The sequence below is a fragment of the Saimiri boliviensis genome, chromosome 12 (assembly GCF_048565385.1).
Source record: "Saimiri boliviensis isolate mSaiBol1 chromosome 12, mSaiBol1.pri, whole genome shotgun sequence".
Classification (NCBI taxonomy): Eukaryota; Metazoa; Chordata; class Mammalia; order Primates; family Cebidae; genus Saimiri; species Saimiri boliviensis.
This window is the reverse complement of record NC_133460.1, coordinates 82,309,932-82,373,959: the sequence shown is the minus strand read 5'-3', so window position 1 is coordinate 82,373,959 and position 64,028 is coordinate 82,309,932. Positions and strand designations below refer to the sequence as shown.

Sequence of the window (64,028 nt, the reverse complement as noted above, 5' to 3'; positions counted from 1 at the left end):
TTTCCTTTGCTGTACAGAAGCTTTTCAGTCTGACTAAACATTGGCAGAATGAAGACTAAAAGTTATATAATTATCTCAGTAGAGAAAGTATTGGACAAAATTCAACATCATTTTATGACACAAACTTTCAAAAAATTAGGTGTAGAAGGAATATACCTGAATGTGATAAAAGCCATATATGGCAGACCCACAGCTAACATGATACTCAACAGTAAAAAGCTGATAGCATTTCCTCTAAGATCAGGAATAAGGCAAGGATGCCCACTCCTGTGGCTTCTGTGCAACACAGATGTCCTGGATAGAGCAATTAGGTGGAAAAATAAATTAGAAAGATAGAAGTAAAACTCTATTTACAGATGACACAATCCTATATACAGAAAATCCTAAAGACTACCAAAACTAATGAACAAATTCAGTAAATTTGCAGGATACTAAATCAACCTATAAAAATCAGTTGCGTTTCTATACAATAATAATATACTATTCAAAAAGAAGTTAAAAAAATAATCCCAGCTGAGTGTGCTGGGTACTCATGCCTGTAATCCCAGTGCTTTGGGAGGCCAAGGCAAGTAGATCGCTTAAGCTCAGGAGTTCAAGACCAACCTGGGAAAATATGGAAAAACCCCGTCTCTACTAAAAATACAAAAATTAGCCTGGTGTAGTGGTGCACACCATGATCCCAGCTACCCGGGAGGATGAGGCACAAGAATCACTTGAAACTGAGAGGTGGAGTTTGCAGTGAGCTGAGATCATGCCACTGTCCTCCAGCCTGGGCAACAGAGCGAGACTCTGTCTCTAAGTAAGTAAGTAAGTATATAAATAAATAGAAGAAACATAAATAAGTGGACAGCTATCCCAAACTCATGGATTGGAGGAATTACTATTGTTAAAGTGTGCATTCATATTAAATTTATATCTAATCAGTAGATGATGCTCAATAATTGTTTACTCTGCTTGTCATATTGCTTGATCCTGATTTGCTAGTTCTTAGTAAACACTCATTTGATGAACTGGTGTATTATTGGTTACTTTTAATTTTGATTTTATTTATTTATTTATTTATTTATTTTTGAGACCAAATTTCACTCTTATCACCCTGGCTGGAACGCAATGGTGTGATCCTGGCTCACTGCAACCTCCACCTCCTAGGTTCAAGTGATTCTCTTGCCTCAGCCTCCCGAGAGCTGGGATTACAGGTGTGCTCCACCATGCCTGGCTAATCTTTGTATTACTAGTAGAGACACGGTTTTGCCATGTTGGCCAGCCTGGTCTTAAACTCCTGACCTTAGGTGATCCAACCACCTTGGCTTCCCAAAGTGCTGGGATTATAGGTGTGAACCACCACACCCAGCCAATATAATTTCAAATTTACAAAAGTGTTGTAAGAATGATTCAAGAAATTTCCATGTGACTGTTATTCTGATATTCTCTCTCTTTCCCTTTCTCTCTGTTTCAGAGCAAGTTACCTTTCATTCTGAACCACTTGAGACTGAATTGGAAACATCATGTCCTTTAACTCTAAATACTTCAATGTGTATTTCCTAAGAACGAGAGCCTTCCCTTGCAGAACTTCAGCATAATTATCAAAATAAAAAGATTTCACATTAGTATAGTACTACCTAACTCACACTCCATACTCAAATTTCAACAATTATCAAATAATGTCTTTTATTGTTGTTTCTTTTTGCCCAGCCCAATCTAGGATCATACATTACATTTACTTTTCATGTCTTTTTAGTTCCCTTCAATCTGGAACTAGTCCTCAATCTTCCTTTGTTTTTCTTTTCTTTTTTTTTTTTTGTGACAGAGTCTCACTCCAGCCTGGCAACAGAGCAAGACTCTGTTTCAAAAAAAAAAAAAGATAAGGATTAATGTTCCTGTGGAAGAGAAGAGATCCCAGAGCTCACTCACATATGCTCTGTCTCTCTTTCAGCATGTGAGGACACGGTGAGAAGGTGGCCATCTATAAGCCAGGAAGAGAGCCCTCACCAGAAATTGAATTGGCTGGCATCTTAAGCTTGGACTTCCCAAATGTTGTTTTAGCCACCCAGTCTATGGTATTTTGTTACAGCAGGCTAATAATACTGACCTTTAATTCTAATCTACATGAATGGTATCCTTTTTTAGTGCTTCTATAATGTACCAGTTTTCTATAAGGACTTTGCTGTTTTTGGCCTGTCCAGACTGTCAGTTGACAGAAGAGGGTTATAGTCTAGTTGCCTTGTGTAATGTCATAAGTAGAAGGGGCTTTCTTAAAAAGTTGAGAATGTCCATGATTATTTATCAAGAAAATCAGAGTGAATTCAAAAGTTGCACTGTTGCATGTCAGCTGAGTGAAAAAGTTCTCTCTCCTTTGCCCAGAACAGGACAAATAGCAATAAGAAACCCATGGGAATAGGTGTCAACCCCATCAGGAGACCATAACTGTCCAGCTGCTTGAATCATTCCTGCAGGCTAGAAAAGGGAAGGCGTCCAATGCTGCTTTCGTGTCTATAGCAAGGTGTATATTAAGAACTCAGCCTACAGTACCTCATCTTTTCCTCATAGCAACACTGAAAAGCGGTATGATTCTTCTCATTTTAAAGACAAGAAAACAGAGAGACAGTAGGCCAGGTGCAGTGGCTCATACTTGTAATCCCAGCACTTTGGGAGGCCGAGGCGGGCAGATCACCCGAGGTCGGGAGTTTGAGACCAGCCTGACCAACATGGAAAAACTCCATCTCTACTGAAAATACAAAATTAGCTGGCTGTGGTGGCACACGCCTGTAATCCCAGGTGCCCAGGAGGCCGAAGCAGGAGAATCACTTGAACCTGGGAGGTGGAGGTTGCAATGAGCCGAGATCGCACCATTGCACTCCAGCCTGGACAACAAGAGCAAAACTCGGTCTCAAAAAAAAAAAAAAGAAAAAGAAAAAGAAAAAAAGCCAGTGGCTCACACCTGTAATCCCAGCACTTTGGGAGGCTGAGGCGGGTGGATCACGAGGTCAAGAGATCAAGACCATCCTAGCCAACATGGTGAAACCCCGTCTCTGAAAAAAAAAATTTTTTTTTAATTAAAAAAAGAGGTCGGGTGCGGTGGCTCAAGCCTGTAATCCCAGCACTTTGGGAAGCCGAGGCGGGTGGATCACGAGGTCGAGAGATCGAGACCATCCTGGTCAACATGGTGAAACCCCGTCTCTACTAAAAATACCAAAAATTAGCTGGGCATGGTGGTGTGTGCCTGTAATCCCAGCTACTCAGGAGGCTGAGGCAGGAGAATTGCCTGAGCCCAGGAGGCAGAGGCTGCGGTGAGCCGAGATCACGCCATTGCACTCCAGCCTGGATAACAAGAGCGAAACTCTGTCTCAAAAAAAAAAAAAAAAAAAAAAAAGGCAGAGAGATTAAGTCATTTGCTTAAGGTTAAACAGCTAGAACCCCCTTCCTAGACTATATATATTTCCCTTGAGGATGAAAATCAGTACTGAGTTGAACCATATTGGAGCCCAAGACAAAAGAAAAAATACATGCCAGGGCCGGGTGTGGTGACTCATGCCTGTAATCCAAGCACTTTGGAGGCCAAGACGGGCGGATCACCTGAGGTCAGGAGTTCAAGACCAGCCTGACCAACATGGTGAAACCCCATCTTAAAAAAAAGAAAAAATATATGCCCTATATGCACTTACCTTCCGTATTTTAAACCAAACAGAAAAAGTGGATGTAAGCATTACAATAAAAAAAAATGACTACATATAAAGTTCTATGTTATTCAATCTGTTCACATGTTATTGTCGACTCTCACAAAGTCACTTGTCAGGACATGCAGTGGCAGTCTGCCTGGGAACCTTGGGCTGATTGGTAATGAGTGGTCCCATTGCAAAACAATGCAAGGTCATAAGCAGTAGCCTGCCTATATTTTAAATGTTGACATTCTGTTCAGCATGGGTTTTTTGCATTAATTTTGGTTTTTAAAAATATTGTGTTAAAATATTATTTATCGGCCGGGCACGGTGGCTCAAGCCTGTAATCCCAGCACTTTGGGAGGCCAAGGCGGGTGGATCACAAGGTCGAGAGATCAAGACCATCCTGGTCAACATGGTGAAACCCCGTCTCTACTAAAGATACAAAAAATTAGCTGGGCATGGTGGTGCGTGCCTGTAATCCCAGCTACTCAGGAGGCTGAGGCAGGAGAATTGCTTGAACCCAGGAGGCGGAGGTTGCGGTGAGCCGAGATGGCGCCATTGCACTCTAGCCTGGGTAACAAGAGCGAAACTCCGTCTCAAAAAAAAAAATATTATTTATCTTGGATCTCCTGAGTTTTTGGTGCCCTCTTAAATTTTATGCCTGAAGGGAGTTCCTCACTCAACTCACTTCAATCTGGGCCCTGGGTAAAATCAAGCTTGGGCCTGAATTTCATGAGATTCCTACTCCCCAGAGTTGACCTTCTCTACATAGAGCCCTGTCCGGGATGATTACTGTCTCCAGCACCATTCTGTGGGTCTCGGATGACTCCACTCCGAGGCTTTCATGGCCCACATGACTGTGGAGTGCCCCAACTTCTCGCCAGAAGTATTGAATCACAAAGTTGTAACAATAGAAATGGTTCCATCGTGTGGAAAGCACATGATCACATGCCTGCAAAAATGTTTGGAGACACCAGATATTCTCCACCCAGCCTTAGTCACATCTGACCCAGAAACCACAAGTTTCCAGTTCCTACCTTGGGATGCTCATCTAAGCTCATGGCATCAGAATTCTTAGGTTCTCCCAGCACCTTTATGCCAAGAGTCTGGCTTCCCTACTGCTTAGAATGGGCCAGTGAGAGTCACTGGCTCAGAAGCTCAGCCTTTGGTTTAGGAGCCTGCACAGTCCCCTCCTTAGCCAAGTAATTGGCTGAAAGTCCCTGCACCAATACCCCAGATGAACACTGCTGATTTATTTGTTCTTTTCAACAGTTCCCCATGGCTTTAGGAAAAGTGAAGAGAAACTACTGCTAAAACACTTTTAGCAGCTGGGCACAGTGGCTCATGCCTATAATCCCAGCACTTTGGGAGGCCAGGGTGGGTAGATTATCTGAGGTCAGGAGGTCAAGATCAGCCTAGCCAACATGGTGACACCCTGTCTCTACTAATAATACAAAAATTAGCTGGGTATGGAGCCTGTAATCCCAGCTACTCAGGAGACTGAGGCAGAAGAATTGCTTGAACCCAGGAGGCGGAGGTTGCAGTGAGCTGAGATTGTCCTACTGCACTCCAGCTTGAGTGACAAAGTGAGATTTAAAAAAAAAACCTGGCCGGGCGCGGTGGCTCAAGCCTGTAATCCCAGCACTTTGGGAGGCCGAGGCGGGTGGATCACAAGGTCAAGAGATCGAGACCATCCTGGTCAACATGGTGAAACCCCGTCTCTACTAAAAATACAAAAAAAAGTAGCTGGGCATGGTGGCGCGTGCCTGTAATCCCAGCTACTCAGGAGGCTGAGGCAGGAGAATTGCCTGAACCCAGGAGGCAGAGGTTGCGGTGAGCCGAGATCGCGCCATTGCACTCCAGCCTGGGTAACAAGAGCGAAACTCCGTCTCAAAAAAAAAAAAAAAAACCTGTTAGCCACAGCACAACACTTACTAATGGTGTTTTGTGCAGAAGGACAGAGAGAGGAACTGGAGGTAATGGCATGAGGAAGAATAGTTCTTAACCCCTTCACCCTGCAACAAGGAATTCACAAGTACCCATGTGCTGGCTCTTCCCCTTCCCACCCAAAACTTTTACAGATGAAGAATCAAGCTTGAATGGGTAAGAAGTCAGCTATGAAGTAAAAAGAAAGTCAGGGAGACCCAGGAGCCTTTCCTGAGCATCGCCGAACAAGTGCTCGAACACCTCATCTTCCAAAGATGAAACAAGCATTTTATGAGGCCCGCTGGACACCCTGTATCCACCCCTGCCCCCTCCAATCCAAGTTCCAAGCTGTAGCCAGAGTAACCCTCTAAAAACACGAACTTGTCATGAGGATGAAATGAGCTAGTATTTGCAAAGTGCTGACTGGCACTACTGGCATGTGGGTGGTAAGTACTATAAAATGCCCATTACATAAACACAGTACGTATAATGCCATTCCCTGGTTAAACACCTCCGAGGATCACATGCAACCTTTTCTGCCTGCCTCTGCCTTCTGCTTCCCACCGCGCTCTCTCTTGCTAGCCTTACTCCAGATCGCCCTGAATTCCTCCAGAGCCAAGCTACCTCCTGGCCCAAGCAAGTGTCCTTCCCCTTTCCTTAAAACACTCTCCCCATACCCACTCCTCTTCATTTGACCAACTTCAGCTCCTTTATATCTCAGCTTAAATGTTGCTTCTTCAGGCCTCCTGAACCTCCAGAGGAAGCTTAGGTTCCTCCATATTTGTTCTCTTCTAGCCATAACATTGATCACAACTGTAATCACATACTAATTTAGGTTGTTTAATCACATACTGTTTTAATTAATCACATACTTTTTTAGGTTGTTTACTGTCTGCCTCCCTTACTAGGCTGTAGACGCCCCAGGATAAGGGCTATAGGTCTTTCTGTCTCTCCTGTTTACTGCCTATCAAGGAACTCGGACAGCATAGGTCACTAATGAACATTTCCGAACGAATACCAACTTTGAAATACTGTCTTGTTTAGGTAACAGGCCCAATGTCGCACAAATGACTCAAGATTTGAACCCACGACATTCCGGCTTTGAAGCCCAAGGTCTGACTGCATCACCGACTGCCCCCTCCTCTCCCTCCAAGCCAGAGCCAAACGCAAGTGCGCTAGGAGGGGAGTTGAGCGGCAGAGTCTGAGGATTTGAGAGGGCCACGCGCTGCAAGGCGGTCGGCGCCGCGCCACCGCTGCTGGCCTCGGGCCCAGGAGAAGGGGCAACCGTCACGTGTACCCTGCAGGGCCAGCGGCCGCCGCACCCTGGGGCAGGAATGTAGCCCCGCCCGGCTCCCGCGCCAGCAAAACCGGGCTGGCCGTGGGGACTGACGTCAATGAAAGGGGCGCCTCGGGCGCCGCGCGAGGACTGCTAGGGCGGTGGGCAGAGCCCGGGCAGACACGCCCCCCGCCGCAGCTCCGCAGCTGATTAGGTTCGAGGAAGCCTCGCACTCGGCTTTCCAGGCCAGCGCGGGCGGGAGCGGGGGCGGGGGCGGGGGCGGGGATGGACACGCCCCCTCCCGTCTCCCGCCGCTGATTGGCGCACGGAGCTCCGCCTTGGGTTTGGAAGGCTCTCCTGGGAGCTCACGCCCAACTCCGGCCGAGGATTGGCGGTTCCGGGGCTGGGGAGCGCTTTCTCCCGGCAGCCGCTGCTGTGACCCAGGTGGCTCGGACCAGCTTGCGGCCGCGTGCGGCCCCCCTGGAGCAACCCGGTCCGTAGATCGGCAGCCCGGCTCGGCGCTGCGGTGGGAGCCGGGGTGCCGCTGGGACACAACCGCCAGATCCACTTAGGGCCCCGTCGTTCTGAGAAGCGGCCACATCTGAGCTCCGGGGCCTCTTCGTGCTGGAGATGTCGCCTTAGGAGCTCGGCCAGGATACCGTCTCCCACGCTCTTGTGCTGCCCGTGAGCACTGCCTGGCCCTTGTGGGCACCTTCGCAGCAGGAAGCCCAGAGCTGCGCCCGCCCTTTCGGAAGGCTGTGGAAGGGGTTGGAGTGGGCGCATCTTACCTTGTCTCATCCCCATTCGAGGTCTGTCGGAGCTTCCCTTCAGCGTGGTGAGTACTTGCTCCAATTCTCCGCGAGGCGAAGGAGTGCACAGGGCACAGAGGCTGGCTTGGGAGTCCTGACCTTGGATCCCCGCTTCTTCCACAATCCACAGAAGCAGATAGCCTCCGAAAGGCTTCTGGGCCCGACCTTGCCCAGAAGACCTCCTCAGCCATCTGGCAGGAACAAAAATAACAGTGGTTGAGAGTCCGGGTGCTGGGGTCAATCTGCCTAGTTCATGTCCCAACTTCCATCACCTGCCAGCTGTGTGACTTTGGGTGTAGCTTTCTCATCTGTAAAATGGGTGTAACAATAGTGCTACCTCATGTGAGGAAGAAAGAAAGCACCCATCTGAACGTGCTGTGTTCTTGTGCTTGACACTGAACAAGCTGCCTCAATGAGTTCAGTCATAAAGCTATGATTTAAAACTACACAGGTTTAGGGCCGGGCGCAGTGGCTCAAGCCTGTAATCCCAGCACTTTGGGAAGCCGAGGCGGGTGGATCACAAGGTCAAGAGATCGAGACCATCCTGGTCAACATGGTGAAACCCTGTCTCTACTAAAAATACAAAAAATTAGCTGGGCATGGTGGCACGTGCCTGTAATCCGAGCTACTCAGGAGGCTGAGGCAGGAGAATTGCCTGAACCCAGGAGGCGGAGGTTGCGGTGAGCCGAGATCGCGCCATTGCACTCCAGCCTGGGTAACAAGAGTGAAACTCCGTCTAAAAAAAAAAAAAAAAAAAAAAACTACACAGGTTTGCTGATGGCAGTGATGATGAAAATGACAATGATTCTATAGCCCCTGGTAGTCAAACAGCCTTTCCCTTCATCATGTGTTCAATCAGCATACATAGAACGTCTGTGGTATACCAGGTGCTAGTAGGAATGCCCTCGCAATCTCCCTTTTCCCATCAAGGGTTATTCATTTTCACCATTTATTTTAAAAAGCTTGTTTAAAATTTTGTAGAGACAGTCATGCTATATTGACCAGGCTGGTCTCGAACTCCTGAGCTCAAGTGATCCTCCCACCTCAGCCTCCCAAAGTGCTGGGATTGCAGACAAGAGCCGCCGGGCCTGGCCTTATTCGCACCATTTTGATGATGAGCAACTTGTAGCATGGGAAACTAAGACTTATCCAAGGTCAGTTAGCAGCACAGCCAGAATTCAGGGTTCTAGAACTCTTGAAAAGGGTTATCCCTAGATCTAGTAGAGTTTTATTTCCAGGTCATATATGAGAATTGGTCTGGGGAAAGGGCCCAGTTCCCTTCTCCACCTCCTGGGACACAGATTTGAAGGCCAATGTATATCCAGTTCTCTAGGCATACCTGCCTGAGGCTAGGCCTTGCTGGTGGGGAAGCGCACACAGCCATTTGAACTGGGCTTCCCATTTGAGGAGCCACAGATTTTGGCTGCTGTCCAGTGGCATGTTTGTGTAGGGTAGCAGGCCAGGGCCCCAAGTGTTGATTTGGGCTTTGGGCCAGAGGCTCCAGTAATTTTTCTATGAGGCTCTAGGTCCCTGATTACAGAGATTATTGCTGTCACCTGGGTTATTGGAAGGGGGCCTCCAGCTGTGTGAGGACCCAGGTGTTGCCAACTCAACCAAATGTGTTCTGCCTCGTGGTTTCCGTGCCTCCTTGGGACTACAGTGAGATACTCACCTAGAATAGCTGCCTGTACTGAACTTCGTGTATTACAGAAAGCGCACCATATTTATATATTGCAAATTCATTGCATGGTGAGTCACTTTTTAAATATATTTCTTTGTTACGGTTCCACAGTTCTTCATTTATTGCCTGTTTCAAATCAAGTTGAACTTTGTCATTTTCAATGTTTGGCATTTCCTTTGGGGTTCATTTCCAACCTAGTTTGTGTCAAATTGAAGTATTTTGCAATTGGCTTTTACTCATTTGTACACATACCCATGCTTAGCTTCTTTTATGTCAGCTCAGAAATGAAAGATCCATTTGTAATCTTTTAATAGCCCCATGGTTTCATTTTCTAGTTTTCAAAAGAACCATTGTTCAAGTATAAACAATATACTTGAACAATGTTAAGGTCTTGTCCAGGAAATTTGAGGGAAAATAACTGTTGAACACATTGAATGAGACAAGAAAAGTTTCTTTTGATAATAAAAGTGTTCTGATTCACCATTTAGTCGGTGTTCATAAAGCCTGCCAATCTAATCCTACCTGGAATCTGCCTATTTTTATTCCCAGCCTCACTCTGCTGTCTGAATCCCAGAATAAGAGGCAGAGCCAAGAGTGAGGGGTCTCTGATGGACGCGGTGGCTCACGCCTGTAATCCCAACACTCTGGGAGGATGAGGTGGGTGGATTACTTGAGGTCAGGAGTTCAAGACCAGCCTAGCCAACATGGTGAAACCTCAAAACCTCGTCTCTACTAAAAATACAAAAATTAGGCATGGTGGCAGGCACCTGTAATCCCAGCTACTTGGGAAGCTGAGGCAAAAGAATTGCTTGAACTTTGGAGGCAGAGGTTGCAGTGAGCCGAGATTGCACCACTGCACTCCAGCCTGGATGATAGAGACTGCCTCAAAAAAAAAAAAAAAAAAAAGTGAGGGGCCCCAAATCTGGATGTGCTGAGTCCTCCCCAAGGTTCATGGAGGGTATGGTTGAGGCTGGAGGCTCAGACTCTCCCCAGGCATTTCTTGGTGTGTTTGTAATGCAGCTTGCCTAAGCTGTGGAGTCAAGCCATTGCCATCCTGGCAGAAGTTGCTGGGAAGTCAGGCTCCAAGCCATTTCCTCCCGAGGCAGCTGCTGCTACTTGATCCGCCTTGCCCTTCTTTCCCTGGGGAAGTGAGGCCGGATATCACCCTTTCTCCTACAACCCCAGACCAGCCTAGGAGTCTTCCTCTGGTGTGGTCATAGCCAACTGAGGTCACTAGGGAGCTTTAGAGCAGTGAGTTCTGCCCACTGCAGCAAAACAGCAGAGCAGGGAGGAGAAAGGGAGCTACTGGCTGGGGAATGTCCTAGCACCCAGTTAGCCAGACCTGTTCACACATGTTGCCCCTAGGCTTTGGCAGACAAGCAGCTCCATTCCTCCTTCTGTACAGACTTACCTGTCTATGGAAATGTTGGCTCCCAGCACTGGCGCAGGCCCTCAGAAACCATCAGCATCAACCTGTTCTTACAGCAGTAACAGGGAAACTGATCCACAGAGGGGATGTGAATTGCCTGAGGCCTTTCAGCCAGTGAGTGGCAGAAGCAGGACTTGAACCCACTCTGACTCGTAAGCCAGGGCTCTGTGCACTGGGCTGGGTTGCCTTTCTAGATTTCTTCTGTGGAAGCTTGGCTCTTGCTCTTTAGAGTGCTGCGGCTTCAAGGCTGGGCTAGCTGTCACCTAGGAAAGAGCCCTGACCCTAGTGAATAGACTAAAAGAAATTCCACAGCTCCACCCTTACCTTCCCAGGTGGGATAATTCATTGTCCTTCCCTTTCCATTGGCAGGACTTCCCCTTCAAGAATTAGGTGGGAATAAGAAAGTACTTTTCACAGAAACGTGAAGTGTTCTTGAAGCTGCCTGGCTGTGAAGTCAGCTCGGAGGTTTAAAAGCATGGGCTTGCTGGGCATAGTGGCTCACATCTGTAATCCCACCACTCTGGGAGGCTGAGGTGGCTGGATCACCTGAGGTCAGGAGTTCAAGACCAGCCTGGCCAACATGGTAAAACCCCGTCTCTACTAAAAATACAGAAAATTACCTGGGCGTGGTGAAGGATGTCTATAATCCCAGCTACTTGGGAGGCTGAGGTAGGACAATTGCTTAAACCCAGGAGGCGGAGGTTGCAGTGAGCTGAGATTGCACCACTGCACTCCAGCTTGGGCAACAAGAGCGAAACTTGTTCTCAAAAAAAATAAAATAAAATAAAAAGTGTGGGCTACAGTCATTTAAACCACCTCTGGCCTCCGCTGAGCCACTGGTACTCATATTTGCATCTCAGCTTCCCTTTACTCCCCTATGAAATGGAGTAACAGTGCCTAACTCCTAGAATTATATTTTGAGGATTAAAGGATATCATCCAAAAAAAAAAAAAGGATATTATCCGTATTGCCTGATACAGAGTAAACATCCCAGAGTTAGCTTTTATTTATCTTTATTAGCCTGAAAGTGTGACTTGGTGACTGTTGTCTTCTGGTCACAGTGTGTTTGTCATCCAGCTCTGGGGGCTTACTTACCACATAGATTAGGTTTTAACTGGATTTTCATAATAGCACCTAAGGAGGGGCAGATTTTAAAATTCCCATTTTCCAGACAAAAAGTACAATTTTTATACATTAACTCATCTAGAAGTCTTCTGCAGCTTTTTTTTTTTTTTTTTTTTTTTTTTTTTTTGAGATGGAGTCTTGCTCTGTCACCCAGGCTGGAGTGCAATGGCACGATCTCGGCTCACCGCAACCTCTGCCTCCCAGGTTCAAGTGATTCTCCTGCTTCAGCCTCCCGAGTAGCTGGGATTACAGGCACACAGCATCACGCCCGGCTATTTTTGTATTTTTAGTAGAGACAGGGTTTCACCATGTTGGTCAGGCTGGTCTGGAACTCTGACCTTGTGATCCGCCTGCCTTGGCCTCCCAAAGTGCTGGGATTACAGACATGAGCCACCATGCTGGACCTGCAGCTTTTAGTTGTTCAATCTTTTGAAAACAGGGTGGGGTTTTTATGATAGAAGGCCTGGAAACTGGGACAGGGTGCGCGTGGAAATGACTGGAATAATGAGGGTGACTTTTGAGGTGAGGAGCAGGGAAGGCCAGGGCGAGGGAGTGAGTCATATTTTGGGAGTATGAGTGGGGCGGAGACAACTCAAACTCTTACAGAGAACAAAAGGCAGGTTAAGGGAAGGGTTACTTCTGCAAGTGAGTCAATAGGAAACTGGAAAAGCTTTTATTTATAAGCCTTTGTACTGTTTGCCTCTTAGGTTGAGCATGTAAATATTTTAATTTAAACATATTTTAATGTTCCTTTTCCCCCTTTGTAAGCTGGTTGCTATTGACAGCTGTCTCTGTAGCTGGCTGTGGAATGAGGTCTGACTCAGGCAGCCAGGTCCTGGGGAAGCAGCAGGACCTGCTCCTCCTCTCCCCAACAGGCTTGGGGCTGGGAGAGGAGAGTGGGACCACAGGCCTGACTTCCACTGGCTGTGGCCACACAGCTTGGAGGAAAGGAGGGTTCACCTGTACCCCTGACCCAGGTGCAAAAGTCACAGAGGCCAAAAGAGGATTTGCATTTACAAATTCCTCAGTATCCATGGAGGGTGGTTTCAGGATCCTCCTTGGATGCTCAAGTCACTTACATAAAATGCCATGTTTTTTTTTTTTTTTGAGACGGAGTTTCCCTCTTGTTACCCAGGCTGGAGTGCAATGGCGCGATCTCGGCTCACCGCAACCTCCGCCTCCCGGGTTCAGGCAATTCTCCTGCCTCAGCCTCCCGAGTAGCTGGGATTACAGACACGCGCCACCATGCCCAGCTAATTTTTTGTATTTTTAGTAGAGACGGGTTTCACCATGTTGACCAGGATGGTCTCGATCTCTTGACCTCGTGATCCACCCGCCTCGGCCTCCCAAAGTGCTGGGATTACAGGCTTGCGCCACCGCGCCCGGCCTAAAATGCCATGTTTAAGTATAGACTGTGTACATCCTCCTGTGTACTTTAAATCATTTCTAGAGTACCTGTAATACCTAATACAATGTGAATGCTCTGTAGTTAAACTATATTTTTAAATGGTTGTATCATTGTATTCTTAAGTTTTTTATTTATTCAAGCTTGGCTGAATCCCTGGATGTGGAACCCACAGATGCTGAAGGCCAGCTATAGCTCTTATTGGGTGACTGATATACTAGGCTCATTTAATCCTTACTATAGCCCTAAGAGGTGGGTAATCTTATCTCCATTTTACAGTTAAGAAAACAGGCTCAGAGAGGAGGTTGGGTAACTTGCTGAAGGTGTCAGAGTTGGGATTCAAACCCTGTTCTGTGTAATGCCAGTCTTCCCTTGTTTCCAGGCTGTGCAGGAGACAGGAATAAGGTGGGTAAGCTTCTTAGGCCTTTTTTTTGTTTTTGAGATGGAGTTTCACTCTTGTTACCCAGGCTGGAGTGCAATGGCGCGATCTCGGCTCACCGCAACCTCTGCCTCCTGGGTTCAGGCAATTCTCCTGCCTCAGCCTCCTGAGTAGCTGGGACTACAGGCACGTGCCATCATGCCCAGCTAATTTTTTGTATTTTTAGTAGAGACGGGGTTTCGCCATGTTGACCAGGATGGTCTCGATCTCTTGACCTTGTGATCCAGCCGCCTCGGCCTCCCAAAGTGCTGGGATTATAGGCGTGAGCCACCGCGCCCGGCCTGCTTCTTAGGCCTTTATTACTCAAAGTGAACTATATCTAGAATCAGGGAGATTATTTAATTTTCACTTCCTGGATATAATGGGAGACATTGACACGAGAGCCTAACTTCTATTGAACTTTCTTATCAATTTCAGCCTCTGCCCTTGGCAGTATATTCTAACACTTGTTGCCTCCTCTTCTGCCTCCCTCTCCCTCAATTAGGTCCCTTGGACAGTGGTTAGATATGATTGGTTCATTTCATACGATGTTTGCTAAATTATACGGATTTGGTTCATCCCCAAGGTCTTGAAAACAGGAGGTGGGATGACATCTCAACACCGACCACTATTCTATATGCTTTATATCTTCCTTCAGTCTTCAAATGAATCCTACAAAGTAGGTACTAGTACCAGGTGATCATTTGACACACGAGGCAGCTCAGGCAGGGAGGATGTCCAGCTAGTAAGTGGTGGAGGGGGATAGAAGTGGGATTCCAACCTGGGTAGCCCAGCTCCACAACTCCTCTTACTTGTGTGCTACAGCACCTGGGCTGGAGTTCATCAGAGAGGTCTGGGTTCTCATCCTACTTGCATAACCATGGATGATTTAACCTTTCCTCAGATTCCTCATCTGTGAAATGAGGAGGATAAAAATACCCACCTTGGCTGGGCACGGTGGCTCACATCTGTAATCCCAGCACTTTCGGAGGCTGAGAGGGGTGGATCACCTGAGGTCAGGAGTTCAAAGCCAGCCTAGCCAACATGGTAAAACCTCATCTCTACTAAAAACACAAAAATTAGTCGGGCGTGCTGGCACAAGCCTGTAATCCCAGCTACACAGGAGGCTGAGGCAGGAGACTTCTGGAACCCAGGGGACAGAGGTTGCAGTGAGCCAAGATCACACCACCGTACTCCAGTCTGGGTGACAGAATGAGATTCTGTCTCAGAGAAAAAAAATACCCACCTCCCAGGGCTGTTGTGTTTGTTACATCTCATTGATACTGTGTGAATGAAGCTCTTACAGGCGCCTGGTGTAAGTACTCAACACAGTTGAGCTGCTATTGGGCATCCTGGTGTCTGCCTGGAACTTACAGCTAGACAGACCTGGGTTCCACTCCTGTGTCTGCACGTGCACGTGGCTTTGTGACACTGGCAAGTCATTTAACCATTCTTCATCTGTGAGGATAAACAATAATTCTTACCTCACAGGTTGCTGTGAATTTTTTTTTTTGAGACGGAGTTTCGCTCTTGTTACCCAGGCTGGAGTGCAATGGCGCGATCTCGGCTCACCGCAACCTCCACCTCCCGGGTTCGGGCAATTCTCCTGCCTCAGCCTCCTGAGTAGCTAGGATTACAGGCACGTGCCACCATGCCCAGCTAATTTTTTGTATTTTTTTTTTTTAGTAGAGACGGGGTTTCACCATGTTGACCAGGATGGTCTTGATCTCTTGACCTCGTGATCCACCCACCTCGGCCTCCCAAAGTGCTGAGATTACAGGCTTGAGCCACCGTGCCCGGCCATGGTTGCTGTGAATCTTAAATGAGATAATATAGATGTCTGACACATAAGCGCTTAAGTGATTCTAAGGCAAGAGACCTCCTCCAGTTTAGCTCCTGGAGAATGGAAACACCAGGAGCACTAGTATTAGCCAGGACCCCCAGGTCTGGGAAGGGTCAGCTGAGTTGCTGATGTCTCCATGCTTTGCATCCTCAGAGCAACCACAATGGGGACCCCAGCCTCAGTGGTCAGTGAGCCACCACCTTGGCAGGCCCCAACTGAAGCCCGGGGCCGCAAGCAGGCCTCAGCCAACATCTTCCAGGACGCCGAGCTGCTGCAGATCCAAGGCCTGTTTCAACGCAGCGGGGACCAGCTGGCTGAGGAACGGGCACAGATCATCTGGGAATGTGCAGGAGACCACCATGTGGCAGAGGCCCTGAAGAGGCTGCGCAGGAAGAGGCCCCCAAGGCAGAAACCCCTTAGCCACTCACTACAACACTGCAGCCGGCTCAGGTAGGTTCCTAGAGCTGGATGGCTGAGGGAAGAGCACCGCTGCGTGGCTGTGTGGCCTGGAGCTAGTTACCTGGCCTCACTGTAAAGTACCTGCCTACCATTGGGGTGGTTATAAGGTCTACAGCATCACCACTTGGTTGGCACTTAAAAGACTGCTGTTGGCTGGGCGCAGTGGCTCATGCTTGTAATCCCAGCACTTTGGGAGGCAGAGGCAGGTGGATCACTAGGTCAGGAGTTTAAGACCAGCCTGACCAACATGGTGAAACCCCGTCTCTACTAAAAATACAAAAATTAGGCCGGGTGCAGTGGCTCACGCCTGTAATCCCAGCACTTTGGGAGGCCGAGGCGGGTGGCTCATGAGGTCAAGAGATCGAGACCATCCTGGTAAACATGGTGAAACCCCGTCTCTACTAAATTAGCTGGGCATGGTGGCGCGTGCCTGTAATCCCAGCGACTCAGGAGGCTGAGGCAGGAGAATTGCCTGAACCCAGGAGGCGGAGGTTGCGGTGAGCCGAGGTCGTGCCATTGCACTCCAGTCTGGGTAACAAGAGCAAAACTCCATCTCAAAAAAAAAAAAAAATACAAAATTACTCAGGCGTGGTGGTGGTGCATGCCTGTAATCCCAGCTACTGGGGAGGCTGAGGCAGGAGAATCACTTGAACCCAGGAGGCGAAGGTTGCAGTGAGCTGAGATTGCATCACTGCACTCCAATCTGAGTGACAGAGCAAGACTCCATCTCCAAAAAAAAAAAAAAAAAAAAAAGATTGCTGTTAGTTTTGGAGTCATATAGGACCCTGTGAACTCCCATGGCAAGAGATGTCTGGGTCCTAGTAGCACCACCTCATTTTGACATGATTCTCAGCTTACCAGCCTAGGCAACAGAGCAAGAGCCCAAGTCTAAAAAAAAAACCAAGAACATTAGCCAGGCATGTTGGCATGCACCTGCAGTCCCAGCTACTCCAGGGGCTGAGGTAGGAGGATCACTTGAGGCCGGGAGTTTGAGGCAGCAGTAAGCTATGATCCTGTCACTGTACTCCAGCCTGGGTGACAGAGTGAGACTCCCATCTCTTAGGGAAAAAAAAAAAAAAAACCTAATGAAAATCCTGGCTGGGGGATTACAGAGAATGTAGCCTAGGAATGTAATTTAGGCATTATGGGTTGAAAATTGTTGAAAACCTTTTATCTAGAGATCTCTCCCCAGTCTCCCTTATTGGCCACTTCTTTGCCTAGGCCACTGCCAGCCCAGGAACAGTGAACCCAAAGGGATGGAGCTGAGCCAGTTGGCCTCACCCAGTCACTATGGGTGATGCTCTGGGCTTCCTTTGTCTGCTGCCATCTCTGGGGCCCACAATCAGAACATCAGACCTGAACAGGCCTGGAGGGCATCAGGCCCTGAGATGCCAAGTCAGTGTCACTGCTTGTATTTAACTCCAAATGATTAGCAGTCACTGTTTAAAACCAGTTTAATAGTATGACCGATTAACGACATCTGCCATGAGTACAGGATGAGGATGAAGAAATGTCAAGTTTTGCATACCCTGATCCAGTCTAATGCTTTCTACTGCAGAAAAATCTGCAAACTTTGTCTAGTCAGATAGTTCTCAGAGGCAGAAAGACAAGCCCAGAGCCCTGGCCTCATTTTGCTCTAAATATGTTTTATGGTCCACCATGAACAGTCTCTTCAAGTCCCCATCCCATTCTCCCTATTGATGTTGGCTAATCTTACACTTGTTCTCTGCAGAATCCCAGAACCCCCCTCTCCACTGGCTGACCCACAGAGTGCCACGGAGACAGCCTCCAGCGAGCAGTATCTGCACTCTAGGAGGACAAGTGCCAGGATCCGCCGGAACTGGAGGAAGCCAGGCCCCACAAGCTACCTCCACCAGATCAGACACTGATCCAGGGAAAGAGCCAGGAATGGCAGTATCTTCCCTTTTACCACAGGGCCTTCAGAGGTGAAGAAGGAACAGACGGCTGCCACTGGCCTGCTCCGTTCAGAACAGAACTGGATGCTTCTGCTGGGCCCTCCATTATGTGGGACCCATTCCTCACCAAAATGAGGAGAAACAGCGACTGTTCCTGCCTCGGCCCTTCTCAATCTAACACTATTCCTGGGCTGCATGATATTCCCCTGGGAGCCAAGCGACAGACACTTGATGCAGCATTTCACCATTCACGCTACTATCTACCTGCTACTACTGTAAACCATGGTTCCACCCGCACACCATCAGGGTAGCACAGGGAAACCATGGTTTAAGTGGCAAATAAAAACATTTGTATCAAGAGCTGTGTGAGTCTGTCACAAAAGGGGAGGACCCAAAACAGAGTGGGAGGGGCAAGAGTATCCCCAGGAAGGAAAAATCAGGGCTGGCCTCCTCTCCTTTTCACCTCCCTCTTCTTTTTTCACCCATATGCCCTTGGGCCCCTGGACCACAGGCTCCTTTTCCAGAGCCTGTTGGATCCAGAGTAGAGATAGGAGTCACCACAGCAGTCCTGATCCACAAGAGGAGAAAGGGGAAGGCTGTCATGGCCAGCCCTGCACAGCAGGCTGGGGCCTTGGGCTGGCTTAATCTGCAGCCAAACTAGTGGTGCCAGCTCCTCATTTGGCTTCTTCATCCTTACGGGCTGATCATCCCAAGGTGGACCAATTGTTCTGAAGCTGCCTGCATTATATCTTAGGCCTCCCATGGCCTGGAAACCCTTGAAGGGAGGGGTATTTCCCGCAGTTCTAGCTCCACCTCAAGAGAAGCATACTCTGTGCTCATTAGCTTTCTTCTCCCTCTCCACCCACCGTCTATGCTTGATTATTCAGGGTTCAAAGTGGGGCAGTGATGTACACAAGGCATGTACTCTGAGGAGGAGCCACTACTACCTGTGTAGGTAGGTCCTCTTATTTTTTGAGACAGGGTCTCGCTTTCTCACCCAGGCTGGAGTGCAGTGATGCAATCTCGGCTCACTGCAGCCTTTGCCTCCCAGGTTCAAGCAATCCTCCTGCCTCAACCTTCTGAGTAGCTGGAATGACAGATGCAAACCACCACACCTAGCTAATTTTTTTATTTTTAGTAGAGAAGAGGTTTCACTATGCTGGCCAGGCTGGTCTCAAACTCCTGACCTCAAGTGATCCACCTGCCTCGGCCTCCCAAAGTGCTGGGATTACAGGTGTGAGCCACCAGGCCTGGCCTGTAGGTCCACATTTCTTATCCCAAGCCTTTGGCACTAGATGATTTTGGAAATCAGATTTTTTATTTTTTGGCTTTTAGGAAATAGGGCAAATACTGTATAATCCCTAGTAGGGAATCTCATAAAATATATTAACATTTCTGCAAGAAAGAGACACTAAGAGGGACACATGATGATTACCAATAGCTTCACATCAGTGTAGGTTCAGGTCAGGTTTGGTTTCAAATGGGTTATGAAGATACTTTTGGTTTTCAGAGCATCAGGACTTTGGAAAGAGGACCTGGATCTTCCTTTATTAGGGGGAAATAGCCCCAGGAGCCACGTCTCAGCAACTCCATGGAAACACAGGTTTCTGTGTCCTTAAAACTCTGTTCCTACCTTCTTTGTCTTCCTTCCCCCAAAGAAACTGGACAAAAAAGGTTAGAACTGGATTTGTTATTCATACATTTGGTTGATTTAAATATATTACGTACAATTTCTACAGCGAATTAGAAGAACGACACAGGGCAGCAGCACTCTGGCAACCCAGCCTCCATTCCCTGATGCTGGGGGCAGGGCCTATGGCTGGCAGAGGGACGGTGTTCCACGAGTGCCACCCAGAAGCCTACTCTGGCACTCTGGGCCCCTGGCTCTTCCAGAGTCCACATACAAGGCAACCTAAGCATAGGCTTCAGGGAGAGTGGAGCAAGGCTGGGAAAGGATGCATCACACTCTTGCCTGCCAGGCCCAGGACCAGCCTGCTTCTACATTGGACCCAATTTCCTTCTGATTACAGAGCTTGTCTGGATCAAGACAATGTGCAGATCTGGTATGGAGGCTGTGGCCAGGTAAGGTAGCCGGATTCCCTGTTAGACACCCAAGCTCTCTTGAGCACCAGATGGGGTGCTTTACCAACAGGTTTGTGTAAAGATGTCTAGAGAGCTATGCACACCTGGGTCCCCTTCTGGCTCCTACAGTCAGGGGACAGGTGTCCTCTCAAAGATTGTTCTCAAGGCCAGTGCCCGAGTCAGCTGCATGGGATTGTCAGGGCTGGGGCAGGCAGATGAGCTGTGCCTTCGTCCACAGGGCATGCACATCTGGCTCTCAGAAACTCTTCCTGTCAGCTGGGTGGAAGCCTGGGACAAGAGGGCTCCTGGTGGCTAGACTGGAAGGGAACTGGCAGGGACCAGCCTGGACCAGCTGACCAGAGGGCTGCACACCTCTGCTTTGCAGCTGGGCAAACAGAGGACATGCAGCCATAGTCCTCACTCCCTTTCTTTGGTTGTTTTTCAAACCTTCAAGATAGTTTCCTTCTGAGACTGACTGACCAATCGCAAGGTGCCAGATCTGTGAAGTGTCCAGAGCATGAACATACCTGCCCCTCAGCTACAGATGGCACCCTTTTTACTCCCTCCTGAGGCCATTCTTTGCTTTGGTGTAGAAAGGGCTCAAACACCTGGCAAGTGGGGGTGGGGGCGAGGCAGCAGGGAAAAGACACATGGAAGCAAGAAGATGCACACTGAGCTGGGCAGGACCTGGGGCAGTTTGAAGGCCTCTCTCATGTGGGCCCCGCCTTTCTCAGGATGCCAGAGAGAAACCGGCCTAGGACAAGTCAGGGAGAAAAGGGAAACTGCCACTTAGGAGGCAGAATCCAAGTCCTGTTACTTCCGCCAAGCAGCATCGGTAGCATAGAAAGAAGTCCAAGAATGTAATAACCTGTCCTCTTAGAAGCCAAGACTCACCCCAGAACCCTCGCAGAGACCCACTCCAGAAGACAAATTGAACTTTTACATCAAAAGACTTGAGGGGAAAAAAATTTAAAAACGACAGGAACAAATGAGAAGATTGGGACCAAGGACTCAGGAAGCAAGGTGGGATAAGTTCACCCACTTAGCTCCTGGCATACACTCAGGCCTCGTGGATCACTTTTACAGGCTGGGAGTCAACTTCCTATTAAAATATAAATGCTAAGACTAACTCTTCCTGCCTCTGCTTGAGAGAGAGACAAGCTGTAGCATGGCAGAGAGCAGAGGTTCTATATGATTGTGCAGAAGTGCTGGCAGGGGTAGAGCAAAAACCTCCCTTCCAGGAGAACTGTCGGGAGGCTTGCAGCCAGCCCACAGCACTGGTGGGAGATGGGAGGAGGCTTGGCAAAAACCCAAAAGACAGGTGTGGCTTCTGTCTGTCCCAGTGCTATGGTACTGCAAGTCATCCAGGTGCCCTCTGACACCGCCTTGGCTCATGGGAGGAAGCAACTGCAAGGCAGCTGAATGTCAGGTCTATGCAAATTTCAGCCTGGATTTTCGGACATGAGGTGACCTGGGGTTCTGCTACAAGCATTTAAATTTTTGTTTTGTTTGTTTTTCTGATGCAGAATATAATAGGGAATTGCAACAGAGCAGGGTATAGGGAAGAAATGGACTGTACCAGCCTGCCACCAGCAGATGCTGGAAGGGAGACGCTCCTTCCCAGGCATCTGGATTATGTGCGTGGAGCTCCAGCCTCCCCAGCACTCCGAAGGGCAAGGAGCACTCACTCGTCCTGATTGTGCTTCTCCCTCTGGGTGGGAAAGCCCTGAGCAGGGTGGCAAGCAGAGAGGGAGGACTCTTAAAGGTGCTGCTCTCCACTGGCTTCTCTGGCTTTTCCTGCACCCCACTCCCCTGGCTTCTTCCCACCAGTCTCTGACAGTATTTCCTCCACCTGCCTCTGGAGCTACCACCATGAAAAGAAGGGCTTCCGGCTCTGGAAGCTCTGTGTGTAGGACTCGCTAGAAGACCGCTGGTGGGAACGGGCCGTCTCAACAATCACAGGTGGCATCTGGACGAGGTGCAGGGGACTCTTGTTGTCTTTCAAGGCCTGGGTCAGATTTAAGATCTGCAATGGGAAAAAGGAGATGGGTGAGGGAGAGGCCTCGGCATTCCAGATCTGCCTCTGCAGGGAGATGAGTAGAGAGGACTCCTATAAATCAATTTTTAAAAACAACAATGGAAAATCACGCATATAGGCTATTTACAAAAGTAGAAATGAGCAACAACGGAAAATGGAAACCTCTCTAATCATTTAAAAAACACAAATGAAAACAAATCTTTTCTCTTTTTCCCTCCAGTTAGTAAAGATACAAAAGAATGACTCAGAGTTGGGAAGAGTTCAGAAAAATAAACACTTGCCAGGTACACTGGCTCATGCCTGTCATCCTAGCACTTTGGGAGGCTGAGGAGGGTAGATAACTTGAGGTCAGGAGTTTGAGACCAGCCTGGCAAACATGGAGAAATCTCGTTCTCTACTAAAAATACAAAAAGAAATTAGCCAGGCATGGTGGCACACACCTGTAGTCCCAACTGCTCAGGAAACTAAGGCAGGAGAATCACTGGAACCCAGGAGGCAGAGGTTGCAGCGAGCCAAGATCATGCCACTGCACTCCAGCACTCCAGTCTGGGTGACAGAGCAAGACTCTGTCTCAAAAAAAAAAAAAAAAAAAAAAAAAAAAAAAGGACTCTCTCTCCTCCGTGGCTGTGGGGCTGGAACGTGGGACAATCTTTCAGACAGGCAGGCTGACAATAAAAACTTTAAAATGAACAGATTCTAACCTGACCAACATGGCAAAACTCTGTATCTACTAAAAATTCAAAAAGAAAATTAGCCAGGTGGAGTGGTGCACACCTGTAATCCCACTACTTGGGAGGCTGAGGCACAAGAATCGCTTGAACCTGGGAGGCAGAAGTCGCAGTGAGCCAAGATCACGCCACTGCACTCCAGCCTGGACAACAGAGTTGAGAACCCATCTCAAAAAAAGAAAAAGAACAGACTCTCTGACTTGGCAATTCCATTTTTAAAGACAAAGGAAACACTCATGGATATGCATAAAACAGTTTCAAAAAAATATAATTAATATTGTTTATAATAGTGAAAAGATACAAATTAAATTAGTTAATAATTTAAGGGATAACAAACAATTATCCTAATTAAAATAAAATATATATAAATTTAACCAGGGAACTATTAAATATATATATCAGGCGTCCCCAAACTACGGCCTGTGGGAAGCATGCGGCCCCCTGAGGCCATTTATCCGGCCCCCCCGCCACACTTCAGGAAGGGGCACCTCTTTCATTGGTGGTCAGTGGGAGGACCACAGTATGTGGCAGCCCTCCAATGGTCTGAGGGACAGTGAACTGGCCTCCTGCGTAAAAAGTTTGGGGACGCCTGGTATATATAAATGTATTGGCATAGAAGCTAATCACAATGTTGTTAGATGCAAAGGAAAGCAGAAAAGGAACCAGTGTTAGACTGCAACCCCACTTTTATTTTCTAAAATTCTACCTTCCTATCGTGTAGAAAAGTGTCTGGCAGGTCAGGCGTCGTGGCTCATGCCTGTAATCCCAGCACTTAGGGAGGCCAAGACAGGAGAATCGCTTAAACTCAGGAGGAGGAGGTTGCAGTGAGCTAAGATCCTGCCATTGCACTCCAGCCTGAGCGACGGAGCAAGCCTCCATCTCAAATTTAAAAAAAAAAGAAAGAAAGAAAAAGAAAAAAATCTGGCAGTTGACAGTGGTTATCTCTGGATCTCAAGAAATTACAGGTGATCTTAATTATTTATTATTGTTCATCCCTATTTTATGATTTTCCTACAAAGATGATGTAAATGTAAAACGTAAAAAGCTGGCTGGGCACAGTGGCTCACGCCTGTCATCCCAACACTCTGGGAGGCCGAGGTGGGCAGGTCACTTGAGGTCAGCAGTTCGAAACCAGCCTGGCCAACATGATGAAACTCTGTCTCTACAAAAACACAAAAATTAGCCAGGCAAGATGGCGGGTGCCTGTAATCCCAGCTACTGGGGAGGCTGAGGTGAGAGAATCGCTTGAATCCAGGAGGTAGAGGTTGCAATGAGCTGAGATCACGCCACTGCATTCCAGGCTAGGCAACAGAGCAAGACTCTGTCTCCAAAAAAAAAAAAAAAAAAAAAGTAAAAAGCCAACATTTCATTTGGATTCTCCTTCTAACACTATCTCTTCATCATCTTGTTTTAAAATAAATTTTTTACTTTGGAATAATTTTAAATTTAGAGAAAAGTTGCAGATGGTACAGAGCAGGCGTCCCCAAACTTTTTACACAGGGGGCCAGTTCACTGTCCCTCAGTCCGTTGGAGGGCCGCCACATACTGTGCTCCTCTCACTGACCACCAATGAAAGAGGTGCCCCTTCCTGAAGTGTGGCAGGGGGCAGGATAAATGGCCTCAGGGGGCCGCATGTGGCCCGCAGGCCATAGTTTGGGGACGCCTGGTACAGAGAGTTCCTGTAAAGCATTTGCCTGGTTTCCCCTAATTTTTTTTTCCTGAGATAGGGTCTCTGTCGCACAAGCTGGAGTACACTGGCACATCATAGCTCACTGCACCCTTCAACGTCTGGCCTCAACGGATGCTCCCACCTCAGCCTCCCAAAGTGCTGAGATAACAAGTGTGACCAACTGAGTCCGGCCCTCACCATATTTTGTCAGTATTTTACAGGTATTTCAGTTATGTGTCCATGAGGACAGTTTCTCCTCTTTGTCAAAATTAGTATCACCACCATTTATCTTCTCTGGTAGAAGAGTACATAAGCTGAAGTTGTCCTATCTTCTTTAAAACTCTCTATGTTGAAGATTTCATGGCCAGATCACAGACCATGGAGGGTAAGCTAGGCTGCGCCCTAAAATCACACAGACACACCACCCTCAAGCCACAAATATCCTCTTACACAACTGCTGCCTATAAAGGGCAGAGATACACCTGCAACAGGGATCAGGGGTCAGAAGTGGATCCCATTGGTAACAAATTTCCTTTTTACTTAATTGTTTTCGTACTTAGTGGCATCCTACACTGCTCCAAATAGTCTTGAGTTCAGTATCAGGGTGAAGAACTGAAAGGAGATTGCTGGAGTATCTGGGCTAAACATGTCAAAGTGTCTACTACTTATTTTCAAAAGATTTGGCCAAAAAAAAAAATCTAGGGAGAGAGAAATTATTTAGATATTATTCAGATACATCATTGGATAGTACATAGACATGTGAGATAAATGTGGCTAAATATAACAAATGAAGAATCTAGAAGATCCCATTCTTTCAACTTTACTGAGGTTTGAAAATTTCCAAATTAAAAAGCTGAAGATAAGTCTGGAACTTGGACTAAAAGGAAAGGAGAATAAAGAATTAAAAAAGAAAAATTATTTTTAAAAATTGAAAAAAGATTATAGCAGTCACATAATACTAAAGAATAAATACTATCTTTGAAAATGTTGGTCTGGACGTGGTGGCTCATGCCTGTAATTGCAGCACCTTGGGAGGCCAAGGTGGGAGGATTGCTTGAGGCCAGGAGTTTGAGACCAGCCTGGGCAACATAGTGAGACCCCCACCTCTTAAAAAAAAAAAAATACCCAGAAATGGTGGTGCATGCCTACTCAGGAAGCTGAGGGGGGAGGACTTCTTGAACCCAGGAGTTCAAAGCTGCAGTAAGCTATGATTGGGCCTCTGCATTCCAGCCTGGGTAACAGAGCGAGACCCTGTCTTTAAAAAAAAAAGAAAAAGAAAATGTTAAAGAGGCTTTCTCTCAGACCCTAGATTCTTTATCTAACTCCTAGTGTTTAAGTTGAGTAACAACTTGTATCACCTGACTGTGCCCTGTGAGGCCTCTTCCCTCTTTCCCTACATCTCAGAGCCCTTGGACTAAGCCCATCCTGTGATAATGGCTCCGCTGGGTAAATAGGGTTATGATCTCTTTTCTCTGTGGTTTGTCAGATTTCTGTAGTGCAGAGGCCCATTTTGCTTTGATGTGTGAATGGTAGAAAGTAAGCAGATGAATGATATACTAGCCATCTGCATGCTGGAAGGAGCTGGATGGCCACCCTAAGGTAGTAGGAAGTAGGCGCTCTAGGTTAAAAGATGCCAAAAGCTCCTCTGAAGATATTAAGAGCATAAGATGGAGAGAAATAAAACTGCACTACCACAACCTCCCCTGCATTCTGTAACCCTGAATAATGGCCCTATCTGAGTGACAGGAGAAGGGTTTGGCAAGGGACTGAGCTGGGAAGGAATTAGAGAAGACATTGCAATATGAACAGACGCAGAGGCTCTAACAATTGGGGAAGACAGTTTATTCCTTTATGCTGAGTTCCGTAATATCAGAGTACTTTTATGGCTTTTAAGGTTTCCAAAAATTCTGCCAGCCTAATTGGGACCTTACGTTACTTGGGAAATGCAGGAATACCATGTTACTGGTATTCAGACAGCTACAATAATTGTAGTTCTGCCGGGCGCGGTGGCTCAAGCCTGTAATCCCAGCACTTTGGGAGGCCGAGGCGGGTGGATCACGAGGTCAAGAGATCGAGACCATCCTGGCCAACATGGTGAAACCCCGTCTCTACTAAAAATACAAAAAATTCACTGGGCATGGTGGCGCGTGCCTGTAATCCCAGCTACTCAGGAGGCTGAGGCAGGAGAATTGCCTGAACCCAGGAGGCGGAGGTTGCGGTGAGCCGAGATCGCGCCATTGCACTCCAGCCTGGGTAACAAGAGCGAAACTCCGTCTCAAAAAAAAAAAAAAAAAAAAAAAAAAAAAAAAAAAAAAAATAATTGTAGTTCTTAAAACCTCTGTCCAGGCTGGGCTCAGTGGCTCACTCCTGTAATCCCAGCCTTTGGGAGGCCGATGCAGGCGAATCACCTGAAGTCAGGAGTTCGGGACCAGCCTGGCCAACATGGAGAAACCCTGTGTCCACTAAAAATACAAAAATTAGCTGGGCGTGGTGGCAGGTGTCTGTAATTCCAGCACTTGAATTACTTGGGAGGCTGAGGCAGGAAAATCACTTGAACCCGGGAGGCAGAGGTTGCACTGAGCCAAGATCGTGCCACTGCACTCCAGCCTGGGTGACAGCAAGACTCTGTCTCAAAAAAGAAAAGTCTCTGTCCAACTCAATTCCAGGAAAAATGGGCTCAGCAACCCCAGGAGGTGCTCTCATCAGAGTCTTTAGATAAATGGCAGAGAGAAGAAAATGCAGAATTAAGGCTGAGAAGATCCTCTTCCCTTTTAAAGATGGGAGAAACTAAACTTTCTGTATACAAAAATCATAATCCTAACAGCTATTAATATTACAAAATGGGTATTTCAATATGCCAGGTACTACTCCAACTTTTTCAAATCATTTATCTCATAATTCTGTAAGGCAGGTACCATTATTATCTTGAGACGGGTTCTGATTCTGTCCCCCAGACTGAACTGCAGTGGCACGATCTCAGCTACCTGCATCCTAGACCTCCCAGGCTCAAGCAATCCTTCCACCTCAGCCTCCTGAGTAGCTGGGACTACAGTTGTGCACCACCACACACGGCTAATTTTTGTATTTTTTGTAGAGATGGGGTTTTACCATGTTGCCCAGGCTGGTCTCGAACTCCTGAGCTCAACTCATCTGCCCACTCAGCCTCTGAAAGTGCTGGGATTATAGGCGTCAGCCACCATTCCTGGTCTTAGCTACTATTATCGATCTCATGTTACACATGAGGAAACTAAGGAAAGGAGAGATTAAGTAACTTGCCCAAAATCTCACAGGTAGTGAATGGCAGAGCCAGGCTTCAAAAACCCAGGCACTCTGACCACAGTTTATACCCTTAACCACTAGGGCATCCCAGCTCTCTTTAAGACTTCAAAGTGATAAGCATAATACCAGTACCCTACAGAGTTTTCAAACCATTTTCAACCATTTCTTTACTATGCTTTGGAAAATCAACAATCCCCTTGGTTTCCTTAGCTCCCTTTGAAGGTAGAGTGGAAGGAAAAGGAATAATGTAACTTGTACCTATAACAACAAAATTATAACCATAATCAATATTTGAGGGCTTCATGTGCCCAGCACTGTTTTTACTAAATGCTTGATAAGGATTATCTCGTCAAATCCTCCAGCCAACTGTGCAATATATTATTACTATCTTGTTTAATGATAGTATTGCCCCAGGCCACAGAGCTTCCAGGTGGTGAAGCAGCTGGGATCCCGGGCCCAGATCTTAACCACCAAAACATACAGCCTGCCTTGAGCAACTCCAGGACAGGGAGCATTAGTTTAATTACCAATGAATTACCTAGCAACTAACATAGAGATAAGCACATACTAAGTGCTTCACCAAGCACTGGATACCGGGAAAGAGGTGGGAGAATTGGGAGGGCCACCTTTCCTCTCCTTTGTAGGGCAGAGTCAAAAATAATGTATAGCACAGACTGAAAAGGGTATAAAAACACAAGCTTCAAAGATTTGCTCAACCTGAGCAGGCAGCCCTCCCAGAGAGAAGCCAAAAAGACACCAGGAGAATGTCCCAGGCTTACCTGGCCCCGCATGACAGCAATCTGCTTATGGAATTGGCCCCTGTCAAAACCAGGATCTTTCTGCAAAAGAAGACCAGAAGGAGACGAAACCTGTGTGAATGCCTCATAGGAACCCATTTTCTTCCCCAGTTAGAAATTTTCTAGTAAGGAAAACCTACGTTAAGACTTCGGCAGCTTGGTGAAGTCAACTACTCCCACAAAAACTCCCTGCTTTACAGATGAGTAAACAAAAAACAAGTAAATATCTTCCTCTACATCTCAAACTCTAGGCTCCAGTGCTCCATATTAAAATGAAAGCCCTGCAGATACACTGCAGCCACATGATGCACAGGAGAGACACATCAGTGTGATTTATCACCCCTTCCCATTTCTCTCAAACCCATCCAAACCAGGTCCTGCTGTCCACATGTGGAAATCTTGCTATTCATTGGCTAACTCAAGTCAGAAAGATGTTAGCATTTCCTCTTGGCTTGTGTCAGGACCAATTAGAAAAACCATTAGAAATTCCTTCTTCCATAGTGTAACAGGGCTGAGGTTCCCAGGGCTAACCTTGAAGAGTTCATATAGGTCCTCTTCCAAGTCCTTGACAAAGTTAGGGTCCGATATCTTTGGAAGGATCAGATCTTTGATCTCCTGAGAGAATGGGACTTTCGCCTGGGGCAACCAGGCCCAGTAAAAAGGATCTGAAAAGAGGAAATGCCAAAGGCAAAGCTGGTGTTGGAAAAGTCCCTGCTTATCTGTGTCCTCCATTCATCAAGGCACTTTCAAAAGGAGAATCCCTCTTCCCTGATACACAACAGAAACAAAAACTTACAAGTTCTCTTAACTGTAATGATTACACAGCTAGTCAGCAGAGGAACCAAGATTCAAACCCAGGGCTGAGGGCTCTTTCTCAAACATTGCATGACCTTCCAAGATGCAAGGTCTAGAAGCAACTACTTGCCACTGAGACACTAATATAGTCCTTCTGAAAAGGAAGATTAATGCTGAAAAAGGGGTTAGTGGCTCCCTACTTTTATTTCTCCCCCTTCCAAAAGCTTCTCAGTTATAACAGGGTAGGAGATATAACAAGGAAGACCTGGCCGGGTGCGGTGGCTCAAGCCTGTAATCCCAGCACTTTGGGAGGCCGAGGCGGGTGGATCACAAGGTCAAGAGATCGAGACCATCCTGGTCAACATGGTGAAACCCCGTCTCTACTAAAAATACAGAAAATTAGCTGGGCATGGTGGTGCGTGCCTGTAATCCCAGCTACTCAGGAGGCTGAGGCAGGAGAATTGCCTGAACCCAGGAGGTGGAGGTTGCGGTGAGCCGAGATCGCGCCATTGCACTCCAGCCTGGGTAACAAGAGCGAAACTCTGTCTCAAAAAAAAAAAAAAAAAAAAAAAAACAAGGAAGACCGAACACTAATAGGCAACTTATATTTAGAGATACAAACAGAATAAATTATGGAACAATAGTCCTCAGATAACAAATAAAAACAAACAAAAAATATTTCAGGAAATACACACTAAAACAATAAAATGACAAATTAAAATATTTTAAAAGATAGTCCTCAGCCAGGCATGGTGGCTCACGCCTGTAATCCCAGCATTTTGGGTGGCTGAGACAGGCGGATCACCTGAAGTTAGGCATTCAAGACCAGCCTAGCCAACATGGTGAAACCCTGGCTCTACTAAAAATACAAAATTAGCCAGGCATGGTGGCGCGCATGCTGTAATCCCAGCTACTCCGGAGACTGAGGCAGGAGAATTGCTTGAACCCAGGAGGAGGTTGCAGTGAGCCAAGATTGCGCCATTGGCACTCCAGCCTGGGCAACAAGAGTATAACTCCATTTAAAAAAAAAAAAAAAAAAAAGTCGGCCGGGTGCGGTGGCTCAAGACTGTAATCCCAGCACTTTGGGAGGCCGAGGTGGGTGGATCACGAGGTCAAGAGATCAAGACCATCCTGGTCAACATGGTGAAACCCCGTCTCTACTAAAAAATACAAAAAATTAGCTGGGCATGGTGGCGTGTGCCTGTAATCCCAGGTACTCAGGAGGCTGAGGCAGGAGAATTGCCTGAACCCAGGAGGCGGAGGTTGCGGTGAGCCGAGATCGCGCCATTGCACTCCAGCCTGGGTAACAAGAGCGAAACTCCATCTTAAAAAAAAAAAAAAAAAAAAGTCATCCGAAAGAATGAGAAGAATGGAAAGAAGCAATGAGAAAAATCAACTTTACGCTTCTAATTTCTAATCACCTTTATGCTTCTAATGGAAATCATAGAAGACACAAATTAGAAAAACAGCTTATATGATGAAACAGTTGCCATGTGCCAGCCATAGTGTTAAAGTGCCTGAGCTGCAATATTTCATTAATTTTTAGAATAATCCTACAATAGAGACATTACCATCTCCACTACACAGTGAGAAAACAGACTGGGCAAGAGAAGAGCGAGACCACCATTGTCTTGAGACTCACATGCCCTCCAGGAGTCAGGATGCTTCAGTGGGAAGGCCAGTCCATTGTCTATGGCAGCCACCTTGATAACAGGCTCCTTCACCACCACCCAGTCTGTGTCCTGAAGAGCAAGGAAAGACTAATGACTGAGGAATCCCATCTGCCTCAGGCCCCTCCAAGTAGTAGCAAAGCAACTATCTCAACTCCCTCAAGACAACAATCCTTACTCAACTTCTCTTGAGCTACTCTCTTAACTGGCTTCCATGTTGTTATCTGAACTTAGCACATTTCCACACCTGTGACCTTGTTCTTGTTAAAGGTTCAAGAATCAGTTCTTAGAAAAGGTGCACTTCCCCAGGTGTTGCTACAGTCCTTGGTAAGAAAGATAATGACAATAATAAAGGTAACTATAAGCCATTCCTCCTAGGTAAAGAAAATGGGAATCCTGAAAGCAGAACAGAAGAAAAAACATCCACATCAGTTGGCCAAGGTCCTTTTGTGTGGACCTTGACTCAGATGTTACTTCACTGGTGACAACTACATTTTCCAGAGAGAAAACAGAGCCTCGGAAGGTAAGAGCTGGCTGCTCTTGCCAAGGGAGTCTGTTCTTCTGCTTCAGTGATACATAAAAAGGAGAAGGACCAGAGCTGAATGTAAGAGTGTGCAGGTTACCTGTGGCAGCCCAAGTCAAAGACAGTCACTGACTATGTGGCTCCATACCTCAGGCTCATGGGTGCTATCACAGGAAGAAGAAACGTGGTTCCAGGATGCCTGCATCCGAATCCCCTGGGATGCCTTATTAAATATGCAGAATTCTGAGTTTTACACCAGACCTGATGAATCAATTTCTAAGGGAAAGGCCTAAAGAATCTGTGTACTATTTTAAATAACTCTTCAGAAGATTCAGGCACAAAATTTGAGAGCCACTATTAGAGAAAGTAAAAAAGTTATAAGGAATAGAAACCTCACCCTGGGCAACACAGCAAGATCTCATCTCTACAAAAAAATTAAACAATTAAGAAACAAACAAGAAAATTAAACAATTTTTGCATCTATGGTCCCAGCTACTAGAAGGCTGAGGTGAGGACTGCTTTGAGTCCAGGAGTCCTAGGCTGCTGTGAACTAGGACAGCACCATTGCACTCCAGCCTGGGTGAAAGAGCAAGACCCTGTCTCTTTTATTTATTTTATTTTTGGAGACAGAGGCTCGCTCTGTCACCCAGGCTAGTGTGCAATGGTACAATCTCAGCTCACTGCAACCTCCGCCTCCCAGGTTCAAGCCATTCTCGTGCCTCAGCCTCTCAAGTAACTAGGAATACAAGCTCCTGCCATCATGCCTGGCTAAGTTTTATATTTTAAGTAGACAGGGTTTCACCATGTTGGCCAGGCTGGTCTTGAACCCCTGATCTCAGATGATCCATCCGCCTCGGCCTCCCAAAGTGCTGGGATTACAGGCATGAGCCACTACACCCAGCCAATGCTGTCTCTTAAAAAAAAGAATCAAGAAAGAAAGAAAACCAATCTCACTCTCCTCCAGGTAGCCTTCTGCTAATTTTTTACAACATGCAGACTCAGGCTGGGAGCGGTGGCTCAAGCCTGTAATCCCAGCACTTTGGGAGGCCAAGGCAGGCAGATCACCTGAGGTCAGGAGTTTGAGACCAGCCTGACCAACATGGAGAAACCCTGTCTCTACTAAAAATATATAATTAGCCAGGTGTGGAGGCGGGTGCCTATAATCCCAGCTACTCGGGAGGCTGAGGCAGGAAAATCGCTTGAACCCAGGAGACAGAGGTTGCAATGAGCCAAGATCACGCCATTGTACTCAAGCCTGGGCAACAAGAGCAAAACTCAGTCTCAAAAAAAAAAAAAATACAGACTGAACACTGATAGAGAAGTATAGTGGAGGATGAAAGGAATGAGAGGAAAGAAAGTTACAGGAGCAGCTTTTTCCAAACTGATGTTCTGTGAACTTGTGGTCTGTTGTGACAAAAGTGGCTCAAGGTTTTAAAACAGTAGAAATCAAATTTAAATAGGTTTGTTTAATGCAGTACTTCTCAGACCTTTACTATGCTACTGTGCAATATGAAGTTCAAAGAAAGGAACGTAATATGTTCCAAATTTTCTTGGCCTCTTCTTTATGCTAGTCCTATTAACATTGCCAGTAGGATGTCCTTGAAACACACATTAAGAAAAACTATACCAAACATTACCTTATTAATTTTAAACATATGTGCTTCCCTGATTCTTCTGAACTTACATGACCTATATCTCTGACCATTTTATGTGTTTCTATATTATGCAAATACTCCTCATCCTCTTTAAGCTATAGATCAGCCTCTTACCCGAGAGCTAGAACTATCCATTGGACAGTCATATTTAATCAGCCAGTTGTCATTGCCTCGATCTGTGAACAGAAATATAAAGTTAGCAGAAGAAAAGGGGGATAACTTTCAATTTCTGTAATGGTGGACTAGGTATTCTGGACCCTTGGACAAACGCTTCTACTGAGAATGACTACAAATGCTGGATAAAATATCTTTAGATCTCTTTAAGGTATTGGAGATGTTAACAAAACCACAAAGAATTTAAGAGTGAAGACCTAGGAGAGAAAGGAAATCCATGGGAGAAAGTGGAGCCCAGCACTGTACCTTGTTTTTTCCTAGAGCACCTTCTGATTTGGAAAGAGGTGGCTAACAGGTTGAGAGGTAGAACAATTATAATAGCCTTGGGGAGCTAGAGACACAAACACTATAATCCAGTGAGTGATGGGGGAAGGGACCCTTGTATAACGTCTATGCTTTGAGTTAAGACCTGAATCCTATATCCTGGAAATAAACCAATCTCCCCTCAACACCTGAAATTAAGGTGATACTGGATTGCTAGTGCCCTAGATGGTTGCCAAAAGCAATCTTCTTCCTCAAGACAGGATTTACAACAGAATCTTAGGCCTTCATATAGCTCTACAATTTCTGATAGGCAGTATTTGACAATGAAAAACAACCAGGTACACAAAGTAACAAGATGACAGGAATAAAAACAATGAGAAACAACTGAAAATTAAAACAGATCTGTAGGGGTTCCAAACAATAAAAATATCTTACATAGACTTTAAAATGTCACAATAAAATCCTGAATATGTTTAAAAAGATAAAAGCCAAGATCAAGCATATTAGCAGAGGCTACATCTGAAATCCCAGCATTTTGGGAGGCTGAGGCAAAGAACCATTGAGGTCGGGAGTTCAAGACCAGCCTGGGCAACACAGCAAGCCCCCATGTCTGTAAGGAAGATTAATAAACTGTAAGGAAGATTAGCCAGGTGTGTTGTTGTGCACCTATAGTCCCAGCTACTTGGCAGGCTGAGGCAGTATAGCTTTGAGCCAAGAGTGGAGGCTGCAATGAGCTATGATCAGACCATTGCACTCTAGCCTGGGCAACAGAGTGAGACCCTGTCTCAACAACAGCAAAAAAAATCAAACCTGAATTTGATCAAGGCTTTAAAGCCAAGCAGTAAATTTACAGGAAACACAGAGAATGGAAGGTGCCAAATCCACAATGTGGAAATTCTAAAGGGCAAATATCCAGTTTCTTCAACAAATAAAAGGCAAGGGGGAAAAAAAAGATGTGAAACTTTCCCTAAATTGAAGACATTTAAGAAACATATTAGCCGGGTGCGGTGGCTCAAGCCTGTAATCCCAGCACTTTGGGAGGCTGAGGCGGGTGGATCACGAGGTCAAGAGATTGAGACCATCCTGGTCAACATGGTGAAACCCCGTCTCTACTAAAAATACAAAAAGTTAGTTGGGCATGGTGGTGCGTGCCTGTAATCCCAGCTACTCAGGAGGCTGAGGCAGGAGAATTGCCTGAACCCAGGAGGCGGAGGTTGCGGTGAGCCGAGATCGCGCCATTGCACTCCAGCCTGGGTAACAAGAGCGAAACTCCGTCTCAAAAACAAAACAAAACAAAAAGAAACATATTAACCTAGCGAGGCACAGTGGCTCATGCCTGTAATGTCAGCACTTTGGGAGGCCAAGGTGGGAGGACTGCTTGAGCCCGGGAGTTCAAGACCAGCCTAGGCAATATAGTGAGACCCTATCTCCAAAAAAAAGAAGGAAAGAAAGAAAGAGAGAGAGAGAGGCCGGGCGCAGTGGCTCACGCCTGTAATCCCAGCACTTTGGGAGGCCGAGGCGGGTGGATCACAAGTTCAAGAGATCAAGACCATCCCAGCCAACATGGTGAAACCCGTCTCTACTAAAAATACAAAAAATTAGCTGGGCATGGTGGCGCGTGCCTGTAATCCCAGCTACTCAGGAGGCTGAGGCAGGAGAATTGCCTGAACCCAGGAGGCAGAGTTTGCGGTGAGCTGAGATCACGCCATTGCACTCCAACCTGGGTAACAAGAGCAAAACTCTGTCTCAAAAAAAAAAAAAAAAGAAAGAAAGAGAGCGAGAAAAGAAAGAGAGAGAGAGAGAGAGAGAAAGAGAGGAGAAAGAAAGAGAGAGAAAGAGAAAAAAAGAGAAAGAAAGAAAAGAAACATATTAACCAAATGTAATATGTGGACCTTGTTTACATCATGATTTCAACATGCCAATTATAAAAAACATTTTTATGAGACAACTGGGGTAATCTGAACACTAAATAGTTTAAATCTGGACATTAAGTAGTGATTATACTGGGAAAAAAAATGTCTTTACCTCCTCAAGAACATATGGATACATCCATGGACACTATAAAACAATGTTTCAGATTTGATTTAAAACAATCCAGCAGTTCCAGTCAAAACTTTCTTTGAAAAAAAAAAAAAAAATCCAGCAGGGATGGGGATAGCAGGAAGTGAGACCTTACATAATAACTATTGAAGGTGTTAACAAGTACATGAGGTTTATTATACCAGTCTCTCTACTTGTGTGTATTTTGAAATTTTCCTCCTAAGCAGGTACAAAATTATTTTAAGTAAACTATGAGTCAGAGAAGAAATCAACAATGGAAATTAGAAAATATTTCTCCATCTATTAAGGAAAGAATGTATTTTATATTTATTGATTACAGTGATTTTTTTTTTTTTTTTTTTAAGATGGGGTTTCTGCATGATGGCCAGGCTGGTCTTGAACTCCTAACCTCAGGTGATCCACCCACCTCAGCCTCCCAAAGTGCTAGAATCACAGGCATGAGCCACCGGAAAAAAAATTTTTTAAATACACCTAAACTATGCTTAAGATAAAATTCAAGTCTGAAGTGCATATATTAGAAAAGGATAAAAGCGCCGGGCACGGTGGCTCAAGCCTGTAATCCCAGCACTTTGGGAGGCCGAGGCAGGTGGATCACGAGGTCGAGAGATCAAAACCATCCCGGTCAACATGGTGAAACCCCGTCTCCACTAAAAATACAAAAAATTAGCTGGGCATGGTGGCGTGTGCCTATAATCCCAGCTAGTCAGGAGGCTGAGGCAGGAGAATTGCCTGAACCCAGGAGGCGGAGGTTGCGGTGAGCCAAGATCATGCCATTGCACTCCAGCCTGGGTAACAAGAGCGAAACTCCGTCTCAAATAAATAAATAAATAAATAAATAAATAAATAAAAATAAAGGCAACAGAATGGGAGAAAATATTTGCAAATTATGTATCTGATATACAGAGAACTTTAAACAAATATATAGAGAACTCAACAATAACAACAACAAAAAATCAAAAATGAGCAAAGGACTTAAATAGACAACTCCAAAGATGATATATGATTGACAAATCAGCACATATAGATGCTTAACATCACTAATCATTAAGGAAATGCAAATCAAAACTACAAGATAACATCTCATGCCCATTAATATGGTTATTATCAAAAAAACAGAAAACATTCAGCAGAATGCAGATTAAATAGAAAAAGAAAAAAACATTCAGTGGGATGCAGATTAAATATGAAGAAGAAAAAAACAGAAAACAGTGGTGAGAATGTGGGGAAGTTGGAAGGTGCCCTCGTGTGCTGCTGGTGGGAATGCAAGATGGCACAGTTGCTGTGGAAAACAGTATCAAAAAATTAAAAATAGAATTACCAGATATGATCCAGTAATTCCACTTCTGGATATGTACTCAAAAAAACTGAAAGTAGGGTCTCGAAGAGTTATTTGTACACCCATGTTCATAGTAGCATTGTTCATAATAGCTAAAATGCAGAGGCAACCCAAGTGTTCACTGAAAGATAAACGGATAGGCAAAATGTGGTATACACATAAAATGGATCAGTACTTATCCTTAAAAAGGAACAATTCTGATATATACTAAATCATAGATATATCTTGAGGGCATTAATGCTAAATGAATTAGCAAATCATCAAAAGACATAAACTATACTATTCCACTTATACAAGTTACTTAGTCAAAATAATAGAAACAGAAAACAGAATGGTGGTTGCCAAGTATGTGGGGAGGGGGAATGAAGAGTTACTGTTTAATGAATATAGAGCTTCAGTTTTACAAGATGAAAAGAGTCTGGAGGCCGGGTGCAGTGGCTCATGCCTGTAATCCCAGTACTTTGGGAGGTCGAGGCAGGTGGATCACCTGAGGTCGGGAGTTCAAGACCAGCCTAGCCAACGTGGTGAAACCCCGCCTCTACAAAAATACAAAAATTAGCTGGGCATAATGGCAGGTGCCTGTAATCCCAGCTATATGGAAGACTGAGGTGGGTAAATCACTTGAACCCAGGAGGCAGAGGTTGCAGTGAGCTGAGATTGTGCCACTACATTCCAGCCTGGGTGACAGAGCCAGACTCCATCTCAACAACAACAGCAGCTCTGGAGAGGGATGGTGGTGATAGTTGCACAACAATATGAATGTATTTACTACTACTTTAAAATGGTTAAGATAATACATTTTATGTTATATGCATTTTACTGATTAAAAAATTGGACAAAATATAGCTCCGATAAGGTGAATTTGAAGACTTTTTTTTTTTGAAACAATCTTTCTTTTTTTATTTATTTTTTCCTTTCTATTTTCTCTTTCTTTGTTTCAACTGCAACCTCTGCCTCCCGGGTTCAAGTGACCCTCCCGCCTCAGCTTCCTGAGTAGCTTGGGACTACAGGTGTGCACCACCACGCCCAGCTAATTTTCATATTTTTAGTAGAGAGAGGGTTTCACCATGCTGTTTAAGCTAGTCTTGAACTCCTGGCCTTAAGTAATCTGTCCACCTTGTCCTCCCAAAGTACTGGGATTACAGGCATGAGCCACTGCGTCCGGCCTGAATTTAAAGACTTTTGTCCTCAATACATGTCAATTTTGCCATGTTAGTTGAATTTAAATTGGACTGAAAATTTTTTTTTTAAATATCAGTGTTCTAAGCATCTACCTCAAGAAGTCAGAGGAAGGTCTGTTATAGGTCTTAAGACTACAGGACTGTCCTGTTAGAGGTCTTAAGGCTCCAGGAATGACTAGGGATAAGAATGAGAATACTCTTCACAGTGCTTTGGAAGAGCTAAGTGTCTTCTGTCTGGGACCAGGAAAGAGTGTAACATAAAACGTAAATACTAACTCCAGGCCTCACCACCTCCGAAAACTACATGTGATGTGTCTGGACAAGGCACTCTGACTCCCAAACCCTGCAAGCCTCAGGGCTTCAACAGTCAGGCACAGGGCATGGGACCACCTGCAGCTGCTCACCAGTGTTGCGGATGATGTAATCCAGCACCACCAACCGCTCGAACTGCAGCAGTAGTTGCCGGTTAGTGTTCTCAGGGAGAGGTTCTGCTTCAAAACGCCGCAGCCAATAGTCTGCATCTTTGTAGCCTTCAACAAAGAGCTGGAATGAACCAACCTAGAACCAAGAGGAAGGAACAAAGGTATTTCCCTACTGCCCAAGTCCAAAAACCTTTAGAGTATGCCAGGTACCTATTAAGGCCCTATGGAGTTTGAATCAGGGAGGGAAACTTTTCAAGATCATTACTTCCTCATTTTCTTGCAAGTATAGAGAGAAAACAGATGTAACAGTGATCATCCATCCAAATTAAAGACCAAATGGACCAGAGGAGTAAAGTAAAAAGTTAGGTCTCAACTCTCTGGAGAATCCCCAAACCTTAGCCCCTTGACAGAAATGAGTTAGACAGAACACTCAGGGCAGGTTATTCATGTGCCCATATTAGAGTTGTAGCACCTTGCTTCCCACTTGGATGACTACGTCCCTGTAAATCATGATCCTTGATAAGCCACACAGGTGCATCTATACCTTTGGTGGTAGCCCGATGCGGTTAAATCGCTGCCCAACTTTTGGCACTTTCTCTAGTGCAAGCCGCTTGCCCCTGGACTTCACTCGGTCAATGGCACTATAGTTGAAGGTCTCGCTGGCCAGGTATACTACCTACAGTGAAAGAGAAGAGATACTAAGGTTAGAGTCAAGTTTAAGGAACCAGAACACTATGGCAGAGAATAAATGCCTTGATGTTTACAAATACTATTCGTCTTCCAGGGCACAGAAAAGAATACATTGTTTAACCTTCCCAGCAACTAGGAGAGGGAAGATAACTAGTTTGGGCCAATGAAATAATAACAAAATTATGGATGTACAACATTTCTACTGTTGGCAACTAAAATCTCTCACAATCCTTAATTCACATCCCCCAATCTGTGCAACTAGGAAAGAAGAGCTGGGAAATAGCAGAGCCACACCATGGAAGAACTCAGATACCTGGTTACTACATGAGTGACGTGTTATCTAGGAGACCTGCCTATCTGGCATGAGTGTGAGATGTAATCAAGAAATACACTCCTGGCTGGGCGTGGTGGTTCACGCCTGTAATCCAGCACTTTGAGATGCCAAGGAGGGCGGATCACTTGAGGTCAGGAGTTCGAAACTAGCCTGGCCAACATGGTAAAACCCTGTCTTTACTAAAAATACAGAAAAAACATTAGCCAGGTGTGGCAGTGCATGCCTGTAATCCTAGCTACTTGGAGGCTGAGGTAGGAGGATTGCTTGAACCTGGGAGGCAGAGGTTGCAGTGAGCCAAGATTGCACCACTGCACACTCCAACCTGGGTGACAGAGTGAGATTCCATCTCAAAAAAAAAAAAAAAGAAAAGAAAAGAAAAGAAATACACTCCTATTATATTAAACCACGGAGATTTAGGGATTGTTACAGCAGCTGGTATGAAGTACAAGGACTAACACTGTTACTCCTCCTGGGTTAGATTAGGCCAAATGCCCATTTTCTTTCCAGACACAAACAAGTTGTAATTTACTCTATACTACTTTATTTCCTTTTGAATTTTTCTTTTTTTTTTTTGAGACAGAGTCTCACTCTGTTGTCTAGGCTGTAGTGCAGTGGCACAATCTCGGCTCACTGCAACCTCTGCCTCCCGGGTTCAAGCGAGTCTCCTGCCTCAGCCTCCCAGGCAGCTGGGATTACAGGTGTGTGTCACCACTCCCGGCTAATCTTTGTATTTTTAGTAGAGATAGGGTTTCACCATGTTGGCCAGTCTGGTCTTGAACTCCTGACCTCAGGTGATCGTCCCACCTCGCCTCCCAAAGTGCTGGAATTACAGGCATGAGCCATTGCGCTCAGGCCCTTTTGAATTTTTTTTTACTTTGTGAAATTATTCATATTTAAAACATGAACTGCTATGTGTATGTCTAGACTATCTCTGGAACATTACAGAAGAAATACTGTAATCCTGGCTGCCTCTGAGGAAGGAAACTGAAGGGCCAGGAGACAGGCATGGCAGGGAGTCTGAATAAAATTTTCTCTATTTACCCTATGTGCCTTCTGATTTTTCTATTAGATGTATACATTGCCTACTCCAAAAAAAATTTTAATGGGCCATAAATATTATACTTGATTTAAGTCAAACTACAGTGACATCATTATAATCCACATGTGCATCTACTGTCAAACTCATCACATTGGCTTGTAATTATCCACTTGTATATCCAACTTCTCCCTTAAAACTAGTAAGATTTGAGGAAGCAGAGAACATCTTATTTACATTAGCATCCACAGCACCTAACATAGTACCTAGCACATGCTCATTAAATATTTATTAAGCGGCCGGGTGCAGTGGCTCAGGCCTGTAAGCCCAGCACTTTGGGAGGCCGAAGCGGGCAGATCACAAGGTCAGAAGATAGAGACCATCCTGACTAACACGATGAAACTGTCTCTACTAAAAATACAAAAAATTAGCTGGGCATGGTGGCACGTGTCTGTACTCCCAGCTACTCAGGAGGCTGAAGCAGGAGAATCACTTGAACCAGGAGGCAAGAGGCTGCAGTGAGCAGAGATCGTACCACTGCACTCCAGCCTGTCCAGCCTGGGCAACAGAGCGAGACTCTGTTTAAAAAAAAAAAAAAAAGTATTAAGTGAATGAATAAGTTACAAACTTCTTTCAGAGACAGCAACAAGTGAGTTTTAGCATATAAATACCTAAAATCAAACTTAAAAGAAAGCTGTTTTCCTTAGCCTTGTAGAATTCATTACAAATAACTATTTTTCCCATGAACCTGAGAGGCAAAGTAACTCCCTCTTATCTATCCCTCCACCCCACTATTTCGGGTTAACACTGTAGTTAAAATGGATGTGCATGGTACTATAGCAGACACTCTCTGACTTACGAATAAGCAAACTCAGGCATAGGAATGAAGGAAAAAGAGCTTTCCTAAGGCCACCTTGCCAGTTTCCACAGTGAAACTCTCAGCTCTCTCAAGCCATAAATCTCCTTTTGCCCCCTACCATCATATTTATTTTCTATCATTCTTCTCAATAAACCACTTTTTCCCCATGAATAATGAAACCATCATAACCTGAAACCTCATAGGAGCAGAGAGCAGAGATAGCCAGTCAGTGAGAATTAGAGACTTACCATTTGCAGTTCCAATGCAATGTGAGCCCTGTTTCTATGATGAGAGATGCTCTGATCAACTGGATAGAGTCTTGTCACAAGAGTTGGGGAGACAGGGAGGAGAGTAGCTGTATGTTAAGCTTGCAAAGTGCTATATCATCTGTCTCATGGAAGACAAGTATTTTTTTTTTTTTTGAGACAGTTTTGCTCTGATGCCCAGGCTAGAGGGCAGTGGCATAATCTCAGCTCACTGCAACCTCTGCTCCTGGTTCAAGCAATTCTCCTGCCTCAGCCTCCCGAGTAGCTGGGAATACAGGCACGCACCACCACACCCAGCTAATTTTTGTATTTTTAGTAGAGATGGGATTTCACCATGTTGGCCAGGCTGGTCTGGAACTCCTCACCTCAAGTGATACACCCGCTTTGGCCTCCCAAAGTGCTGGGATTACAGGCATGAGACACTGTGCCCAGCAGAGGCAAGTATTTTTGTTGTTGCTGACTTTCTGATGTAAAAGATCCTCAGGCCTCATGAAGGCTCTCTAGCAGGGAAAGAGGAAGACCAACAATAGGGAAGAAAGGGATTGTGGGGTGACACTAATGATTAGAATAGCTCATAAAAATATTACAGGCTAACATATGGAGGGTTTACATTGTGCCAGGCACTCACTGGGCTATATGCTTCAATAGACTGTCTTGTATAATATTGATGGCCACTCTACAAAGTAGGAACTATTTATATCCATATTTTTACAGTAAGGAAACTGAGCCTAGGGAGGTTACATGACTTGCCCAAGTGTTACACAAATCAAAAACTGCAGAGCAAGAATTTAAACTGAAGCCCTCTGACTTTTGGGCACCGTACTCCAGAAGCACCAACAGAGGAGGCAGGCATAGGGCCAGGGGCAGTCTGCTAGTAAAGGAAGAAAATTACAGAGTGCTGAGCAAGGAGAATTTAAAAGTTTCTAGAGTCTAAGAGGAGCCTCGTAGAAGCATTTCAGGTTAGGAGACTTAAGAGCATTAATTATCATACAAGATGTTCAAAGCATGCTGTAAAACTATCTGCACAGAGAGGGAAAACTAAGGCATAAGGAGAAGGAATGAACTGCACAAGGCCAGGCAGTGATTGGATGTGAAATAGGAACTACACGCCTGGTCAAACATTTTCTCCCTGGACGTGAAGTTGGGAGAACTTTAGTATTGTTCCTCATGATTTGATATTCATTTACTGACTCAGCTGGTACTTCATGAATGCTTACTATAAATATAGTACTTGCTAGGTGCTGAGAATGAGAGAGGGAAATCTTGAGATGTGGTCTACGACTTCTGTAACTTATAAACTAGTTGGCTAACTCTTTGGAGTTTAGTAGCAAAGAAGCCGACATGGTTAAATATCCACAATAGTCACATTTTCCTCTCAAATGGAAGGAAAGTTTCTATCTGCTGTTCAATCTCTTTGCTCATAGAGTCTGCTATCTAAACCTGTGAAGAAAACTTCAAAGCTGGGCACAGTGGCTCACACTTGTAATCCCAGCACTTTGGGAGGCCAAGGTAGGAGGATCACTTGAGTCCAGGAGTTCAGGACCAACCTGGGCAAAACAGGGAGACCTTGTCTCTACAAAAAATAAAAAATTAGCCAGGCATGGTGGCACATGCCCGTAGTCCCAACCCAAGAGGCTGCGGTAGGAGGACTGCTTGAGCCTGGGAGGTCAAGGCTGCAGTGAGCTGTGATCGTGCCATTGCACTCCAGCCTGGGCAACAAACAGAGCAAGGTCCTATCTCCAAAAGCAAGAAAGAAAAGGAAAGGAAAGAAAAGAAAACTTCAGGCAGGGGGATTTTAATCTAGAGGCATGGTCCCTAGGGGGTCAACAGATAGACTGCAACTGGTCTATGAACCATCCCCCTAAAATTATACATGAAACAATAATTGCAAATATATGTACTTTTTCTGGAAACAGGGTCTATAGGTTTCATCAGATTCTCAAAGAATTATTTAATAAATAACTAAATAAATTTAGTTTTAGTTACTTAGCAAATAACTAAATAAACTAGCATAGACTAGTTAAGACTAAGCAAAGAGCCAGAACTAGATGACTCAGCAGCCTTAGGGCATCAGATGAGACTTCCACCTAAGTTGTTACTAAACTCCAGATAGCCACGTACTCAGTGAATGATGTGTCCTGACATGTTCATATGCTGACCAGTGGATTCCTTCCCCTCATAACCCTTGGTGAGTTTCATGAACACCTTGTAGTGTTGGGGCTCTTAGCCTGGTGTCAGTAAACTCCCTGAAATTGTATGCAATCAATTCTGTATTCAAGCATATTGGTGGGGGTAAGGGGGACCTCAACTATGTCCAAAACACATACATACAAACTGTGTATTAATCCATTCTGAGTGTGAATTTGCCTGGATCTGGCACCCCTATTTTGATATATTCAGACAAGTCCCCAAATTCCATAGCATAAAGGTAAATGAGAAAAATTGCACACCAGTTCCCTGTAGGGTTCAAGCAAGACCACTGTTCTAACCCTCAGCCCATCCTGAAGTCCTCCTTGGCAGACCCTGCAGAAGTGCTTAGTTGTCATCAGCCAGTCTTAGACCTTATGGAAATTCTGGAATAGCTCAGAAGTCTGAGAGTAAGTCACAAAGTTACTAGGTTTCTAACTTGCTTGGAGTTAGCTGGAATTCAAAGACCTAGGGAGCCATAAACATACAGTAGAAGTTTGTGAATTTCTTAAAATTGTATGCAAAAATTGTATGTGTATCCTTTAAAAGAGAGCTTTCATCAGATGATCAAATCATGAGCCTAATCCTGCCATCCTCCCGAAAAAAGATCGAGAACCCAGACTTAGGGTATAAATGGCCCCGCTGGACCCAAGGTCTCACTAACACACAGCTGAGCTTAGTTAGCCCCCCAGAAAACTGTGGCGGGGAGTAAGGCTTCCTGAAGATGGGTCACTGACCTTTGTACGGGGCACAATGTTGAGTTCCAGTTTTTGGTCCACCAGGCTAGCCCCTGCCTCTGAGAGATAGCCCTGGTTGAGGACAAGGCAGTCACGGCCAAAGCAGCAGGGACAGCAAAGCTTCTGTAGCCACTTGGTCCACTTAGGATTAAGATGCCCATAGGGCTCTTCATTCTTGGGTTTGAAGACAGCAATGATCCTCTACAAAGACGAAAGAAAAAGAGGATGTTAAATGCGAGCTGACTGAAATAGCCCACAGACCAGGTCAGGACGGAATCTGGAAAGAAATGAGAGGGCATAGGCAGACAATTCCTACTTACAGTTGGACTCGGGTTTCTCTCAGCTGGTAAGGGGAAGGAAGACACCAGCTCATGTGTGCAGCTAAGAGACTCACTGCTAGAAAGGGTTGTGGCCAAAGAACATATTATGTCTTCTTATTCTTCCTTGCTTCTTTATCCCTCTTCTCCATCTCCTTTACCTCATATACATACCCACCTCTAACTTCGTGCTTCAAACAAACATGGTAAATGAATTTCTACGTTTCTAGGAGCAAAACACAGAAGCAGGTCAGGTACAGGAGCTCACGCCTGTAATCCCAGCACTTTGGGAGGCAGAGGCGGCAGATTACTTGAGGCCAGGAGTTTCAGACCAGCCTGGCCAACATGGCGAAACCCTGTCTCTACCAAAAATACAAAAATTAGCTGGGTGTGGTGGTGCATGCCTGTAATTCCAGCTACTTGGGAGGCTGAGGCATGAGGATCACTTGAACCTATGGGGTAGAGGTGAGCGGAGATTGCCCAAACTGTACTCCTCAGCCTGGGTAACCAAGCAAGACCCTATCTCAAAAAAAAAAAAAGGCACAGAAGCCAATTCAGTGTAGATCTTGAGTCACTAGCAGCATCTAATGCCAATACAGTACTGCTTGCTTCCTGCCTGCCAAAAGGATATAACATCATAATGCACGTATCAAGGGCTCTCAAGTAATCTTTTCCCCAAAAAAATGAGGAATTAACTAACACAGATCACGTTATCTTTTTTGGCATGCACCCCTGCCCTATTTATCCTACAGGACCTTTCTGTATGTGGTATGCCAGAAACTTAACACCACAAACTCTGATTTCCAAAGTTACATACATGCAAACTGTTGTTCTACATCAACTACAGAAAGACTGAAAACTTTACCAATGGAAAGAAGTAAAGAAAGTATTATGGGCCAGGCACGGTGGCTCACGCCTGTAATTCCAGCACTTTGGGAGGCCAAGGTGGGTAGATCACCTGAGGTCAGAAGTTCAAGACCAGCCTAATCAACATGGTGAAACCCCATCTCTACTAAAAAATATAAAAATTAGCCAGCGTGGTGGCATGCACCTGTAATCCCAGCTACTCAGAAGGCTGAGGCTCCACTTGAACCAGGGAGGCAGAGGTTGTAGTAAGCCAAGATTGTGCCACTGCACTCCAGCCTGGGTGACAAGAGCGAGACCCTATCTCAAAAAAAAAAGAAGGTATTATGGGATGAAGTTAAGGAAATTCCTTCATCAATGATTGATTTCCTCTCGCAGCCTTATTATCCAATGAGAAAAATCACAGCAGGTAAAAGACTCTGCTACTTGGTTAGAATGAAGCTCTCCTAAGTAATTCTGATGGGCAAGAAACCAGGACTGAGATGCCACACAGATTAAATCCATCTTTTGTAGCAGACAGTAACTTAATCCTTTAAGGTCCTGGGAAATATGGGATGCCTAGAAACTATGGCCTTCACTCCTGAATGTTTTATTCAATAGGACAGTCAGCCCTCTGAGGCTGTTTAACATTTATCTCATTCCCTCCAGTTCCCAAACTGGTAATTCAAGAGAAAAAAGCAAATACGCTATCCAAGTGATTCATCCTCATATCATATGACTCTCCATATCCCCTCACCCCACAGCCTACTCAAGATAGTCTGGGTCATAAGACATTTTTCTGTGGGTGTCACTTCCTGAACGGCAGGTCACAGCAGACAACATACACCCATCTGGCTTCACCAACTCAGTACTCATATTAGGAACTGGCTAGGTCCATGTCTCTAACAATAATTGGTCAATCTTGAAGCCAGTTCCTTTAAAAATGCCTTGCAAAAAAAAAAAGAAAGAAAGAAAGAAAGAAAAAAATATTTTAAAAAATGCTTTGCAAGGATTTGGGACGACATGAAAAATATAGAACTCCTCCTTCTCCCTCCAAAAAGAATCAATTTATTCTTCAAGATAAACTTACTTATTTACTGGCAAAAGCAAAATGCATATATTCACATTGTAAGTCTTCAGAATTACTTTCTTATCCAAAGCAGCTAACGAAGGGCTTCAGTGGTCTTCTCTGTCTCTACTCTCCTGGAACCCCAGCCTCTGAATAACAAAGCAGCAATAGCAACAGGCTCACAACTCAGAGAATAACTGATGAGTTCACTGTAACCCTCCGGAACTTGGACAGGAAAACCAAAAGGCAACCTGAAGCATGTCCCAGAACTCAACAGTCAGTTCAACTGCGGGACAGCAAGGAGTTCAGTAAGCTGGTCTGGAGTGAAAGGGAGGCCAAGACACTCCTACTACTGCAAGGGGCTGAAAAATACCAGGGCAACTGGTAAATACTACTAAAGAAAGGAAAGGTTGAGCATGGTGGCTCATACCTGTAAGCCCAGCACTTTTGGAGGATGAGGCAGGATTGCCTGACACCTGGACTTTGAGACCAGTTTGGGCAACACCACAAGATTCTAATTTTTAAAAATTAGCCAGGCCGGGCGTGGTGGCTCATGCCTGTATCCCCAGCACTTTGAGAGGCCAAGGCAGGCGGATCGCCTGAGGTCAAGATTTCGAAACCTGCCTGACCAACACGAAGAAACTCCATCTCTACTAAAAATACAAAATGAGCTGGGCATAATGGCATATGCCTGTAACTCCAGCTATTCAGGAGGCTGAGGCAGGAGAATCAGTAGAACCTGGGAGTTGAATCTTGGTGAGACAAGATCATGCCATTGCACTCTAGCCTGGGCAACAAGAGCAAAACTCCATCTCAAAATAATAATAATAATAATAATAAGAAGAAGAAGAAGAAGAAGAAGAAGCAGCAGCAGCAGCCAAGTGTGGTGGTATGCACCTATAGTCCCAGCTACTCAGCGGAGAGAATTCCTTGAGCCTAGGAGATCAAGGCTGCAATGAGCTAGAAGCATACCACCGAACTCTAGCCTGGGTGACAGAGCAAGAACCCGTCTCTAAAAAAGAAAAACTTAAAAACAGCAAAAAAGAAGGCAGAACTTGAAGGCAAAGATTGCAGTCAAGTGTTATTTAAAGACTGACCTCTCTCAAACGTCTCAAGTTCCTTCTACCGTAAGGAGAATCAGAAGCATTTCAATGACTCCAAAAGCATGAATAATTATGGTATGTCAATAGTACAAGGGTTTCACTAAAGAATACTGCCTGGACTAGATAAATGAGAGAATATTAGAGTATGAAGAACAGAAGAACAAAAGGGCATTGAGACAGAAGGGGAGATAAGCGCCTTTCAGAATTAAGTGTAGGCCTCAGTTCCATTCAATTCTGTCAGCATTTGCTCATGACCTAGCCTGTGCAGAACAATGTGCAAGCATTCTGCAGGCATTCAGTAGGTTTCCTAGACAGAGAGGTAGAATAGCCTCTGGCCTAATTTCCAATGTTCACTTCATAAAATCAACTATGTCACTGAATAATCAAGAATACTCTCCTCATTCAAAGAGAACAAACCCTAAAACCACTCAGAAAGTATTTAGCTGGAAAAGAAAATGACTACTGCCTACTTTTTCTCACCATCCGCTCTCTTCTTTAATAGATTTTTGTGGTTTTCTTCTCTTCTTTCAATTCCTTTATCGTATCTAGGAGAGAGCTTCAGTTTGATGCCAACATTATAAAAACAACTTTTCTTAACACCCATTTACTAACCTCCCCTTTTAACAAAGAAGAGGTGAGGTACAGATAGCTTAAGCAGCAGCAGTCCATGAAGCTGGGAATAAAAACCAAATCACACAAGCAGGCAAGAGGCCACACACCAGCTGGTATCAGAACCCACAACCAATTACTGCAACTTGGGCCCGGTGGCTCACACCTGTAATCCCAAGACTTGGGAGGCCAAGGCAGGTGGATTATTTGAGGTCAGGAGTTCAAGACCAGCCTGGGCAATATGGTGAAACCCTGTCTCTACTAAAAATACAAAAATTAGCCAGGCGTGGTAGCATACGCCTGTAGTACCAGCTACTCAGGAGACTGCGGCAGGAGACTCACTTGAACCAGGAGGTGGAGGCGGCAGTGAGCTGAGATCACACCACTGCACTCCAGCCTGAGCAATAGAGCTAGACACCCTCTCAAAACAAACAAATAACAACAACAACAAAAATTACTGGAATCGGGCAGGTCAAGGTGACTCAGGTCTGTAATAATCCCAGCACTTTGGGAGGCTGAGGCAGGCAGATCACGAAGTCAAGAGATTAAGACCATCCTGGCCAATATGGTGAAACCCTGTCTCTACTAAAAAAAAAAAAAAAAAAAAAAAAAAAAAAAAAAAAAAATTCCCAGTTACTCGAGAGGCTGAGGCAGGAGAATCATTTGAACCCAGCAGGTGGAGGTTGCAGTGAGCCCAGATCATGACACTGTACTCCAGCATGGGTAACAAGAGCGAAACTCCATCTAAAAAAAAAAAAAAAAAAATTACTCAAACCTGAAACCCAGGGGTTTCCTATATCTAATCAGCAGTGACAAGGAGGAAGGTGTCACGCTATGCTAAAAGAGGCCCTTTCTCCAGGAACCGAAAATGTAAAATAGTCCCAAGCATATCATTTATATTGCACAGTGAAATATACAGAAATGACCCTTTATAAAAGTCTTCTGTTAAAGTTTGGTAAACATAAAGTGAATAGTTCTCAAACTTTTTGGTCTCAAACCCCTTTAAACTCTTAAAAATTAAGCTGGGTGTGGTGGCTCACACTTGTAATCCTAGTACTTTCGAAGGCCAGGATGGATCACCTAAGGTCAGGAGTTTGAGACGAGCCGGGCCAACATGGTGAAGGTCCATCTCTATCAAAAACACAAAAATTAGCCAGGCATGGTGGTGGGCACTTGTAATCCCAGCTACTCGGGAGGCTGAGGCAGGAGAATCGCTTGAGTCAGGAGGCAGAGGTTGCAGTGAGCCAAGATCATGCCACTGCACTCCAGCCTGACTCCATCTCAAAAACGAACAAACAAACAAAAATTATTAAGGACTCCAAAGCATGTGCTAAAGTGGGTAAAGGCTATATTTGCAAACTGCACTTAATAAGTATTTGTTTTAACTATGCTTAATAATAAATACTAATTTATCAATTTATTCTATTTGTATTATAAAATTATAATTATTTTATTAATACTAATTCATTAAATAATAATGCTTAATACAAATAAACTCACTGCATGTTAACATAAATGACATATTTTTATTTTAAAAACTGTATTTTCAAAAGATATTTGGGTGATAAGTCTGGCATTGTTTTACATTTTTGCAAATCTAATGTCTGGCTTAATTGAAGACAACTGTATTCTCCTATCTTAGTATTCAATCTGTTTCGATATCACACATCATGTAATCTCTGGACATCTCCACTCTCCACTTATAAGTAAATGAGAATGAAAAAGGCAAATAAAGGCTTAGAATTATCATGAAAATAATTTTGACCTGTGGATCCCAAAAAGGAACTCCTAGAGGTCGAGGTCCCTGGGTCATGCTTCAAGAAATGCTGTATTCTACGGTACAGGTTGGAGGGAAATAGCAGTCCTTGATTTAGCTATTTAGGTAGAGAAGCCTTATTTACATATTCATTCTTTTGTTTTTGTTTTTGTTTTTGTTTTTGTTTTTGTTTTTGTTTTTGTTTTGAGACGGAGTTTCACTCTTGTTACCCAGGCTGGAGTGCAATGGTGCAATCTTGGCTCACCGCAACCTCCGCCTCCTGGGTTCAGGCAATTCTCCTGCCTCAGCCTCCTGAGTAGCTGGGATTACAGGCACGAGCCACCATGCCCAGCTCATTTTTTTTTTTGTATTTTTAGTGGAGACGGGGTTTCACCATGTTGACCAGGATGGTCTCGATCCCTCGACCTCGTGATCCACCCGCCTCGGCCTCCAAAAGTGCTGGGATTACAGGCTTGAGCCACCGCACCCGGCTACATATTCATTCTTATAAAAGGAAGGGAAGGGCTTGTCCAAATACATAAAACCATCCAGGCATGGTGGCTCATACCTGTAATCCCAACAATGGGAGGCTGAGCCTGCAGTGAGCTGAGGTTGCACCACTGCACTCCAGTCTGGGCGACAGGGTGAGACACTGTCTCAAAAATATACATATAATAAAATATAATAAAATTATTTTACTAAAATGTTAAGAGGCAGTCAAGTTTGTATGTCATACATGTATGTCTTGGGATTTTAAATATCATCTACCAACTCCTATAGCCTTACATACCATGTACCCAAGAAACCCTAATCCAGCAATTAGCACGTATGTAATTTAAAAACAAAACTCGGCCGGTGGCTCAAGCTTGTAATCCCAGCACTTTGGGAGGCCAAGGCAGGTGGATCACGAGGTCGAGAGATCGAGACCATCCTGGTCAACATGGTGAAACCCCGTCTCTACTAAAAATACAAAAAATTAGCTGGGCATGGTAGTGCGTGCCTGTAATCCCAGCTACTCAGGAGGCTGAGGCAGGAGAATTGCCTGAACCCAGGAGGCGGAGGTTGTGGTGAGCCGAGATCGCGCCATTGCACTCCAGCCTGGGTAACAAGAGCGAAACTCCGTCTCCAAAAAAAAAAAAAAAAAAACCAAAAAACTCTGATTGAGCTGTCCCCACTAAGTGCCAGGAACTACACCAGGGGCTTTCATGTGTGCTACGTCATTTAATCCTCTTAACCTAGTGAGTCACATGATCTCCTATGATTCTTGGCAATATGAACATCTAGTATTACTCCATGCAAAAGAGAAAAAGCTCAAAAAAATCCTTTTGCAGTTGAGCAAGCATTAAGACCTGAAGCACAAGGAGGTAACTGAGGAGGGGTAATGTGTGCACTCTCTCCATGACTTCTAGCATTTTCCATCTGTTCCTGGTCCCCACTGAGACAGAAACCATCCAAAATTGAGAAATGGGAACAGGACGGTTATGTTCAAGAATCTTTTAGGCTGTCCAAGATCCAAAAGTGGCTGTCGCAGAAAGTGCTGGTTCTCCTAATCTCTGTTCTCCTTTGTTTCCTGGACACAAGACCCCTGATTTTCACTTGGGCAAAAAAAAAGACTATTGTTCCCAGCCACTACTACAGCTAAGTTTTAGACAACAGGAAGTAAATAGAAGAGTCTCCTACAACTTCTACGAGTGCCATAAAGGATGGGGGCGCCGGGCGCGGTAGCTCAAGCCTGTAATCCCAGCACTTTGGGAGGCCGAGGCGGGTGGATCACAAGGTCAAGAGATCGAGACCATCCTGGTCAACATGGTGAAACCCCGTCTCTACTAAAAATACAAAACATTAGCTGGGCATGGTGGCATGTGCCTGTAATCCCAGCTACTCAGGAGGCTGAGGCAGGAGAATTGCCTGAACCCAGGAGGCGGAGGTTGTGGTGAGCCGAGATCGCGCCATTGCGCTCCAGTCTGGGTAACAAGAGTGAAACTCCGTCTCAAAAAAAAAAAAAAGGATGGGGGCATATTCACCTTCCCTCTTTCCTTCTTCCAACTGGCTGAAAAGCAGACAAGATGTTTGCAGCCTGAGTGGCCCTCTGGGACCATGAAGTAGAAACCATATTCTAACAATGGCTGATCAACTGGCAGGAAGAAGCCTACCTCCCCAATAAAATGAAATGTCATGCCAGCCCTGAGCACACCTGAGTGCCAGCCTATAGACTTCTTTTACATGAGGCATAAATTAAACTTTTCTCAATTCATCATTATTGTAAAGTATCTGTCACATATAGCCAAATTCAATGCTAACCAATACAGTAGCTGAGAAGAGAATTTAGAAATTCTTTTTATTTTTTGAGATGGAGTCTCACTCTGTCACCCAGGCTGGAATACAGTGGTGCAATCTCGGCTCACTGCAATCTCCACCTCTCAGACTCAAGCGATTTTCCTGCTTCAGCCTCCCGTGTAGCTGGGATTACAGGTGCCCACCACAAAGCTTGGCTAATTTTTGTATTTTTAGTAGAGATGGGGTTTCACCATGTTGACCAGGCTGGTCTCGAACTCCTGACCTCCAGTGATCCTCCTGCCTCAGCCTCCCAAAGTGTTGGGATTACAGGCGTGAGCCACTGCGCCTGGCCAGAATCTGAGAATTCTGATGTCTGACTCTGAGAGAGCAAAGGATAGTGGTGAGGAACATGAACTCCACAGACAACCTGCCTGGGCCCAATCCTGCCTCTACCACTTACTAGGTGTGAGACCTTGGAAAAATTAGTTATACCATGGGCCTGTGTTTCACCTGTGAGGATAACAGTACCAACCTCCAAGGGTCGTTATAAAGATTGAGTTATTATTTGCAAAGCACTTAAAACAGTGGCTGGAATATAGTAAATTCTATGTATTTGTTTAATAAAATAAATAAATTTGGAGCAGAGCCAAAGATAACAATTCCAACTAGAGTAAGTCTGTAAGCCAGTCTAACCCACCACAAGCATTTCGAAAGTGCCCTTTGTTCTAAATCACATTTTCTTCACTGGAAGCAGTATGGGTACATCAAAAAGTTTTGTCAGGGCATCTGTGTTTTGACATGCCCTATGAGAAAAGATAGTGGCTGGGAAATTTTAGAGACTGGAATCCCCAAATCACCAAGTAACATACCTATGGTCTGTCCTTCTCTGTGGCCTATGTACTGAGATGGTAGCACTTTACCTGCCATGTAGAATTAAGAGATCATATTACTTCCACCTGTCAAAGCACCAGATCACTTCTCAGCTGACCTAACACACTTCCAATGCAGCTGTAACAGTGTCATGAAAGAAAAGCAAAAATATTCCTCCTTCTCTTGTACCTATCAAAGATAGTATTAGCCCCTTCTTACATTTGTCAACAAACTAAAAACACCCTCCGCCCGCAAAAAAAGGACAGGCATGGCAGATCACACCTGTAATCCCAGCACTTTGGGAGGCTGAGCCAGGAGATGATTGCTTGAAGCCAGGAATCTCTGAGACCAGACAGGGAAACATGGCAAGACTCTTGTCTCTACAAAAAATAATTTTTAGCCAGGTGTGGTGGCACATTGCTGTAATCCCAGCTACTTGGGAAGCTGAGGTGGACCTTGAGCTGGGGATGTCAAGGCTGCAGTGAGCAGTGAGAATGCACTATTGCACTCCAGCCTGGGTGTCAGAGTGAGACCTTGTCTCCAAAAAAAAAAAAAAAGAAAGAAAAGAAAAAAAAAAAAGAAAAGAAAAGAAAGCATCTGGCTAACATTTAAATCTCAGGGCACTCACATTTTTTTGCTTCTAGAAATGATGGTTCCCACTTGACCTTGCAACCTCTTTTATTTAAGAAACTTAGAAAGACCTATGGCCGGGCGCGGTGGCTCAAGCCTGTAATCGCAGCACTTTGGGAGGCGGTGGATCACAAGGTCGAGAGATTGAGACCATCCTGGTCAACATGGTGAAACCCCGTCTCTACTAAAAATACAAAAAATTAGCTGAGCATGGTGGCACGTGCCTGCAATCCCAGCTACTCAGGAGGCTAAGGCAGGAGAACTGCTTGAACCCAGGAGGCGGAGGTTGCGGTGAGCCGAGATCGCGCCATTGCACTCCAGCCTGGGTAACAAGAGCGAAACTCCATCTCAAAAAAAAAAAAAAAAAAGACCTATTACTCTCAAAGCATTCCCCATCTAAATTTATGTAAACTGAGTTGATGACAGAAATGTTCTCTAATTCTTGATTAATTCAGGGACAACTCAAACTCTGGGTGAATAACTGGATCAAAGAACCTAACCAAGAGCTACAGATAACAGTCCATCCTGACCACTCAGGAATCCTATCAAAACAGCACCCTGGACATCTAAAGAGTTCACACCGGAGAGATGCAAGGAAAATCTGAAGAAACTTTGACACCCATAACTTAAATAACAATACACCTTTCCAATTACCCATTCTAGCACACCTGAAAACTTCCCTGAAACCTCCCTGAACACAGGGAAGACTTGATATTTCTTAAATTCTGCAGTTCTCAAAAGGATAAAGGTCAGCCGGGGGCGGTGGCTCACGCCTGTAATCCCAGCACTTCAGGAGGCAGAGGCTGGCGAATTAACCTGAGGTCGGGAGTTCGAGACCAGCCTGACCAACATGGAGAAACCCCGTCTCTACTAAAAACACAAAATTAGCCAGGCATGGTGGCACATGCCCGTAATCCCAGCTACTCAGGAGGCTGTGGCAGGAATCGCTTGAACCTGGGAGGCAGAGGTTGCAGTGAGCCAGATCACGCCATTACACTCCATCCTGGACAGCAAAACCAAAACTCCGTCTCAAAAAAAAAAAAGGATAAAGGTCACTTCTCAGCTGCCCTGGTCACTCCATGCCCCATCCTATCACCATTCCCTTTATACACAGGAAGCAGACAAAATAAAGGTCGGCAAACACTCTTAGTTGAAAAGCAGACTGTTGATAGTCCTGGGAGAGAAATGAAAGGGAAAGTAGCTGTTTCTAAAACTCCAAGTTCTATCTAAACTTTGGAGTCGTCAAAAAGGATCTGAACCTTTCCCAGAACTGAGCAATCACCAGGGCAGATGAAACTGGTGAGGCCACCCACTCTTTCTTCAACGTCTGGGACGGTGGCAGGGGACATCTTCCACAACACAGAAGGCTGGAACTGAATTCCCAGATTGCCTGATGGGTCACTCATCTTCCTCCATGACACACTGGTTCCGTCGGTCCAAAAAGAGAGAACAGGCCTAACGCCCCAAATCTGAAAGTAAGTGGCTGAAGAGCAGTCCCAGCAATGTGAAGCTACGTACCCTACTAGAAAGCGGTCTCTGTCCAGCCGAGGATTGCCCCACAACACCGTTGGGCTCCCGGCCTATATCTGGTCAATTTCCTCTTTTCATTTTCCGCTCACTCCCCCACAAAGTAGGTTCTGATTTATTTCTCCAATCCGCAGAGCTTTCCCAGCTCCAGTCCTCGGTGGCATCTCTAAATCCTGCCTGCGTCTGGCACCGCGAAGTTTCTCCCTTCTCCCTCTGGCTGTGCGAAGCCCCAAACTCCCCAGGAGCGCCGCCGGCCCCGAGCCAACGGCTGCGGTCCCCACCCCCGCACTCACCCCCTGAGGGTCCTTGACGAAGTAGCTTCCGCTGGAGCCCTGGTAGATGCGCTCGGGAAAGATGCAGCGCTCGATGGCCACCTCGGCCTGCCGCACCACAGCCTCGAACTCGGGGTCCTCCGGGAACTCGTTCCGCTCGCGGTGGGCCTGAGCGGCGTGCGCTGCCGCCGCGGCCTGAGCAGCCAGAGCTTGGGCCCGTGCCGCCACGGCTTGGGTCTGGCCCTGGGCCGCCGCGCCCCGGGCCCGATCCAGCAGTGGCTGACGCTCCCGGTCGTGGCCCGGCGAGCCCGGCGGAGAGGGGCCGGAGCCGGCCGCCGCTGCCACTCGGACTGCGCCCCCGGGCACCTGCGGAAAGTGAGCGCCGGAGCCCGACGGGAAGGTGTAGTCTGGGGGTTGGGCCCGCTCGGGGGACACTAGCGGGCTCGTCTCGTCCATCCCTCAGGCAGCCGGCTCCGGGACCCGGCGCGCTCCACACCACTGCGCTCGCGGCCGCGACCAATCCGCGACATCCCCCAGGCCCCGGCCGGCCAACCAGGTGGCGGCACCTCCTTGGCCCTGCCTCTACCCTGCCCTGTTTACTTGGCGAAGAATAGGCCCGGCCCCTCGCGCGCAAACAGTAGCCAATCAGAACCTGCTCCTACGCAATCTCGGCCTCCGCGTTTTTCCTCCCCGTCACCTTCTGGGAAGACCGCGCATGCTCCAGGACCCAACCTCGGGTCAGACACGCCCTCTGCCCACGGCTATCCCAGCGCTGCCCCTAGCTTCCGATTGGCTTACCGGACTTGGGGCGCTTTCAAAACAGCAACCTTCCTGTCAGTCACTCTGCGTGCCTACTTTGAACCGGCTGTGAGATTGGAGGAAAGTCATCTGTATAACCTCATTCATTCAGTAAGGCACTCATTCATTAATTGAGCACGTACTTTGTGTTCTAAGTGTAGGGAAACAGCAGTGAAGCAAAGAAACAAAGCTACGCGTTCTACCTCAATGAAAGGTTTTTTTGTTTTTTGGTTTTTTGAGACGGAGTTTCGTTCTGTCGCCTAGGTTGGACTGCAGTTCGAGATCTAGGCTCACTGAAACTTCCGCCTCCTGGGTTCAAGCGATTCTTCTGCCTCAGCCTCCCTAGCGGCTGGGACTATGGGCGCGCACCATCGCGCCCGACTAATTTTTGTATTTTTAGTAAAGACGGGGTTTCACCATACTGGCGAGGCTGGTCTGGAACTCCTGAGCTCGTGATCTGCCCGCCTCGGCCTCCCAAAGTGCTGGGATTACAGGCATGAACCACCGCACCCGGCCTGATGAAAGGTTTTTAAAAATCCCAGCCCTTGGCTGGTCCAAGTGCAGTGGTGTTTACAACTAATTGATCACAACCAGTTACAGATTTTTTTGTTCCTTCTCCACTCCCACTGCTTCACTTGCCTAGCCTTAAAAAAAAATTTTTTTGGGCGGGGCGCGGTGGCTCAAGCCTGTAATCCCAGCACTTTGGGAGGCCGAGGCGGGTGGATCACGAGGTCAAGAGATCGAGACCATCCTGGTCAACACGGTGAAACCCCGTCTCTACTAAAAAATACAAAAAATTAGCTGGGCATGGTGGTGCGTGCCTGTAATCCCAGCTACTCAGGAGGCTGAGGCAGGAGAATTGCCTGAACCCAGGAGGCGGAGGTTGCGGTGAGCCGAGATCGCGCCATTGCACTCCAGCCTGGGTAACAAGAGCGAAACTCAAAAAAAAAAAAAAAAATTTTTTAATAAAAAAAAAAATCCCAGCCCTTGTCTACCTAAAAGGCAGAAGCTAAGGCAGATAATATAAGTAGAGGGTATATTTGGGCCAAGCTTAAGGATTGCAAGCATGTGTCGTAGATTCAAGTCGCCTTGAATATGCACTCAGAGTAGCAACAGTTAAAAGTAGGTTTTAATTTTTTTATTTTTATTTATGTATTTATTTATTTGAGATGGGAGTCTGGCTCTGTTGCCCAGGCTAGAATGCAGTGGCACCATCTCGGTTCTCTGCAACCTCCACTCCGTGGGTTCAAGCAATTCTCCTGCCTCAGCCTCTCGAGTAGCTGGGATTACAGGCGCCGGCAACCACGCCTGGCAAATTTTGTTGTATTTTTAGTAGAGATGGTGTTTCACCATTTTAGCCAGGCTAATCTCAAACTCCTGACTTCAGGTGATCTGCCCGCCTTGGCCTCCCAAAGTGCTGGGATTACAGGTGTGAGCCACTGAAGTAGATTTTTAAAGGAAAAGAGGCAGTTCCTAATTTGTTAACCAAGAATATACATTAAAATAACAAGTTATAGATTGGCTATACATTGTACTTTGTATCCCAAATTGGTATCTCAGTTGCCCTAACACACTTCCTATGTAGATGTAACAGTGTCATGTTATACTTCAAGTTCACAGGAACTTGAAGGTGATGCGTGAAGTAGCTAGCCAGGATAAAATGTCTTAACAATTGCCTCCAGGTTTTCCTAGGAACCCCTGAAGATTTCTTTTTAAATTATTATTTTAGAAATACTGTATCTCGGCCGGGCGCGGTGGCTCAAGCCTGTAATCCCAGCACTTTGGGAGGCCGAGGCGGGTGAATCACGAGGTCGAGAGATCGAGACCTTCCCGGTCAACATGGTGAAACCCCATCTCTACTAAAAATACAAAAAATTAGCTGGGCATGATGGCACGTGCCTGTAATCCCAGCTACTCAGGAGGCTGAGGCAGGAGAATTGCCTGAACCCAGTAGGCGGAGGTTGCGGTGAGCCAAGATCGCGCCATTGCACTCCAGCCTGGGTAACAAGAGCAAAGCTCCGTCTCAAAAAAAAAAAAAGAAAAGAAATACTGTATCTCTATGTTGCCCAGGCTGGTCTTGAACTTCTGGCCTCAAGCAATACTCCTGCCTCAGTCTCCCAAAGTGCTGAGGGATTACAGGTGTGAACCGCCCATAGTGCCACCAAAAAATAAAAAATTAAAAAATTAAAGCAAAAAACCATTGCCTCAGGATATAGGTGTGGAACGCATGACTGAAGTCCCATACTCATGTCTTTGAGCCAATAAACTGTGCATACCTTACACAGGGCTCAGACTGCTCTAAACTCTCTTTTCTTCTCAACCTTATAGGAGTTCAAGGCCAGCCTGGGCAATATAGTAAGGCTCCGTCTATTTTTAAAAAATTAAATTATTTTATGGAGTTCCTAGGAAAACCTGGGGGCAATTCTTAAAACATTTTGTTCCTGACTGTCTACCTCACCCATTATCTTTTAGTTCCTGTGAAGATATAAACTTGTAATACAAAGAATAACGAATAGCCAATCAATAGATTACACTGTGCCTGGCCCAAATGCTCCATGCTTATTTTTTAACTGAAGAAAAATATGGTACCATGAGCCTAAAAATTTATTACCATGAGGTAAGAGTTCATCACTTTTATTCACACTGTAAAATCTCACTGTCTAGACACAGCAGGTGTTTAATACATTATTATTCATGAGACAGGGAAGGAAGATAAAGTCACTGCCCTCAAGCTGAAGGCATGTGGCTTTCTGAGGCAGTAGAAGGAAAAAAGCCAACAAAATGAGCTCAAAACTCTGTAACAGTTCCCCAATTAATTGAGGCAGACTGCAGGTTCAGCAAAGGCTTTATTTTTTTTCTTCTTCTTATTTTTTTTTCAACCAGAATGCTCAAGGATCGAGCAACAGCTTTAAGTGGGTCATGTGCTATGAGCTGAGTCTTAAAGAAAGAGTGTAATTAGATTGCTGGAAAAAAGGGAGAGAAGGGAAAAATGGTACACTAAGCAGGAGTTACCTGAGGAAAAGAGGAAGGCTAGAGCTTGTAGGGAACAGACAGCAACCAGCTTGATTCAAGGGGAAGCAGAGTTAAGCTGGGTTACCAAGGGCCTGGAAAGTAGAACAGAATGAGAACAGCCTGGGCTACATGGTAAAAACCTGTCTCTACTAAAAATACAAAAATTAGCCAGGTGTGGTGACACATGCCTGTAGCCCCAGCTACTTGGGAGGCTGAGGCAGGAGAATGAACCTTGAACCTTGAAGGTGGAGGTTGCAGTGACCTGAGATTGCACCATTGCACTCCAGCGTGGGCAAAAAGAGCGAAACTCCATCTCAAAAAATAACAATAAGAAAAATAAAAATAAATCCATCAAACACTGTTTCAGTTAAAATTTATATGAACAAGCTGGACAGTGACTCATGCCTGTAATCCTAGCACTCTGGGAGGCCGAGGCGGGTGCATCTCCTGAGGTCAGGAGTTCAAGACCAGCCTGGCCAACATGGTAAAAACCTGTCTCTACTAAAAATACAATAATAATAATAATAATAATAATAATTAGCTGGGCATGGTGGCACACACCTGTGATCGTCGCTACTCGGGAGGCTGAGGCAGGAGAATCACTTGAATCGGGGCAGCAGAGATTGCTGTGATCAATCTTCTGCCCTCCAGTCTGGGCGACAGAACAATACTCCATCTCAAAAAAAAAAAAAAAAAAAATGTTTACAAATACTACCTTCAAAAATGTAGCCATGGTTAGATGCATGGGGCTTGGAAATCAGAGACATTTGAGTTTGAATCCAGTCTCTATGACGATCAGTTGTATTAGATGAGTTACATAACCTCTCTAAGCCTCAGTTTCTTTATCTATAAAATGGGAATAATCATCCCCATGATTACTGAACCAAGAATCAATATAATATTATGTAAAGCACTTAACATATAAAGCAAGACTCTCCAATGGGAAAAAATAAAAATACAGCACTTAGCATAGTGTTTTGTACATAAAGAACACTCAACATATGGTAGCTTTTTGAAAAAAATCACTGCTGATATTATTGTTGATGTTGTTTTTGTTTTTATGCTTAAAGTCACCAGCAGACTAGAGGTATGAGTTTTCACAAATGATGACCGGCCACATAGTCACCGATATGTCATCATCATTCTTTCTTGAATCAAATTACTGCCATGGCTAAGTAGAAGTACCAAATTGAAAGCACTATTGTTTAATTATATGCAAGGAAATGTCTTAAACTTTTTTGGCCAAATAAATCACTCTAGATAAACGTCCATACAGATGGTTAAATTGCCCCTTTCAGTTATAAGACATGCAGTGTTCCTTTTCCTTTCTAAACATCAAATAATCAAGCGATGCCTGGTTCTTGTGTCCCAGGGTTCCTAGCCACATAGATAATTGGTATCATTTTTCCTATTTAGCCCGTAAGCTTCAAATTATGATAAAGGATAGATCCCAGATTTAGAGTTCTCCCTGGAATTCTGAGTTTTTTTCTCTATAGCACCCCTCACCGTCTTTTGTTTAAAAAAAATTTTTTTTCAGTCAGGGCGCAGTGGTTCACATCTGTAATCCCAGCACTTTTGGGAGGCCGAGGCAGGCGGATTACCTGAGGTCAGGAGTTCAAGACCAGCCTGGCCAACATGGCTGTCTCTTTAGTAGAGACAGTAAAACCCTGTCTCTACTAAAAATACAAAAATTAGCCAGGCGCGGTGGCGTGTGCCTATAATCCCAGCTACTCAGGAGGCTGAGGCAGGAGAATCACTTGAACCCGGGAGGCAGAGGTTGTAGTGAGGCAACATCTCGCCACTACACTCCAGCCTGGGTGACAGAGCAAGACTCCACCTAAAAAAAATAAAAAAGGAAAACAAAAAATTCAGAATGTATTTTTGTATCTACCTCTTAGAACTTGATTTTCCTTTTGTGGGGAAGAATGTCAGTACATTCCCTAGACATGTGAAAAGCTGGCATTTACCAAATGCTAAATATATGGCAAACATTGTTTTAAGTGCATTACATGGATTAACTAATGGAACCAGCTTTACAGTCTCCTGTGATGTTGGAAACTGAGGCCCAGGGAGGTAAAGGTAATGTGCCTGCGTCATTCAGCTGGTAAATGGCAGAGCTGGATCCAAATCCAGGCAGACTGTTTCCATGCTCTTAACACTATCTTGATTCTTAATAAATGTCACTGTGAAATATGTCTCATATTCACTCCCTTTCTTTCATCTCCACTGATGTCACATGAAACTTTCAGGATGTCTTAGTTGCATTATTGCAATAACTTCTGAGTTTGCTACTTTACTTCCAATATCTCACTCATCATCTCTTGAGTGTCACTGCCAGATTAATTTTCATAAAATATTGCTTTTAGTATGTCATTCCCCTGGCCAAGAAACTACATTTTTTAACGTATGTATGTATGTATGTATGTTTTTGAGACAGCATCTCTGTTAACCAGGCTGAGTGCAGTAGTGCAATCATGGCTCACAGTAGCCTGACCTCCCGGGCTCAAGCAATTCTCCGGCCTTAGCCTCCTGAGTAGCTGGGACCACAGGCACTTGCCAACATACTCAGCTAATTACAAATGCCATAAGAGTAGCAATCATGGCTTTTCAAGCCTGAAAGAACCTAGCATCATGCTACACTCACATTGTTTAAGAAGTAAACATATGGATACACAGATTGATGTGTATGGTATTTGGGAGGATTTGCTCCAATCTTGGCACTGTATTTTATGTATGTATTTATTTACTTTGTAAACCAAAAATAAAATTCTAAGCCCCCAACCAAATGAATGGGCTCTTCTCCTCAGCCCAAAGGCATTCCTAAATTAACCTGAAAAACTAGTTGAGGCCATGATAAGAAGTGGGAGTCAGACATGCCTCATTATATTCTCCTCCTTTTGGAACTCGGGGACCAGCATTTAACATTAAAGCAGAGACCTTGCCGGGCGCGGTGGCTCAAGCCTGTAATCCCAGCACTTTGGGAGGCTGAGGTGGGTGGATCACGAGGTCGAGAGATCGAGACCATCCTGGTCAACATGGTGAAACCCCGTCTCTACTAAAGATACAAAAAATTAGCTGGGCATGGTGGCACGTGCCTGTAATCCCAGCTACTCAGGAGGCTGAGGCAGGAGAATTGCCTGAGCCCAGGAGGTGGAGGTTGCGGTGAGCCGAGATCGCGCCATTGCACTCCAGCCTGGGTAACAAGAGCGAAACTCCGTCTCAAAAAAAAAAAAAAAAAAAAAAAAAAAAAAAAAAAATCAGAGACCTTAAGGTTGACACAGCAGACTCTTTGTAGCAGTAATACCAACCGTGACAGATAGCAGGCCCCATCTGTCATGATAGCAGGCAAAGGTGTCTTTTGTGGTGAAAATCTACATTCTGTAGAAAATCCCCTGACTTTTCCAGGTCTTCTTCCTGACCAAGGGGAGAACTAAGAGTCTTTTTTAAATCTTGTAAATCTTTTTAAATCTGGTTTAAAAAACAAAACAAAAACACTGGCCAGGTGTGGTGGCTCATACCTGTAATCCCAGCACTTTGGGAGGCAGAAGTGAGAGGATCACTTGAGCCTAGGAGTTCAGTACCAGCCTGGGCAACATGACGAAACATCATCTCTATAAAAAATACAAAAATAAGCCAGGCATAGTGGAATGAACCGGTAGTCTCAGCTACTTAGGAGGCTGAGGTGGGAGGATTGCTTGAGCCTGGGAGGTGAAGGCTGTAATAAGCCATGATCCAGCTACTACACTCCAGACTGGGTGACAGAGGGAGACCCTGTCTCAAAACAAAACAGAAACATTGACATTTTATGCTTTCTGAAGCCTGCTACCTGGAGGCTTCTCTGCATAATAAAAACCTTGGTTTCCACAACTGTGTGTGTGTGTGTGTGTGTGTGTGTGTGTGTGTGCATATCTTAGTAACAACCTCCTTAATTTAATCCAGACATTCCCTTCTATGGGTTCCAGGTCAGTCTTTCAACCAATTGCCAATCAGGACATCTTTGAATCCACCTACAGCCTGGAATCTGCCATCCCCAAACCCGCTTTGGGACCAAGCCAATATATATTTTACACGTATTGATTGATGTTTTATGTCTCCCTAAAATGTATAAAACCACACAGTAGCCCGACTATTTTGGACACATGTTCTTGGGACCTTCTAAGGCTGTGTCACTGGCATATCCTTAACGTTGGCAAAATAAACTTCTAAATTGATTGAG

The 64,028-nt window shown here is 45.4% G+C and overlaps 2 protein-coding genes across 2 annotated transcripts; one reads left to right on the top strand and one right to left on the bottom strand.

Moving 5' to 3' along the window:
* The first annotated feature begins 7,143 nt into the window (after positions 1 to 7,143).
* Positions 7,144 to 18,304, top strand: AVPI1 (arginine vasopressin induced 1). Its single transcript, XM_039465041.2, has 4 exons — positions 7,144 to 7,696; positions 14,315 to 14,407; positions 15,725 to 16,021; positions 17,763 to 18,304. The coding sequence occupies exons 2-4, from the start codon at positions 14,394 to 14,396 to the stop codon at positions 17,917 to 17,919; spliced, it is 468 nt and encodes a 155-aa protein (XP_039320975.1). The 5' UTR covers positions 7,144 to 7,696; positions 14,315 to 14,393; the 3' UTR covers positions 17,920 to 18,304.
* On the bottom strand, positions 17,467 to 56,583 carry PI4K2A (phosphatidylinositol 4-kinase type 2 alpha). Its single transcript, XM_039465039.2, has 9 exons — positions 56,024 to 56,583; positions 44,730 to 44,930; positions 39,165 to 39,296; positions 38,603 to 38,756; positions 33,297 to 33,358; positions 30,977 to 31,076; positions 29,071 to 29,204; positions 28,522 to 28,581; positions 17,467 to 22,054 (listed from the first exon to the last, which is right to left on the bottom strand). Exons 1-9 carry the CDS (start codon positions 56,456 to 56,458, stop codon positions 21,893 to 21,895), a joined length of 1,440 nt encoding a protein of 479 aa, XP_039320973.1. The 5' UTR covers positions 56,459 to 56,583; the 3' UTR covers positions 17,467 to 21,892.
* Between the last annotated feature and the right edge of the window lie 7,445 nt (positions 56,584 to 64,028).

Excerpts from the sequence above, each read along its gene's own strand:
- AVPI1 (XM_039465041.2), top strand. Across the intron at positions 16,022-17,762 it reads CAACACTGCAGCCGGCTCAG|AATCCCAGAACCCCCCTCTC; the intron begins GTAGGTTCCTAG and ends TGTTCTCTGCAG.
- PI4K2A (XM_039465039.2), bottom strand. The coding sequence starts at position 56,458 with ATGGACGAGACGAGCCCGCTAGTGTCCCCCGAGCGGGCCCAACCCCCA. Across the intron at positions 33,359-38,602 it reads TTACATCATCCGCAACACTG|ATCGAGGCAATGACAACTGG; the intron begins GTGAGCAGCTGC and ends TTCTGTTCACAG. Across the intron at positions 31,077-33,296 it reads TGGATAGTTCTAGCTCTCGG|GACACAGACTGGGTGGTGGT; the intron begins GTAAGAGGCTGA and ends CTTGCTCTTCAG.